At 50.2% G+C, this 58405-nt stretch overlaps 3 protein-coding genes across 4 annotated transcripts; 2 read left to right on the top strand and 1 right to left on the bottom strand.

Annotated features, from left to right (window-relative positions):
• Window positions 1-17087: 17087 nt before the first annotated feature.
• On the top strand, window positions 17088-49918 carry RASSF4 (Ras association domain family member 4). Of its 2 annotated transcripts, none has more exons than XM_049646359.1 (11): window positions 17088-17171; window positions 27345-27440; window positions 29866-29941; window positions 39197-39339; window positions 40641-40732; window positions 41419-41576; window positions 45113-45214; window positions 45500-45551; window positions 46067-46188; window positions 47037-47134; window positions 48407-49918. In XM_049646359.1, exons 2-11 carry the CDS (start codon window positions 27379-27381, stop codon window positions 48465-48467), a joined length of 966 nt encoding a protein of 321 aa, XP_049502316.1. In that variant the 5' UTR covers window positions 17088-17171; window positions 27345-27378; the 3' UTR covers window positions 48468-49918. The 2 variants fall into 2 exon arrangements, with proteins under 2 accessions (XP_049502316.1, XP_049502317.1); XM_049646360.1 differs by lacking the exon at window positions 17088-17171 and adding an exon at window positions 22671-22847.
• DEPP1 (DEPP autophagy regulator 1) lies at window positions 35322-36764 on the bottom strand. Its single transcript, XM_049646371.1, has 2 exons — window positions 36568-36764; window positions 35322-36003 (listed from the first exon to the last, which is right to left on the bottom strand). The coding sequence occupies exon 2, from the start codon at window positions 35975-35977 to the stop codon at window positions 35351-35353; it is 627 nt and encodes a 208-aa protein (XP_049502328.1). The 5' UTR covers window positions 35978-36003; window positions 36568-36764; the 3' UTR covers window positions 35322-35350.
• A 3714-nt stretch (window positions 49919-53632) lies between the features above and the next one.
• Window positions 53633-58180, top strand: ZNF22 (zinc finger protein 22). The gene is made up of 2 exons (XM_049646369.1): window positions 53633-53711; window positions 56196-58180. Exon 2 carries the CDS (start codon window positions 56278-56280, stop codon window positions 56953-56955), a length of 678 nt encoding a protein of 225 aa, XP_049502326.1. The 5' UTR covers window positions 53633-53711; window positions 56196-56277; the 3' UTR covers window positions 56956-58180.
• Window positions 58181-58405: the final 225 nt, after the last annotated feature.

Here is a 58405-nt window from a genome sequence, read left to right as displayed (position 1 = left end):
GAGCCTCGGAAGGGTGTAGCCACCATCCTCCGGCTTCGACAGAGAGCCACAGCGGACCCTCAATCATGAGGACCCATGCCCTGGGGACCATCCAAGATGTCCTCTCTGACTCCCATCAGTACTAAGGGTTGTTTTCCTTTTTTCTTTTTTCCATTTTTTAGTTTTTAAGATGTATTTATTGAGATATAATTCACACACCATGAAATTCACCAACTTAAAGTACACAGTTAAATGGTTTTTGGGTTTTGTATAGTCATCATCAGATTCATCACAATCTAAGTTCCCAAAATTTTCATCATTCCCCCCCCCCCAAAAACCCTGGAACCCATTAGCAATTACCACCCCAGCCCCACCGAAAGCAACCACTAATCAATTTCTGTCTTTATAGATACTCCTATTCTGAACATTTCATATAAATGGACTCATATAATATGTGAACTTTTTTACTTGCTTTGTTGACTTAACCTAATGTTTTCAACGTTCCTCCATGTTGTAACATGTATCCTCATGTTACCCCTTTTTGTGGCTGAATAGTATTCCATTATATGGATATGTCACACACACACTGTGTGTCACTGTTCATCTGTTGATGGACATCTGGGTTGTTTACACTCTGTGCCTATCATGAACAATGCTGCTATGAGCATTCATCTACAAGTTTTGAGGTGGATATATATTTTCATTTCTCTTAGATGTGTGTCTAGGGACAGAATTGCTGGGTCAAACAGTCACCCAACGTTTAACTTCTTGTGAAACTGCCAATCTGTTTTCCAAAGGTGCTGCACCATTTTACATTCCAACCGTGTATGAGGGTTCTGGTATCTCCACATCCTCACCAACATGTGTTACTGTTTGTCTTTTTTATTACAATCATCCATTCGTTATGGTTTTGATATGCATTTCCCTAATGACTCATGGTATTGAGCATCTTTTCATGTGATTATTGACCATTTTTGTACCTTCTCTGAGAAATGTCTATTCAAATGCTTTGCCTTTTTTAAACTGAGTTGTCTTTTAATTGTGAGTTGTAAAGGTTTCTTACCTATTCCAGATACTTGGCCCTTATCAGATGTATGATTTGCAAATATTTTCTCCCTTTCTGTGGGTTGCCTTTTCACTCTCTCGGGGGTGTCCATGAAGCACAAAAGATTTAATTTGGGGGGAAGTCCAATTTACCTATTTCTTTTCTTTTGTTGCTTATTCCTTTGTGGTCAAATCTAAGGGGCCATTGCCTAACCAAAGGTCATGAAGATCTATTCCTATATTTTCTTCTAAGAGTTTTGTAGTTTGGGTTCTTAAACTTAGAAATATCAGCTTGGGAGTAATTTTGAGCATGTTGTGATGTGGAATCTAACTTAATTCTTTTACTTATGGATATCCAGTTGTCCCAGTACCGTTTGTCAAACTAAATTGTTAACGGCACCTTTGTTGAAAATTCATAGACCATATATTTCTGCACTTGTAACTCTATGCCATTGATCTGTGCATCTGCCTTTATATTGCCACAATTTTGACCACTGTAACTTTGTAGCAAGTGTGTTTTGAAACTAGGAAGTGTGAGACCACAATTCTGACCACTGTAACTTTGTAGTAAGTATACTTTGAAACTCAGAAGATTGAACCCCCCAACTTTGTTCTTTTTTAAGATGGTTTGCCGATTCAAAGTCCCTCATGTTTCCATATGAATTTTAGGATCAACTTGTCAACTTTTGCAAAAAAGCCAACTGGGGTTTTGATAGGGATTTCGTTGACTCTGTAGACCAATTTTGAGAGCATTTCTATCTTCGCAATGTTGTCTTTCCACCCAAGAATACATGGTATATTTAGATCATCTTCAGTTTCTTTCAATGTTACATGCAAGTTTTGCCTCTCTTTGTTAAAATTATTCCTAAATATTGTATTTTTTCATGCTTTTGTACACGGACTGGTTTTCCTTTTTTCTCCAGCTTTATTGAGGTACAATTGACAAAATTGTGTATATTTAAGTGTACAAAGTAATGATTTAATATGCATATACATTGTAAAATGACTTCCACAATTAACACATCTATCATCTTTTTAGGAATGTGTCCATTTCACCCAAGTTATCTACTTTGTTGGTGTAATATTGTTCATAATATTACATTATAGTCCCTTTCATTTCTGTAATTTGAGTCTTCTCCCTGTTTTTCTTGGTCCTTCTTACTATAGGACTGTCAATTTTGTTGATTTTTCATTACGGTTTTTATATTCTCTATTTCATGTATTTGTGCTCTAATCTTTCATTTTCTTTCCTCCTGCCTACTTTGCATTTGGTTTGCTCTTCTGGTTTCTTCAGGTAGAAGTTAGGTTGTAGATAGGAGATATTTCTTATTTTTCAATATATGCATTCACAGCTATACATCTGTCTCTGGGCACTGCTCTAGCTGCATCCATCCCATATGATTTAATATGTGGAGTTTTGTTTTGATTCATCTGAAGGTATTTTCTAGCTCCCTTTGACTTCTTCTTTGGCCTGCTTGCCATTTAACAATATGTTATTTAATTTACACATATTCTTTTTTTTTTTTTAATTTTTTTTTTTATGTTCATTCATTTCTGAGACAGAGCATGAACAGGGGAGGGGCAGAGAGAGGGGGAGACACAGAATCTGAAACAGGCTCCAGGCTCTGAGCTGTCAGCACAGAGACCGATGAGGGGCTCAAACCCACGGACCGCGAGATCATGACCTGAGCCGAAGTCGGTCGCTCAACCGACTGAGCCACCCAGGCACCCCAGATTTACACATATTCTAATTCAACTCCACCGTGTTTGGAAAACACACTTGGCATTATTTCAATTTTTTTAGTTTTCCTTTGAACGTATTTATATCTGCCTTGAAGTCTTTGTCACCAAGTCCTACTTCCAGACCCCCTCAAACACTGTGTCTATTGTCTGGGTATCACACGTTCTTTCATTGTATATCTCAAGATTTTGTTCACAATTGGACATTTTCAATAATATACGATTACCTTGGATACTCGTTCTCCCCCTCCCCAGCCTGTCATCATTTTTCTACTGACTTGGCTGGACCAATTCTGTGAAGTTGATCCGTTTCTCCCATTTGGCCTCTTATGTCCTGCTCAGATGTTTTTCCTTGTGTTTAATCTTTTTTTTTTTTTTGTTATTTTTTTAACATTTATTTATTATTGAGAGACAGAGAGAGACAGAGCGTGAGCAGGGGAGGGGCAGAGAGAGAGGGAGACACAGCATCTGAAGCAGGTTCCAGGCTCTGAGCCAGCAGCACAGAGCCCAACGCGGGGCTCGAACTCACAAACTGCAAGATCATGACCTGAGCCGAAGTCAGACATTTAACTGACTGAGCCACCCAGGCGCCCCTCCTTGTGTTTTGTATTTTAGCCTGTTTCTCTAGAAGCCTCCCCTGGGTGAGCATAAGCCCTTTACCAGTTGAAAGTTATGATTAAGTGCCTTTGGCCAGTTAGATACTTACCCTTCACTGGTGTGTGTGTGTGTGTGTGTGTGTGTGTGTGTGTGTGTAACTTGGAAACTTCTATCACAGTTCTAGAAATTTACATTTTTCCCCACATTTAGCCAGGGACCAGTAGCTTGGATGTTGCCTCCCGTGTCACTCCTGAGAGAGTGACAGAGAGAGTCCTGAGAGAGTCCAAGTTTGGACACAGAAAGCTGTGTGCCGGGCTGTGTGCCTGACAGGCATATGGGTGACTTTATTTTTGAGCCTGGCTTTCTAGGAATTGCCCCTAGCCTAGTGTTTGGTCAGAAATTGTGCTTAATGAAGCCTCTTGTGCCAGTGAGGCATCTACCTTTTGCTGATGGAGCTGTGTGTGAATTGGGGAATGATTTCAAGTCTGCCCTGCCTCCAGTTGATGGCGTCTGAGTAGCTGCAGCCCAACAACAGCACACAGCCCTTCTGAGCCCTTCATCCACACTGTCTGCTTTCTCCCCAGGGTAGAACATCTGTAGCACTGTGCAGGAGCCAGAGATGGGGACAGAAATCTGCTTCCCCTGAGTGACACCCCTGTTCTACAAGCAGGTACTGAGACGGAGACACCCTCTGTGTTCTCAGCTTGCCTCTCCCAGTGTGGAGCCTCCATCCTGGGAGCGAGTGGGGTGCGGCAGTTGAGGCCCCAGATTCTCTGCCCGCTGCTCCTGGAGCAGAGCGTTTCCTGCAGGAGTGAGGGCTTCCTGGAAGAAGGGGAGCTTCGGTCATCTTGGCATGGGCCTCTTCAGAATAGAACAGAACTTCTGCAACACAGGGCTGTGAGGATGAGAAATACCAGCATTTTGCACCTTTGGAGACAAACTGTAACCTAGATGGGGAGCTAGAGGGAGAGGGAGCCCCTGTGTCATTGGCCACACCTGCCCAGAGTGGAGCACCAGCTCCACGAGATAGAGCTAAGAGGGGATGAGGGAGTGAGTCATGGTTCCAATGCCATAGACCCTCCCCATTCTCACCAAGATTTAGTGGATACTCTTAAATGAATGTTTCTCCAGTTGCCCTATGCCTTTAAGACAATTTCCAGAGATTTTAAATAATTGATATTTATAATTTTCTCCAGTTAAATAGCTGTTTTGTTGGAGAGAGTTCCCCTGAGCTCCTTAAACTGCCAGTCCAGAAGTTTATATCTTAATTTTTTTTTTGCCATGACCTTGTTGAAATTGATTGCATGGATGAAAACATTGACCATCAAGTGCACCGGACCTGAGCATGAGCCCTAGATCTGCTTTTCACCAGCTACGTGGCCAGAGTTCATAAAACCCCCTTGAGCCCCCACTTCCCCATTTGTAAAGAGGGGATAATAATAGAACCTACTTCCAAGACTTGACTGGTAGTTGGCAGAGATTCAGTAAACATCAGCCCCCTGGCCCCCTTTGAATAGTCCTTTCCTGGAACATGGGAGCCTAAAGCTGCTCTGGTATCCTCTGCTCCCTCTGTGGGGCTGTCAGTCCCACCTAATCCTTTTTTTTTTTTTTAAGTTTATTTATTTTTAAGAGAGAGAGAGAGAGAGAGACAGAGCATGAGTGGGAAAGGGGCAGAGAGAGAAGGAGACACAGAATCCAAAGCAGGCTCCAGGCTCTGAGCTATCAGCATAGAGTCTGACGCAGGGCTCCAACCCGGGAGCCACAAGATCATGACCTGAGCTGAAGTCGGAAGCTTTTACCAACTGAGCCACCCAGGCGCCCTTTTTTTTTTTTTTTTTTTTTTTTTTTTTCCCCACCTACTCCTTTCAGCTCAATCTGGAGCCATCCCTTGCAGTGGTATGTTTATCCTAGGAACAAACTTGAGCCTCTTTTCCTTGGATTCTACGCAGTCCCACTCTTCACTAATCTCTCAGAGGAAACATACTCATTAGTAAGTCCAAATGGGAAAACTCCCTGCCTCATCCCCTGCCTGCACAAAATGTCAAGCCTTCTCTGTAAACTGCTCAGTCATCGAGCCTGCATCTTCCCCCTCGAAGCTCTGGGCTCAGCCAGAGTCTAGACAGTTGCTGGCCTGCTGGTGAAGAGTCAGTTGTTTGACCACCCGGAGACTGAAGGAAATGTAAGGCTCTTGGAAGACACAGAGGGACTGTCCCCATTGGCTGGAAAGGGGCTGCTTCCATGGGATCTGCCGGGCTGGCTATCTTATCATTGTTCTGAGAAGAAGGAAGGACAGATAAGTCAAGACCTTTGTGCAGAAGAGAAGGGGAATTTAAAGAAGCCAAGTGTCATTTAAGTGAAACATGTTACTTCCAGTTTCACATTATGACCAGGGTGAAAACAGCTTCATAAAAAGAAGCTTCCAGGAGACCAAGAGTATATTCCCATGGGGCTCTGCTGAGCTTTGGGGCCTGAGGGAATTAGGTCATCTCCAAAAAGTCCTGCCATCTGCATAAGGGAGAAGTGCACAGCTGTATGCATTAACTGGGAGCATTTGCCCAGACTTCAGAGCAGACCCAAGGGAAATCCAATTCTGAGTCTAAAGATAGGCTGTGCGATGTTTTGTGCAGCGTGAGTTTCTGGGAAATTTGCATAATCTCTTAGGACAATGATCTGGGACAGAGGGGAGCATTAGAACCGGAGAAGTATACTGGGAATATACTGGGGCAGCTGCAAGAGCCCCTCCAATGGACTGGTTACCACCTAATTGATACTGAAAGCCTTTGTGAGTCTCGAATCAAATTTCCCCTTAAAGAGAAGGTCACAAGTAAAGTGGATGGGCAATGATTGTGGTGATTCATTTGTCCCTAAACAGCCGCTTCTGTCTGAGGCCGTGCAGGGCTCTGATCAGGATGAGGGTGTGATAGCTCACTATCATTTCATTTTCCAGTTCCCAGGAAACTCGCTGAGATATTCCTAGGCCTCAGGTCTTGGGTTCCTCTTTCCAGAGTGGAACAGGTTCCTTTCTTGGAAACCAACAGCACCAATATAAACTTAGGACATAGGTTACTAGTGATCAAAGTCAATTTAACCCAACAAATATTCATTAAGCACCTACTGGTGAACCATGCAAAGTGCCGGGCTGAAGGGGTGAGTCAGGCATGCTGTCTGATCTCATAGGATGGACCGCGAGCATGGCTGACAAGAGGCAGATATAAACGCTACAATGAAATTGCAAACAATATGCCGTGAGACATGAATTCAAAAGGAAATCTATGAAGGTAGATTTGTGTTGAGCTTCAGAAGTAGGACTAGAATATTATCAGGCACATAATTGTCCATCCTGGGACAAGGGAAGCATGGCCAAGGCCATCAGAGTCCGAAGACTGCAGATGAATTTTCCATCCGTGACAAAGGAGACTTCTGTGCAGCAGAAAGAGCGTAAGGCAAAGAGCAGTATCACCAACAATGACAGTAACAACTGACAGAATTGAGACCTGAGTGTGTGCCAGGCTTCAGTGCTTTGCAGAAGGTGAGGAGGCAAGGGACAGGGAGGGATCAAGAGAGTCAGAGACTGGAGAGAACTGGCTGAGGTGCAACACGGCAGAAGGCCAGCTCCCCACTTTGGTGGTGACTGGGTTTACCTCATTTTTCACCCTTGTGCTCACATGCCCGGGCATGGTTTCTATCCTGAGCACAAAGTGCCCTCACCTCAACAGAGTGAGTCTATTCTGCAGCTGCCTTGATGAACTATCCCCACAGTTAGATTCCCTGCAGGTGGTACCAGCTTCCATTCAGAATCGATTTGCCACCTGTTTGGGTGGAAACCTTGGTGACAGTTACTGTGTCACCCAAGCAAAGTCATGGAGTTTATTTGGTTATTAATGTGATTGTTGGCACATCCTATGCAGGTACAACTATAGATAGGAACGAAGCATGTGTATTATCCATGATCCTATGTCATTAAAAAATAATATTCTTGAAAAAAGAAAAGGAAAGAGGGAGGGAAAGGGAAAAGGAAAGGAAAGGGTCAGATGGGCTCTCTACCCTGTCCCCACACCTGATCAGCATTGGCCTACTCACACTGGAGGGGTGGGGGCACCTTTTGGACTTCCCTCATTGGCTGATGGGCCAGAGAAGAGCCTGGGTGCTATGTCCAGCTCTCCTGCATGGCATGCCTCCAAGCCCATGACAAAAATCCTAGCCTCAGCAGAGTGTCCCCCACCCCATGCAAGAAGGAATAATTAAGTCAATGTCGCCTTGACACCCAGGGACAAGGTTTAAACACCTGGTCTACCCCTCCAGTTTCTTTCTTGGGGCCCAGATCTCTTGCTGCTCCTCCTTGCTGCACTCCAGTCCCTGGAGGCTCTAAAGGAGGTTAGCAGGCAGAGACCAGCCAGTACAGCTGGCTTCCCAAGGCTTCTCGCTTCTCACTCCCCTGAGCCCGGAGTTGGCTGGCAACTGGGTGAGGGAGTGGGGAGCTTTCTGGCCTCAGGTCCCCTTGGAGCTCTTCATTTCTCCACAGGCATTTTCAGTTCCCATTTTTCTGGCTTGGGTGGCTCCGTTTCTCTAGCTAGGTTTCCTTCACAGTTAACCAGAGCCTCCCACCCACCCACCCCTTACATGGCGCTTCACAGAGGAAACTGCTCTCCTGAGCTTCTCTCCAGACTGTTTCCCTTCTTCTCTCCCTTCAAACCCTGCTCGTTTATCACAAGGTAGCAACTTCCCCCACGCCCTCTTCAGCCCCCCTCTTGTGATAGACCCGGGATTAGAGCAGGCATCGCTGGGCTTCTTCCCAGGGGCACTGTTGGTCCCTTGCTTGCTGGTAAAGCCTGAATGTTCATGGTCAATCTATCTTCTTCCTCTTGGCCAGCCATGTTTTTTTTACCCAGCCAGGCACAGAGGGTCCATCCTGTATAGCAACGCTCACACCCTAATTCTGGCCAGTGAGAACTGAGAGAGATGGTCCAGTACCTTCTGGGAAAGGTTTCCTTGCTACGAAAATGAGCTGCACTGGACCATATCTGTTTTCTTCTTCCATCGAATGTAGTCATGTCTGCCAGGAAATGTAAGAACTATTTTCAAATACCAGGTGAAATTAAACCGACCAATATGCTGAAGGTGACAGAGTACGGAAGTAGAAAGAACTTTGGTCCTTGAAGATGTCTTTCAGACCTTGACTTAACCTTGGAACCACCCATTCTTGGGCTATTTTACTATATGAAATAATAAAATCCACTTTGTTTGGGTTTTTTATGCCTCACAGCTGAAAGCATCTCAAGCCAGAGTGTGGTTTTTCTCTCCCCTTTGCCAGGTTTGCTGGGGAGAAAAGGTCTGATATCACCCCAAACTCTATCTTTACCCATGGACCAAATCCACGCCCTCTGCCTGCTGTTGTAAATAAAGTTTTATTGGAACTCAGCCATACCATTCATTTCAGATTGCCTACGGCTTGATTTGTGGCAGGATGAATGGTATGGTCAACAAATATGAAAATAGTTACTATCTGGCCCTTTACCGAAAATGCCAACTTCTAATTTAGATCCATTAGATAGAGAAGCAAAGTTCCTCAAAACTTGCCACGGATTATATAGGTACATTAAAACATGAAATCCTTGGAAAAGAAAGCACTGTTAATCCCGAAGAGTCTTGGAATGCCTAGCTTCTGCCACAGATACAAGGCCACAGAGTCTGTCCTGAGAAGGACAAGATGGGGTACAAAGTGTTGATCAATCTCACAGCTTGTGTTGGTTAATTTTATGTGTCCACTTAGCTAAGCCACGGCATCCTGTTACATGGTCAAATACCAGTCTAAAAGTTGCTGTGAAGTTTTTTGTTTGTTTGTTTTGTTTTGAGTAAAGCAGATTACCTTCCTGGAAAACATGATGGGCCTCGTGCAGTCAGTTGGCCTTTCAGAAAAGACTGAGGCTTCCCAAGGAAGAAGAAATTTTGCCTCAAGACTGTAACAGAGAACCCCTGGGTGAGGTTTCGGCGTGCTGGCCTGAAGATATTAGACTCAAGACTGCAATATCAACTCTCATCTGAGTCTCCAGCTTGCTGGCCTACCCCAAAGATTTTGCACTGATCATTCTAATTCTGTCCCAGCTGTAAGGTCGACATCTTATTTGTTTTGTTGAGAGGAAGTTTCCAAAGCGAAAAGTCAGAGATGATTCCCAAATGGACACAAGAGTCAAGATGTTTATTATTATATGGCACAATCCTGCCTCCAACACACAGATCCTGGGTTCACAGTTACAAAGACTGGGAAGAAACCTTGGGTAAGCCGACCCCTGTCATACCAAGAACTAAATAGAGGTGTCTCTGAGGGCAGGTTCAGAGGTGAGGTCAACCCAGCTGAAACATCTTTTTAAACACAAGGTTCACAGGTCAAGTCCGGCCAGCTTGCCACTTCTCCGTTGAGGATGTCTTACATTCCTTGGGAAACTGCACGCTTGTAAGAAGAGGTAGCGGGGCTGTACTTCCCTCCAGGACACAGCAGGAGCCACAGTCTCCAGCCGGGGAGTCTCCCCAGAGTGCCCTGAGGATGATCTGCTTTGAAATACAAAGCCCAGGAACTGGACAAATGGCCCTTGTCTGGGCAAATGCTCTGTGCTCTCTCAAGGTTCCTTTCTTTTCCATGTCGAAAGTCTCCACTTCCGTTGGCTGTTTAACATCCTGGCTTGAGGGAAGGTTCTAATCGTTGACTAGCTTGCCCCCTTGAGTCTCAGTATCTGTCTATTCATAGGAATTCTGGCTCTCAGGCAACACCAGACTCTTTGTAGAGGGAAATCCTTACTTAAGAAATTATACTTTGCAAAACCGTCCTTCTGTAAATCCCCCTGCCCTTGTACTGTTTCATGCCATGTCCAGCAAACAGTCTTGCCATTTGTTAAATGAGTCAAAATATTGAACAGCATAAAGTTATTTATTAAAATTCTAGTTCCATTGAAAATGCAACTTATTCAGGCATCTGGCATTGCCATAGTTATTTCCATCTTATTTCTGAGATATTAGCAACTCATGGCCATTACGGAGTCCACTCATAATAACTGAGCTTCTGGCAGCCCCACATTGTCAGCATCCCCCAGATCCCCCAGGAGCATAGCCCAAGTAGAAGGTGGCAAAGTGTATGAAGTGTGGGTGCATGGGGGGGCGGGTCACATAGATCTACAGGAGGCTCAAGAAGACAGGGAAAGCCTAAGGAAATGGAAAGCTGTGCCTTCTAAATTTTTTTTTTTTACATTTATTTATTTTTTAGAGACAGAGCACTGGTCAGGGAGGGATAGAGACAGAGGGAGACAGAATCTGAACCAGGCTCCAGGCTCTGAGCTGTCAGCACAGAGCCCGATGCGGGGCTCGAACTCACAAACCGTGAGATCATGATCTGAGCTGAAGTCAGACGCTTAACTGACTGAGCCACCCAGGTGCCCCGAAAGATGTGCCTTCTAAAGAAGTACATCTTCTTATCTGTACTGTTGGATGAGCCAAAATCATATATATGTATATATATCCAATGTCAGGAACCTAGGGAGGAGAAGGTGAAGGGAAAGACCTTTAACTCATTACAAACCAGACTTATTTATGCTCTCTGACTATGGATGTTCATGCCACCCTTGTCTTCACATATGTCTTTTTTTTTTTTAAGATTTTTTAAAAATTTATTTATTCATTTTGAGAGAGAGAGCGTGTGTGTGTTCAAGCAGGGGAGGGGCAGAGAGAGAGAATCCCAAGCATTCTCCACACTGTCAGCACAGAGCCCGATGCAGGGTTGGATCTCACAATTGTGAGATCATGCCCTGAGCCGAGATCAAGAGTTGGACATCTAACGGACAGAGCCACCCAGGTGCCCCCTCTTTGGAGCAGACCTAGGGATGGTGACATCTTTTTCTCAAGACCCAGTAGAAAAAGGGCTTGAGCTAAGCAGATATTTTTCCCCAAAAGGAAGTTTCAGCAGCAATTTTTAGCTATCACCTTTAAAAAAATTTTTTTTAATCTTTATTTATTTTTGAGAGAGAGACAGAGTGCTAGCGGGGGAGGAACAGAGAGAGAGGGAGACACAGAATCTGAAACACGCTCCAGGCTCTGAGCCGTCAGCACAGAGCCCAACGCGAGGCTCGAACTCACAAACCGTGAGATCATGACCTGAGCAGAAGTCAGCCGCCCAACCAACTGAGCAACCCAGGCACCCCTAGCTATCACCTTTTAAAGCAAGTTCTCTCCGGGGTTCCTTGGTGGCTCAGTCAGTTGAGCGGCTGACTTTGGCCCAAGTCGTGATCTCGCAGTTCACGAGTTGGAGCCTCAAGTCAGGCTCTTTGTTGATAGCTCAGAGCCTGAGGCCTGCTTCGGACTCTATGTCTGTCTCTCTCTGCCCCTCCATGGCTTGTGCTCTGTCTCTCTCTCAAAAATAAAAACACTTTTTAAAAATTTAAAGTAAGCTCTCTCCATCCCAGGAAACCCTGTGCCTAAGCACTTATTAGTTCTGCAACATCGGATACAAAGTTTCTCCAAAGCATAACCATAACGGACAAACAATACGTAGTATATAAAGTGCATGCATGTGTGTGTACATGTATATGTATGTATGTGTCTGTGTAAGAAGGCAATTATGTGGCACACATTATGCAAAGTTATGTCCATTTGGAGAATAAATTCTCATTTTCAGCCTGCCTCCAGCATGGGTTAAAGAGTTCCATATATTAACCTGAATTTGTTACTGATATGCTAACAAATGGAGTTAATGAAAACCATTTCACATAGGAAGGAAGGGTAGATGGTATGCAGATTGAGAAATCATCTGAAAACTGATGGCAAGTCCTTCTATGTGTTAAGATCATGCAATGGATGACCCCCCTGCTCAAGGATTCCATCAGACCAAGTGGTGCAAGGAGCATTCTGTAAGTGGCCTCTTCCTGCTGGTGGGTTTAATAAAATGGAGCCCATTAAAGGCAAAGAAAAGTTGCTTGGTTTAAACTGGATCTTACAGATCTCAAACAAGTGCAATCATCCAATTGTTTCCTAAAGAATACACATTTGAAATCGTGAAGACTTTGAAAAAGTGCCTTTAAAAATCACTTGTTCTGAATCTTATGTCAGGGAGAGTGAAGGGGGGGAAAAAGTCATACGAAGTCATCCCTAAAAGGCCTTAGATAGTTAACTAGCAATTTTAATGCAAACTCACCTTTACTGTTTTAAGGGAATGGCCTTGAAAGTGATCCTCATTGTTAATAGCATTTATGTCCAATTACATAAACCTATATTTCAAGACTCAGAGAAATCTAAATTGCATCTCGACAACATGTGATTATGCCCAGGCATTTTCACAACTTGCCTCTCAAAGCACCAGAGGGAAGAAGGCAATTCCTCACTCTTCCTTGCCTTAGCTGATGCAATAAGTCACATGTGTTTTATCAGACTCGGGCTCCTGTACACTTACCCCCTCGAAAATCAAACACAAATTCGTTCTTTGTGGCTCTTTCTTGACTAAAAATGTTGGATCCATTTGTGTTTGTTTCCATGTGGCCTTTTACGGATCTTACAAGTTAGTTTGTACTGTTCACAAAATAATGACTTCTCCAAAGACTTTCTGATGCAGGAACACTATAAAACGTGAAATTGCCCCAGGTGAACAGGATAATGCCCTGGTCCTTAATGGACTTTCAAAGACCCCCTTTCCTGGGGCCATGTGCTAGGGTAAGAAGCCTTGCAGAAACTACTCTTCCAACAGAGTAGATGTGGCTTTACCCCCACTCCTTGGTGGCACAAACACAGTGTCCCAGACCCAGATTCTTTATTCACTTTACTCACCATGTCCTCTTGGATGGGCAATTGAGCTTCCTTGAATCTGTTTTCTAATCTGAATCTGGCAGAAAAGGGGAAAAAATCATATGCCAGATATTGATTAAACACTACCACATTCCAGAGTCAGTATCTTAGAAAACAGAATCAGTCTTCCTCCCTCAAGGAGCTCATGGTAAAGAAATGAAACATACAGCTTGCCAGAGAGTAGTACATGTGGGCCAGTGAGGAGCATTCTGGTTAGGGGACCAGGAAAGACCTCAAAGGGAAGGTGATTTGTGAGTAAAGACCTGAAGGAGGCGAAGGAACCAACCCTGTGGACCTGTGGAGGCAGAGCCTTCCAGGCTGAGGAAACAGCAAGTGCAAAGGCCCTGTGGTGGGAGTGGACCTATGCAGGAAAAAGAGTATGACCAGAGCAGAGAGAAGGAGGGGAAGTAGGAGATGAGGTCAGAGAGGCAATAAAGGGGGGAAGATCGTCTAAGAAAAGAGGTGGAAAACAACAGCCTAGGGTCACGTGACCTGCCACCTCTTTTTGTAAATAGTCTTATTTGAACCACAACCATGCCCTTTGGTTTCCACGTTGTCTATGGATGCGTTCAAACTACAACAGCAGAGTTAAGTAGTTGCAACACAGGCTATTTAGCCCACAAAGCCCAAAATATTTAATATCTGTCCTTTTACAGAAAACACTTAGGAGTCTCCAGTTTAAACAAATAGGTTTATTTGTCTCCATGACAGGTCTAGAGTGGGCAGTGCAGGCAAGGTACAGGAGCCCCATGATGTTAATAAGGCCCAGACTCTTTTTATCCTTATGGTCCACTAGTCTTAGCCTATGGATGTGTTTCATCATGTTCTCAAAATAGCTGTCAGTGCTCCAGAAATAGCACATTCTATCCACATCTGAGATAGAAAGGCAGGTGAAAGAGGTATTTGTTCCTTCTCCTAGGAAAGCAAAAGTTGACTTCACCCCCACCCCTGGAATGCTTTTCCCTGTCTCTTTGCCCAGAAGTAGGTCATATGGCCCTTGTAGCTTCAAAGGAAGTTGGGAAAGCCACGGAAAGGACCGTCAAGATTGACTTAATCACTTTCAAGCTTTTTTGACCATAACCCACAGTGAGAAACATGTCATATCATAGCCTAATGCACGTAACTGAAATATTGCAAACAAAAGTTTCGTAAGAGGCAACTTACATTTACATTGTGTGCTATAAACTGATATTTTATCTTCCAGTGTTTTAAATATGAGTCACATCATCTACTCACTTAATCTCATCACCCACTGTGGGGATGGTGCAGGTGCCTTATGAAAAATGCAGTGGTCACAATCTGTCGCTAGGGACTGGCACAGCTCTGCTCCAAACAAGTTCCTGGCTCTCCCTCTCTCTCTCTCAACTTACTTCCTTTTCCATTCCTTTACTTCCTTCCTCTCTTTTCTCCAAAGAAGAGAATGGATAATGGATTGGCAACTAACAATAGCCACAACACCCACCATAAGTGAGCTGGAGACCAAATACAGTTTCATTGAATACTGAGTGAAAGGAAAAGGTGATCATCCTTCTGAAGGAACTGAGGACCCTGATGACGGACACTTGTCTTCCATGTAAAATCCAGGTGGAAACACCTATTCCCCAGGGGGTGTCGAGGGGATTGTGTGGTGTCCCCGATGTGTAGCACTAGCACAGTGCCTGACACACAGTGGGAATGCAAGACACATCAGGTTGCTTCCTCAAATGCAATCATCTTTCCAGACCGGTCCTGGCCCTGGACACAGAATCAGCCAGATAAGAGGGAATGATTCATTCTCAAGGGCTGGAAAGTCCCAGGGAAATTGCATGTTACCCTGGTGCTGTGCTTACTTATCCTATTGGGCACAGGATGAATACTCAGAGGTTAAGGGCTATGTTGAATTTTGCCCACTGTTTTTGTCTGTTTTGTTACATAATTGTTTTCCAAGTTAGCTATCATACTGTGTGGTCTTGGTTTCAGTAGTAGAACCCAATGATTCGTCTGTTACGTATGACACCCAGTGCTCATCCCAAGTGCCCTCCTTAATGCTCATCACCCATTCAGCTCATCCCCCTATGTCCCCACCCCACCCCCATCAGCCCTCAGTTTGTTCTCTGTATTTAAGAGTCTCTTATGGTTTGCTTCCCTCTCTATTTTTATTATATTTTTCCTTCCCTTACCCTATGTTCATCTGTTAAATTTCTCAAATCCCCCATATCAGTGAAATCCTATGGTATCTGTCTTTCTCTGACTGACCTATTTCACTTAGCATAATACCCTCCAGTTCCATCCACGATATTGCAAATAACAAGATGTTATTCTGTTTCATCGTCAAGTAGTATTCCACTGCGTGGTGTGGTGTGTGTGTGTGTGTGTGTGTGTGTGTGTACCACATCTTCTTAATCCATTCCTCAGTTGATGGGCACTTGTTGCTCACAGTTTTTGAAAATTTTTCAGAAGCACCAGTTACTGGCCTTAGCTTTGATGACCAGAACTTTTGGCTATGCAGGAGTGGAAGTCCCTGACCACAGGCCCTAAGCTGGCAGAGGATGGGCCATTCTCCATGAACTCACGTAAGGGCAAAGGTGAAGTATTTCTGGTCACCTTTAGCCCCCTCATTTTTGCAAGTGGGGAAATTGAGGCCCTGAGCAGTTGCAACATGTCAAGCTCATGCAGGAAATAGACAGCAGAGCCGATCTCTTGACCCCAAATCCAGCAGCAATAATTAACACAGCCCCTCTCAAGAGGGGTCCAAAGGGCCCATAAATTCAAATCCCAGGCTGAATATACCCGCATTTTTCTAGAAGGTACGTATCAGGTTCTAAAATGGACATCTGTTTCTACAAAGTTAGGAACCACAGATTGAATGACACTAAAATGATTCGTGTTGAGAGTTCAAGAGAAGAGGTCTGGAGGTCAGGACTAGGGATGGTGATATGAAACAGAAACTGCGAATGCTTCCATCAGCCTCTTCCCCACCCCACCCCCACCCCCTCCATACCCCAGAAACAATGAGTTCTCTAAAAGGCCTGTGTGCTTTTGTCCCCTCTGCCTCTGTGCGAGCAAATCCCCATCCGGTAGGCGGTGATTGGGAGAGAAGTTTATCTCCTTTTTTTTTTTTTAAGTTTATTTTTATTTTGAGAGAGAGAGAGACAGAGAGAGAGAGAGAGAGAGCACACAGGCACACACCAGCAGGGGAGTGGCAAAAAAAAGACAGAGAATCCCAAGCAGGCTCCCCAACGTCAGCACAGAGCCCAACGCAGGCCTCCATCACAGGAGCCATGAGAACAGGACCTGAGCGGAAATCAAGAGTGGACGATTAATTGGCTGAGCCACCCAGGGGCCCCGAGAAGTTTACCTCCTCTTTACCATCGGATCGCATTTCTTAAACTCAGAATGAGTTCTAAGAGGCCACACCAAACAGTAGGACCACACACAGGTGCCCCTTGAGCGAAAAAGATGACAACGGCCTGGCTTTAACTGATAACATCCTCCCCAGTGCACACTAGTAATTTTGGTACCCACGAAGTGGCCTTTGTTGGAAACCCAAGGGTCCCGATCACCCAAGGGTCCCAGACTCCGCCCACGCACCGGACCCTCCCGGCAGAGTCGGGACTGCTTCCTCCAAGCGTCTCCGGGCGCCCTCGTCGTGACGCGGGACCACCTCTCCGGCCAGAGTCCCCGAACCTTCTTCGCTGCCTCTCCGGCACCGCCCGAAGCCCACCCTCCCCTGTGTGCCCGGGGCGGGGCGGGACGGACGCGGCGGCGCCATTGGCCTGCGCGAGGCGAGAGGCGGGGAGAGGCGGGGAGAGGCGGGGAGAGGCGGGGAGGGGCGGGGCGCAGAGGGACACATGGAGCGGGCCATTGGCCGGCGCCGGGCGAGGGGCGGGGGAGGGGCGGGCCCTACGCGCTAAGCCCCAGGGAACTGGGGCAGTAAGCGCTGCCTACACAGCTCGAGTGCCGGCGAGGGCACAGCACTGGCAGCGGCTTCTGGACGGCGCGATGAGCGGACGGTGAGTGATGCAGAGGCAGGAGAGTTTGGGGGCATCCACGGAGCACCGTCACCCCCGTCCCCGAGCCCAAGACCGCCCCCAACCATGGGCTCTGAAGCCTGGGCACCGGTGCCCCTTGGCTGCCGCGTGCAGAGTTCCCTCCCCCTGCCAGCCTGGCGCAGCCCCGGCCATTGCTGAGGGTGGGCACTGCGCCAGCCACCTTCTCCAGAGGGAAGGCACCTCAGGGGCTCAAACCTGAGCACGATGGGTGAGAGCGGCCGCAGGCTACACCTTTGCCCAGTTTGCCTCTCATCTTAGGCAATATCCTAGAAGCATTGATCTTAGTTGTGGGGAGAGGCTCCAAGAGGCTCTGGCACAACTCTCGGATTTCACAGATGGAAAACCGGCGCCGAGATAATAGCAGAAGGAGGGGCTTGCCTCACCACGCCATTTACAGAGGATTTGCCTTGTTCCCAGACCTGTGCAAAGGTCATTAGCACAATATGGCACCTACTTCTCACAGCCCTGATACTTTCATTTTCCCCATTTTCAGATGAGAAAACTGAGGCATGGAGAGTTATGGAACTGTCCATTTTCACCCAGATGAGTCAGTGGTTGAGACAGGATTTGAACTCAGACTTTGTTGGGCCAGGTCTCATTCATTTCAGCAGCTGACTTCAGAGCTCACGCTGCCCACCATCCTATTCCAACCCCCACGCCCCACCCCTCGCCGCCCCAGCTCCTGACACTCAATCAGGCACTTCTAATCCCGGAGAGATGCTTCAGTGTTTTTACAATGGGACACAGCCCTGTGGGAGGGAGAGCCTCCTCCCACACCAGGATCAGTGCAGGGTTAGTGCTGGTCAGTGCTTTCTTAAAACACTGTAAGGAAAGCTTTAGTAAACTCACTTCATAAGCAAAGTAAATAAAGTCCCAGCAAGTGGGGCTAGGATTCTGGAATTTGAACCCAGGCAGGTTAGACTCCAAAGCCTCACACTTGCACTTAGGAAGGCAGAAGAAACCCTTCCTAGCTTCTCTATAGTTTAACTGCTCAGGGTACAGTCAAGATTTGTTGCCAGTAGTCACGATTTAAAAAAAAGATACCCGCAGTGAATTGGTAGAACTGACAGGTTAATGCAGGTCTGCTTGCCTTCTGCTCCCCAGTATAATCCCTGAGCTGCTACCACCAGGGTGAGAGGTGTGAAAGGGAAGAAGGGAGGAAGGAGAGACTGAGGGAGAGGAGAGAAAGGGGGGGAGAGAAGGGGAAGGGTGAGCAGAGAAGATGGACCGCATTAAACTTAAGTCGAAACATTTCTGGCTGGAAGTTGTAATGGGGTGTGGTTCAGCTCTCTGTCGGTGGTGAAGTGTATTTTCAGCAGTTCTTGTCATCATTCTCTGTGTGTAGTGCTGGCGGTTCGACTTGACAGCGAAAATGAGGTGGACGCTACTGATTAAACAGCCCCTGTGAAAGTGGGAAGGGAGGCCATATTTCCACCTTGAGACTCCGGTGGGCGGCCTGGAGGTCGAGAACAGAGTGAAGGTCCAGGGTCCCCCTGGGTCAAGGTCACCTGGACAATGACAGAGAACAAAGGACATGAACAGAACTCAGCATGTCTCAGTTCAGATCCTGTAAGTGCGAAGCCTCGCGGGGAGACCCTGACCAGGAGGTCTACCGGAAGGCACTCTGGACTGGGCCTCTGGGGACCTGGGCCCTGGTTTTGAGAGCAAACTCAGCCATATGTCCTTGCTCACAGCCACTCCAGGGGAGGACTGCCACCCTCTTTGAGTCCCTTGTCCCCATCTCCAGAGCACACCCCGTTATGCCCTATCATGAGAGCTTCAGTTTATTATGGGTGAGCCTGCTGTGAGGCCCATCTTATAGCAGTCAGTGATTCAACTAATGAGGGACCTGAGGCTGAGAGAGGGAATGGGACTTGGCCTAAGGTCACACAGCTGAAGAATCACAGAGCAGAGCTTGAAACCCGGATCCTTGTAAAGGTTGGGTTGTATCTGGTCACAGAGTACAGTGAAGGAAGTGTTTTGGAATTGTTTTCAAGTAAATTAAAACCAAATAGAAAGCGGCTACACTTCCCAGAGCTTCTGCTCTAGTGAAAGGGGAACTTAGAGTTTGCTCGGTTTTCTTTTCTGGCTGTCTGACCTCCTTCCCCAGGAGGCACTGCTGAGGGAGAGATTTGGAACCCCTTCCCCTTGCCCTGCCTGACTTTGGGGGATGGGAGCAGGGAGGCCATGCAGCCCCATAGCTGCAGAGCTGGGAAGAGCCCTGAAGACGCTCTAGATCAGCTGCCGGTACAATCCTGCTTAAACTGAGGCCCAAGGGCTGGCACAACGTGGTGACGTCACATGCCACATTGATGCTGCAGCGAAACCCACACCCAGACTTCTGTCTGGGATGCCCCTTTGCCTCCTCCCTCTCGCTGTGACACATTTCAGCAGAGTTCTTAACCTGGGCTCTGGGAATCCAGGGGCACATGAATAGGGACTTCCCAAGGCCCCTGCGGTAGTATGCAAATTTGGTGCACACACTTGCACACTCACGCACACATGTGCATTTTTCTGGGGAGTGTGTGTTATTTCAAGAGATTCCAAAGGGCTCTATGGCCCAGAAGATTCTGAGCCCCACTATGTGTCACAAGAAACCACCTCCAGCAACTGCCCTTGGCACACAGGCCTGGTGCAGTAGATAGCAGGGGTGGGGGAAGCCACAGAGGGCACCCGGTGTGGCCCAACAGCAGCTGGCACTGAACCCTTGGAGGGCTTGCCCCCCCCCCCCCGCCCCCTGCACCTCTGGCCCCAGACACTCAGGCTGTTGGTCATTCTGAGCACCTGTCTGGCCCAAAAAGCATGGCTGAGGGGATTCCTGCTTCCATAGGCAAGGAAGGGTCCCACATGGCCAAGTGTGTGTGAGAGAGCGAGCAGGAGGGTCGGAAATGGCTTTCTTGCCTCAAGCTGCCGTGCCTTGAGAGCAAGAGCAGAAGCCCAAAATCCTGCCACAGGGGGCTGGGTGAGCACTGCCTGTGCGCTCGGGTGAGAAGCCGTAAGGAAGGCCAGCCTACGTGTGGACAGAGGGCCAGGCTCTTCAGAGGAAGGGCGATGGTGTCAGGGAGACCCAGGTGCCAGAATGGGCTCAGGGAGACCTGTTGGTGGGAGCCCAGGAGGCGGGAGGATGCAGTAAAGGCGAGTTGGGGTCCGTGAGTCAGCCCAGGAGAAGGCAGTGAGTGGAGTGGCTGCTGTCTCTGCGGCCACCTCTCCTGCCCTCTCTCAGCCACCATCACCACCATCCGGAGTGTGCACAGTGTCCTCCTGGGACCTCCTTCCCAGCTACCGTGCTGAGGCAAGGAGGGCTGTGGCTGAGCCAGCGGGCAGATGGCGGCAGAGGGAGGGGTGTGGACAGCCATGGATATGGAGGGGAGGGTAAGGACAGCAGTGTGGAGGGGCGGGGGGGCAGCAGCTGCTGAGTCGCTGTCTGCTGTCTGCATCCCAACAACTGGCTTTCTCAGCAAAAATGTGTCGCTGAGGGGCAGCCCGTGTGTGGCCAGACGTCCTCTCGGAGGCAGCTGGTACCAGCAGGCACTGCAGCTTCCTTCATGGCCAAGCTCCGCCATTTGCTGGCTGACAGGTGCTGGGGGGTTGGAGGGGGGCCCTTTAAGGCCCCTTCTTTCCAGTGCCCCCTGCTGCCCCTGGCTGGTCATGGGCTACTGAGCGGAGTACATCGACTTCCCAGGAATGCGAGGCAGTGTCCCTGCACCTGCCCCCTCTCTCGGAGCCTGCCTCCTTCTGGCAGGAGCATCCTGGGCCCCACACCTCTGTCCTCCTTTCTTTTGCTTCCCGCGTCGCTTTATTTACACATTGGATTGTAATCATGCCTAAATAAGAGAATAATCATAACTTGATGAAGCGTTAGAACAGAGGTTACCAAGCCCCCAGATCTCACAGACATCCCCGGAGCATTTTAATTTGGATAGTGACGCATTGACCATTTTGCCAAGTGAGGACAATGACCATCTATTTTTGCCATCATTTCAGGAAAAGAGAGGGCATTGTAAGAGGGAAAAGTAGGCAGCGCGGAGTCGTGAAAGAAAAGGCTTTCAAATGTACTCAGTTGGCTTCTTGGAAACCCCACTCTCTTAGCCTTTCTTTCCCCTTCGGCCCTGGCCAGTAGGAATCGGGCTGTCATGGTGACCCGAAGGGCCACAAAGCTGCCTTCTGTGATAACCGGCTCCATGACCACAAACAAGGGAGAGATGGGCCAAGCCTAGCAGTTGTAAAGGCTTCAGTGTCCTTTGTCCCAAACCAAAGGCCAGAGACAATAGCAAGGGCAGGCTGTGGTGCCTGCTGTCCTCAGCAGCCCCTCTGTATGGCTGACGGAGCAGTCACTGAAGTGGAAAGCAAAAACAGTTCACTGCTTGTTCACTGGGGACAGGTAGGTAACCATGGCTGGCAGGTCGCCCCGGGGGCCCTTCTCTGGGGAACAAGGAGCCCTGGCTGCTGTATGAGTCTCTGGTTGGGAACAGAGCCTAGTCTGGCCTGGGGAAGAAAACCCGGAGACCTGAGCTGTGTGCCCTGGGGCCCTGGGGGAGGGGTAGAGGCCAGGACAAAGAGGGCTGGATCCCAGGGCCAGAGGGTTGGCCTGCCCAGCTGCATCTGTCACTCTGGTTTTTGGACTGTGCCAGGGTGGCAGGCCAGCCCCAGCCGGTCCTCTCCCCCGCTCCAGCTTCAACCAAAGTAACCTTGCTTTTTTTTTTTTTTTTTTTAAGATTTTTATTTTTAAAAATTTTAAATGTGTATTTATTTTTAAGAGTGAGAACAGGAGAGGGGCAGAGAGAGAAAGGGGGACAGAGGATCCAAAGCAGGCTCTGTGCTCACAGCAGAGAGCCTGATGCGGGGCTTGAACTCATGAACCACGAGATCATGAGCTGAACCCAAGTTGGATGCTTAACCAACTGAGCCACCTAGGCACCCCACAAAGTAGCTTTGCTATAATCCATTTGTGCATTGGACTTCTGCCTGTAAATATGAGATTGTGCTTTTTATTAAAGGTTGAAAAGCACTCCACTAAGAGATTCGCTAAGGCCGTGTCCAGTGCACGAAGAGAGTGAATATTTAAAAAGGGGCAGTTTCAGGTACATGTTCCAAACAGAGAGGGATCTCTGTTTGCTTTCTTCCTGTTGCTCTCTTCTCTCTCTCCCTCCCTTGCAACTCTCTCATTCGGCACTTATCTCTAGGGCACCTCTAAGGTGCATGTACACCTCACTTTAGAGCTCTACAAGACACTGGGATTATCAAAATGAATGAAAATCATCTCAGCATTCAGTCTGGTAAAGGAGGCACAAAGGCACAGTGTTCAGATTTGGAATGGAGATCTTATGAGTGACCGCAAGCTCAGGTCTGGAACTCAAGGAGGTGGAGACATTGTCTCCTCCGGGTGGAAGGGTGGACATGTGAGAATCAGACAGACAGATGATGCATATCAGAAGTCCGTCATTCTCTCAAAGAAGATACTGTTTTTCTAGGGGCCAAGGTTCCCACCACATAAGGCTCAGACCCAGCCCAGCAAGTTGGAAGAGACCCCCTTTGTTGAAGTGGGCCCTTTATTGCCTACCTCCAGCCTTGCTCACTGATTTCCTGCCCTCCCCTGGGACAGTGTACAACCCCATTCTCCATTCCTGCCGAGCTAAGGTATTTACTTTATGGGCTGCCTTCCCCCTTCCTTCTTCACTTGACCACCTATAATCCAGGACCCTTCTCCACTTTCTTCCTGACCCCATCCCCCAGCTGATGCCACCTGACTCCGGCTAGAGCCACTCAGCCTGTTGGTCATGTCCTTTTAAAAAGCAGATTCTGGAGGGCAAAGTTCTCCCGAAAGCCAGTGCTTGGAAGGTTTCATGTGTTACTTTGTACCGTGCTTTGCAAATAATATTATACAGAGCCCTAGGCAAAGCCCTGGATGGGGGGTCCCGGCCACCCACCTCACTGTCAACCCGAGCAGCCCCTTTTAATCTGATTTGCATAAATATTCGATGTGAACCAAGTTCAGTGGAACCAGGCTTCCATTTCATCTTGGCCTAGAAAGCGTTTGGGGGAGGGGCGCCTGGGTGGCTCAGTTGGTTAAGGGTCCGACTTCATCTCAGGTCATGATCTCGCCGTTTGTGGATTCGAGCCCCGCGTCGGGCTCTGTGCTGACTGCTCAGAGCCTGGAGCCTGCTTCGGATTCTGTATTTCCGTCTCTCTCTGCCCCTCCCCCACTTGTGCTGTCTCTCTATAAAAAATAAATAGAATTAAAAAAAAAAAACATTGCGGGGTGGGGCATGGTGGGGTGGGAAGGGGCAGCTGCCATCTTCGAGACAGAAAGATGCAGGACAGCATTTCATACGTAACCATTTGAATGTTTTTGCCGTTTTAAGAATTCAGAACTCTTGTTGGGGAAGCCTGGGAGGTGGGGTACAAAGAGCTTCCGTTTGTCCAGTAGATGGCACAGTAGGGGCTGGTTGCGCGGAGGGATGGCTGCTGACAACCAGCCCTGGTCTGTGTTGCCTGGGTGCTCACTCAGAGGGGCTGTTGTCCAGGAGCCTGTGGCCCTGGGTTCCTGAGGGTCACGGCTCCTCCCCAGCCAGTCCCCTCTGACCTTCCCCGCCCCATACCCACCCTTCTGGCTAGAACCAGGGCCCATTCTTAACCTTGCCCGTTGATCATTTCAAGAAACCTCTGTTTCCTGTGCGGCACCCAGGGAGAACATGCTCCACAAGCCCCACTTGTATATTTGGCAGATTAAACTTGACATTATCATAAAAAAAATTAAAATAAAAAAAAAAAGTCTTCTATAGTTAAGAAAACGTCTAACCTGCTGGAGATCAATATCCCCATTGTACAGATGGGAAAATGAAGGCTCAGAGAGGAAAAGGCAGGAAGCTAGAGCCATGAGGGTCTTTAGCAGCCCCTGGCCCAGAGCTGTAACTGATCACTGCTTGACTTACAGAGATTTCACTTATAAGTATTCCTCCTAAATAGAGCAAAATCAGCATAGTCCCCACATGCTGTAGGAGAATCAAAGTATTGTAAACTGGGTCCTGTCATGAATCAGAAGTCACACGCCAGAGCCCCGCTAAAGGCATCTGTATTGCGAGTATGTTTTGTCTAGCTACATTTTATTTTTAACTATATAGTTTTAATTGAATAATTTACGGCCTTAGGATAGTGTAGATTATGCTGCAGTAACAGATCCCTGAGACACCAGCAGCTTAGATTTATTTAAATCCCTTTCCCAGTCCATATCCGCCGTGGGTTGGCAGAGAGCTCTAGTCCGCAGAGGCGCTCTGGGACCTAGGCTGACCATCTGGAAGCTGCACCAATCGGGACATGTGGCTTTCTGGATCACCACGGCAAAGAACGGGGTCACAGGCTGGCTTGAGTGCACTAGTCTGAGAGTGACACACACAACACCTCTTATGTGTAGCGTGTGACATGTTAGTCACATGGCCACCCGGGGGGGGGTGGTGGTGGAGGAATGTGAGTTATCACAGGTCATCCCAGGGGCAATGTCTCCGCCACAGTGTCCAACTCCAAACAGTGAAATACAGCCTTTACAGATGCAGATTTCTGGCTTCTCATGAAACGCCAGAAGAGCTGCCCCTCCAGAGAAGGAATGTGTCTCCCTGTTCCCCATGGACTCCACTGACCAGTGTCTCAGCTGAGTCACTTTCCTAGCCCCTGGAGACTTTTACGTGTTTTATTCCAATTGGGGATGCACAACTCTGGGAAAGTTGACTTTGGAGGACCCCATGAGGCTTCTCAAATCCATCCAATAATTTAGTAGACATCTATGGGCCTTTTGCTGTGTGTCAGGCTCGGGCTCGGGGCTGGAAACAAGAGGTGAGCCAGAAAAGTATCATCCGTGGTGCAGAAGTCTGCGGCTTCAGCCTCCCCTCCCACCTCCCCCACTTGTACTCCCCCATCGTCCTGTCAGCTCCCCACTCAATGGGTCAGGCCCTGCGGGCCCAGAACATCCAGGAGCCCAGAACAGGTGCTAGACTAGAGAGGAGCCTTTCCTGGTACTAGAGGAGGGGACCACTCTGGCAAGGGTTTCCTGGCAGAGCTAGCTTGCAGAATACAGGGCAAGCAGTGGGCTGTTTTCTGGACAGAGAATAGCTCCATCAAGACCCAAAAGGAGAACAAAGCAGAGAGCACAGTAGGCGAGATTAGAGCAGCTCGGGGAAGCTAGAGCTGAGAGCAGGAAGTGAGAAGGGGTGGGAGAGAAGCTGGCTACAGAGGAGGCCAGAGGGAAAACCGCCTGCTGTTACTTCTGGGTAAATCCAGCTCTTCCCTTCCAGTAATGAGCCTGTGTAAAGCAAGACACAGTGGTGCCAGGGACCCACAGAAACAGTGTTGAGTGAGAAACTCAGATACTTTTTTCTTGGGCTGAAGCCAGCTCTGCATGGAAGTGTTTGAGGAACTCCTCAGAGAGGGAGCCTTGCAGAGCAGTTTTTTCCACTGGAGACTGTGGTGCTGAGGAACTGAAACCCGATTTTGAAATCCTATTGCCCAGCAGTGAGGCCCCCCGCTCCAGAACCCCACAGTGCCCTGCCCTGTGCCCTATAGAGGTAGGGTCTGACCTCTGTCTAGATCCTGTTTTGCTTCTCTCTAGACCCAGGGAGAAGGGAGGTATTTTTAGGATGATTCTGAGGTCACTGAGAAGCCCACCTCCCTCAATTCATTCCCCTTCTCCCTGTTTCCCCTGCTTCCAGAATCAAATGCTCATTCAGGCCTGACACACCAACACAGAAAGCAAGCCTGTGTTGTTTGTGGGTGATATCAAACAAGTGGGAGGAGAGTGTGTTCAGCTAGGGAGTCAGGGCCCAAGGGGACGGAGCACCCTGTCCACTTTGAGGGCATTGACACAGCAGCAGTTGAACCTGACCCCGAACCCCCAGGAACATTTGCACACACACAGAGGTGGGAAAGACCCGACTGAGCCAGGTTTGTGTGAACAGATATTGGGGTTTGGGGAAGGAGCCACTCTGTGATATGAAAGACAGGCTGTGTGCCCTGTCTGTGCCACTTCCCAGTGTGACTTAACCCCTCAGAGTCCTAGCTGCAACTTGAGAGGAAAGGTAGAGACAGGGCCATGACTGGGATAGGGAGAGAGAGAGGTACTGTGGCTCACTGCCTGACACACGGGGGGCCTCAATGAGAAAGCTCTCAGCCAGGGTAAGTTGGAGAGGGAAAGTAGTAGAAATCTGCGCGGAAGATGCCAACAAGATAGAAAAAAACACTAGTGGATTTCCCCAGGAGGGTTTAAGAAACTCCGTGAAGCCTTCTGGGTTGTGAATACACGGTTTCATGTGTGAATCAACTAGCAATCTTATAATCTTTATAGAGATTACCCCATTGCATCGATAAGAAAAGGAAGTCTGGAGAGTCTAAGTCACTGTGCGAGATGGGTTTTAGTGACCAGGATCTAGGATCCAAATGCTTATGTTCAAACAATGACTTTGCCACCGATTCACTGGGAATCTTGGGCAAAGTTCTTAACTTCTGTCCCTGTTTTCTCGCCCATAAAATGGTATGAGGATAGTACTTACCTTATACCGTTGTTGTAAGGAGTAAAAACGATAATTCATAGAAAATGCTCAACACGGTCTCCAGCATGTAGTGACCCCAGTACCGACTAACCCATCACCAGGAGAGCCGGCCCAGGTGTGCTGGTTCCAAAGGGCCACCAGCCTGAGCTCAGTGGGAATGGAGGAGAAAGGCCCAGGGTGCTTTGGGGGGCTGGAGGAGTGATGGAGGCAGTAGCCATCATTTAGGGTGTCCCAGCTGAGGCAAGAGAGCCTGTGGTCTGAAACGTTTAGGAGACGGATCCAGATCCCTAGGGATTATGGAGAGGTTCGGGGAGGGCGGCTGTTGGGCTGGTACTGGGTGCCAGCTAGCTCAGCAGTTCTGACCTTGTCTCCCGCCGAGGGAAACGTGGCTGCCCCGTGTGGGGTGTGGGACCCCATTAAGTCCTCTGAGCCTGATCCTTCAGAGCTATGGCCACCCTGTGCCCCGGGGTGGAAGGGGGGAGGGGGGAGGTGAGGCTGGAGCCACAAGGCCTGCACAACAGGGCTCTGGGCACTGCACTGGCCAGCACTTCCTTCTCCGGCTCACCTGTCTGTATGCTCTTCCTCCTCTTCCCTGCAGGTAGCCTCCCTGATGCTACAGACAAGAGGAGAACATGAAGGAAGATTGTCCACCCAGTTCTCATGTTCCCATCAGTGACAGCAAGTCCATCCTGAAGTAAGCCTTTGTGTACAGGGAGGGGGTCTGGTGGTCACTCCCTGCCATGGGCAGCCTTTGGGTAGAGGGATTCTGGGCACTTTTCATAGATAGGACCATGTGCCTGCCCCAGGGACAGTGATGGAAGCACTTCTTTCTGAAGCCTGGCGCCCTGGAGATCAAGGATCTCTTTGGGTTGAGGGTTTGACCCCTGCCCCCTCAGGCCCGCAAAAGCAGGAAAGCATGGCCATGTCCGCTGTGACTCTGCACAGATGGCATTTAATTTATTCAAAAGCTTGGGGCGCCTGGGTGGCGCAGTCGGTTAAGCGTCTAACTTCAGCCAGGTCACGATCTCGCGGTCCGTGAGTTCGAGCCCCGCGTCAGGCTCTGGGCTGATGGCTCGGAGCCTGGAGCCTGTTTCCAATTCTGTGTCTCCCTCTCTCTCTGCCCCTCCCCTGTTCATGCTCTGTCTCTCTCTGTCCCAAAAATAAAAAAATAAATAAAAAAATAAAAAGTTGAAAAAAAAAAAAAAGCTAGAGCAATACTACTACTCTTATTGTGTCAAACAGTTTGGGGAAAAAAATAAAACTCAAAATAGGTTTAGAGTTGTTCTTGAAAAAAGCCTATTTTATTGACATGATGATTTTTTAGCTTGGCTTATTTTCAATTTTATTTACTCCGTCTTACCATAAAAAAAATGCTTGGAGTATTTATTCAAATGTATTTCTGAACTAACGTAAGTTTTCATTTTCTCTTGCTTTTTGCGTGCTGGGTCCAAATATTTTCTAGATTTGGGCAGCTCCTATTTGCCTCCTTGAAGAAAAGGCAGCCTCCTAGCTTTTGCTGAGCTGCTTCCTGGGTCCTCCAGTTAGACACCTGAGAAAACAGACAGCATCCCATTCACAGTGCTTCCCATACTCTCACATTCCCAGTTTAAATTTTATAATGAGAATAACAGTAGGTACGCCCGGGTGGCTCGGTCGGTTGAGCAGCTAACTCTTGACTTCAACTCAGGTCATGATCCCAGGGTCCTGGGATGGTAGAGCCTGCTTAGGATTCTCTCATTCTCTCTCTCTCTCTCTGCCTCTCTCCCCTGCTTGCTCGTTCTCTCTCTCTCTCTTTCTCTCTCTCTCAAAAAAATATAGTTTTGGGGAAAGTCATAATAATAGCCATAACGTGATTAATTTCATGTGTATATATCGTAATAAGTTTATGTTCAGCATTGATACACCTACAAGCACAGCGAATATGCAGCATTGACTCTTGCAATGTTAATGCCATAACATTAACTGAACCACAGGTGAATCACTTCCGTCATCAGTTACCGTCATCCCCACATCAGGCAGCACACCAGGGCACCAACGGCGGGTTTTGCTTATCCACTCCCTGGAGTGCTCCAGTGTCAGTGAAGGCACCGCCCAGAGAGGTTCTAAAGCGGCCCGGCCAGCAGGGGAGTGACTTCCACGTGTGGCCGCCAAGCACATGACTTACGGGCGGAGAAGTACAGTTAATATAAAAGACAGGTGGCAAGGACATATTACGAAATACAATAATGAACAAGATCTCGTTAATAACGTTTATGTAAAATGTTCATATAATACGAAATACAGGTGGCAAACACTTATTACAAAATAAAATAATGAATAAGGCCTCATTCATCATGTTCATATTGATTACATGTGGACATGAAAATATTTTAGATATATTGTGTCATAAAATAAAATGCATTATGAAAATTAATTTCACCTGTTTTGTTTTCCTTCGTGATGTGACCGCTGGAAGGGTTAAAAGCACACGTGTGCCTTGCATTTCTTATCTGTTGGACTGCACTCCCCGGCAGAGCCCAGCTTGGGAGCAGGGACCGGCTTCTATCCGCTAAGGCTTCCCTTTATTCTGGGGAGAAGGCGTTTGGGCAGAGTGGCCTCCCTCAGTCAGACCTTCGGGATCTTATCTCACAGCTGTCACCTTCACCTCTTGGTCAGACCTCCAGAAAGCCAGGATGAGGAAGAGGCAGACACCCCTCATGATGCCCCCAGAGCAGCCACACCAGGCACTCACAGGAAGTAATATTGGTGGGGGAGGGGGGAGCCGAGGGGGGAAGCAAGAGTCTTTCAAATGCCAATAATCCAATCCCGGGGGATTTATTGAGGAAATGACTCAGAAGTAAAGTACAGGGAGATTTTTGGGAACTCTTATCTGTGATAGTGAAAGCATGCAAACACCATTTGCACAATTCTATGGGCCGTCTGTGAGCTCACTTCCTTCTCTTCCCAGCCCTACACCTTACACAAGGTCTGTCATGTGGAAACCTCTAGAAGACTAAAAGGCATGTGTCTGATGGCAGAGTCTAGTCTCTAAACTGATTATGTGTGGCTGGAGAGACCTGTATCATCACGTCCCAAAGCCCTGCCACGCCCCAAGATTATATGTGTGTTTACCTTTTTAGGTCGGAGCTCTTAAGCTTGCTAAAAACTTACAACTGCTACCACGAGGGCAGAAGCTTTCAGCTGAGACATCGAGAGGTAAGGCCAGTTTCTCTTCTTTATTCATAGGTCACCGTTTATCTTGGATTGCTGAAGACAGTCCTGGTTTATACCTGCTATTCCAGGGTCATTATTAAGACCTTTCCCTTCACTCTGAGAAGTGTCCCAGTTAGGATAATGAAGTATGAGGCCGCCCATCTTCTGAGTTAGAGACCAGGTTACCAGCTCTCTCTCCCGGACGTCCTGTAAGGGGTGCTGAGGGTCAGAGCGTCCCCTCCCTCTCCCTCCCCCAGCAAGAGTTCAGAGCAGATGGAAATAATCACCTGCAGTTCTTCTCCTTCCACCTGAGATTTTTGCCTATGTGAATTGCCAGGACCCTGGAGACTAAAATCTTTAAGACCGCACAGCCAGTCCCTTCTGTGCCCAGCCCACAGCACAAATAAGGAACTCAGCACAGGGCTCGGGTTTGCCCAAGTTCACAGGGCAATCAAGAAGTGGGAGCAGTCTCTGTGGTTGCCAATCAGAATAGACATCAGAGAAGGCTTGAAACGGAGGAGAGCTCCCCAAAAGATGCTCACGTAGCTGGGCAGGTCAGAACGGGAGAGACAGGGCAGACGTGGGGAGTGGAGGACTCGAGAGCACGTGCTGTCTGCAGACGCTGTCGCCCTGCGGACTGAACCCGTTGCTGCTGTGCAGGAAGATGGGCTCCAGGGAGCCAGAGAAGTCAGACATCTGGAATTTCATGTGCAATTTCCCAAACCTCGAAACACCAAGCGGGCTAAACAAAACACGTCCGTAGGTGAAACGCAGCCCAGGCCAGGCTACTGTCACACAGCTCCGGAGCCTGGAGGGGAGGGAAGCAGCTGGCTCCCAGTCCAGGCAGCACTGGCCTGCCAGTAGTGCGACCTGGAATTGCGCCAACCTCGCACGCCACCTCCCCTGGACCCGCCGCCCTGCACAGGGCCTGGGGCCAGCCCTGACAGCTTGTCTCCCAGCCCCTCTGCACTGTTCCTTCGCTCCCGCTCTTCTTTCTGCAGAGCAGCCTCTCTGATACGCGTCTTATCGGCCACTTACCCTGCTCTGTACTGCTGCTGGAAGGGCTCTGATGCCACCGCCCTGCTATCTCTGCTTTTGCTGTTTCTTTTCTTGCCGCCCGGCTTCGTGTCCCCCGGCCAGGCACGGTGTAGCACCTGAGCACAGATGCTGGGTGACTAACCAGCAAGTGCAGGCCCAGGGCAAGCTGAGATGAGTCCCGAGCTCCAGTGTGCTGGACAGTTTAATCTATGCTAAGCGAGGAGTTGGACCCACTTCAGTCCTTGTGCTGGAGGCATGCGATGGGGTCTTCTGGCTGCACCCTGCTTCTTAGCCCTGGGCCATTCAGTGATTGATGTAAGACCCAGCAGCTCTCAACAGGTGGTTTCTGCTCAGCAGCCTCAAAGTCACCTGGGAACTGGCTAGAAATGCAAATTCTTATCACCGTCCTTCCCCCAGGCCTCCTGACTCAGAAACTCTTTATCTTCCCAGCTGTGTTTTAACAAGCCCTCCAGGGGATTGCGATGAAGGCCAAGTTTGAGAACTGCTACTCTTAGAGTTTGGTCTTGACTCTTGGGATTCCCCAAGACAGTCCCCTCTATAGGAGCAGTTGTGTGGGGAACAGGGCTGGGAAGCCCCAAACCTGTGCCCTGTGTTTGTGTGTGATGGGACAGGCCACGTGGAAAAGTGAGAGAACCAAAAAGGGGAAGAGGTATTCTCGACGGGCCCCGTGGTAAGAAGTTAACGCCCCGCAGTTGGGGATTTTCATGTTCCTAACCTACAAAAGGTATGAGGACCTGACGTGATCTCCCCAGAGCCAGAAAGCACCTTGCACCTTCCACAGCCTTAGCCATCAAGGGGATGCCAGCCTGAGGGAGTATGTGTCTTCGGGAGGTGATCGCCACTATAGAGACGGGCTGTAGGCCTGGGCAGCACCGAGTTCTGATGCTGAAATGCATGACTGGTTCCTGGACACCAAGGGCCTAGCGACCCACCCACCACCCGGTGTTCAGGCCTCCGCCGTTTCTCGGAATGCAGCCCCGGGACCTCCTGGACCTCAGAGAATTCCCAGTTGCAGGCACTTGCACTGTGGGGCCACCCCAGGCCGGCTTCTCCTCAGGGGTGGGGCAGACAGCCACCAGGCACTTTGCCTCCGACTCGTTTCTCACAATACAAGAGCTTTGTGACATCAGAATGGCCATTTTCCAGACAAAGAGATTGAGGCCTTCAGAGTTGAAGTCTCCAGCAAGGTAAACACTGCAGCAAGTGGAAGGTGCCAGCGTGGCTGCAAGGCGTGGGCGCCGAATTTGTAACACAGCAACAGCATTACCAGCATTAAGCTTTGAGGGGCCTCGGGGATGCAGGCAGCTGCTTGTCACCTTCAATCAGCAAGCTAAGGGGCCTTCCAGCTACCAAGGGGCTCAGCACAGGCTGCGCCCTCACAGAGCCATGTGGGGCCCAGAAGAGACCTCCCCCCCACCCATTGTCACTAGGTTTCCCCCAGAGCAACTGTGGCCTGACTGCCACAGTTTGGGGACACCCCCTCTGCCACCGTCTCCTCGGGGGTCCAGAGCCCTTGGAGAGATGAAGTGTGTCAGGGAGCAGGGGCCACGCCCTAGGTCAAGTGTTTCCCTGTGAACTCTCCCCCAGCTTCCAAAGGGCAAAGGAATCCCCACTCAGGAGGCCCAGGCACCCGCTTCCTCTATTGTATTATAAACTTTGCTTTTGGATACTTTTGCTTGTATTACAATGAAGAGCTTGAGCAACCTGGAGCCATCTGTGCCTTTTGAAAGATAGCAAAGCATTTTAACCAGGCTGGGTGGCTTCTTGAGAGAAAAATGGACCACCTGGAAATACCAGTGGGTAAATATATCGCTGTGATGAAAAGCAGGACCCTTATGTCGTGCAGGGGCGTGTGGCCCCCTCAGGGAGCCCGCCTCTGATGCTCCCCCTGGTGGCCGTGAGCACGCACAACACCCAGTCCCCATCCTTGGCGCCAGGCTCCTGGGCAGGGGAAGAAAGGGGAGGAGCATGCCTGGGCTCAAGGTCTCTGTCTCTCCCAGGGTGGGGAAAGTCAGGATCCCCTTCCCTCTTAAAATGACCCCCCCTTCCTCTAAGGCCTGGAGGCAGAAATGACAGGCAGTTGACAGACCACTGGCACCTGGGGTGAGTACTCGGCTATGGACGAGTTCCCCTGAGAGCTCCAAAGCGCTTGCCAGGCTGCCCCCTGTTCAGGTCATTGTGTCCTTTCCCACTCCAGTGGTGGCTGTGGGGAAGAGACTTCTCCATAGGACCCCCATCACAGGGACTCTCTCCTAGGCTGTTGTGTCTCATGGGAAGCTTGGAATAATGCCAGAAACCCCTTCCCCCTGCCCTTTATTCTTTTTTTGGTGGGGGGGTGGGGGGACACCTTCTGAAGATATCATTAGCTTCTTTCATCTCAGTACATATTAGCAGAGGAGCCAGAGCCCTGTATGATGTCCCAAATGCAGCCACGTGGTTTTGAGCTTGGGGAGAATTGGCCAACCTCACTCATCCTTAGTTGCCTCCCTCTGACCCTGGTTCACACAGCTTCGTAGAAGGGGCTACAGCGAGGCAAGCCCAACCCCTGTGGGCACCAGCCAGCACCCACTCCCAGGTCAGCCCTCCCCGCCGCCTCCTACGGATGTTCTGGCTGAAGGCTGCCCCACACTTATTTGCCAGCGAAGGTCAGGGACCAGCAGGTTGTGGCAGATGCAGGCATTCGTATATGCTGTTTCTAACTCCATCTCCAAGAGTACGTGCCCCATTTCCCAACCCTGTGGGGTGTGGAGGGCAGGGTTGGTGACCGCATCTTACAGATAAGGAAACTGAGTAAATTACTTGTCTGAAACTTTTCAATGTATGGTTTACATTCTGCCTCCCCACTCAACACACATAAAAGAGGGCAGATAGGGACGCCGGCTGGCTCAGTCGGTTGGGCATCTGACTCTTGGTTTCGGCTCAGGTCATGATCCCACGGTTTGTGAGATTGAGCCCCACGTCGAGCTCTGTGCTGATGGCAGGGAGCCTGCTTGGGATTCTCTCTCTCTCTCTCTCTCTCTCTCTCTCTCCCTCTCTCTCCACTCCTCCCCTGCTCCTGATTGCTCAGTGGCTCTCCCTGGCTCTCTCGCTCTCAAAATAAATAAACTTTTTTAAATGTTTCAAAAAGAGGGCAGATAAACATTTTTAAAGTGAAAAGCAATTTTAAAACAGAAAAAAAAAGTAGGAAGGGAAGAGGAAAGGAAGAAAATAGTTTGATAGCCCACAGAAGAGACAGAGGACACTGAAGCAGGCTGTGAACTTGAATGTGGCCCCAGCTCTGCCCTCCTCCTCTCCCCTCTGTCCCTTGAGCACTGACCAGGGTCAGCCAGCTCTGACCTGGCCGAAGGGAGCAGGGTAATGGGTCCTCAGGCCTGATTCTTTTGAGTTCTCTGATGCCTCACCTGCCTCTCTGAGGAAGGAGACCCTTCCTCTCCCCTATTCTTCACCCTCACCTCCTTCCTTGCCAGACGCCTCCAGGCTGGAGGACCCAGGGCTGGCCCAGACCTTAGGTCATGTGAAGCGAGGCCCTGGCCGCTGGACCTGCCAGAGAGCAGGGCTCTGGACAACAGCCTACACTTTGGCCCCACAGCTGAGAAGCCCCCTGGGTGGAGGGATGGATGGGGACAGTGAGGACGGAGCCACCTGGTCTGCAAGCTGAGCTGGTGCAGGTTCTGTCTCAGCCCTCAGCATGGACAACACACCCCCAATGACACAACAGGACTTGTGAGCTGGAGCCACTGAGATACCCCCAGGTACCCTGGTGATAAGTTCCCCCCAAGCCCGAGCGGGCACATTTGGGGAAATGCTGTTTTTTCTTGGGCCACATGGAGCACAGGCTCTGAGGGTGGGAGCCAGGAGGCTGACTCTGGAGTGCCCAGGGCTTCACTCTGAAATCACCGTGGGGCTGAGACCTTTGCTTCTTACCTGCCACCGACCTCATTTCCCCACCCTGAAGCCACCACATAGACAGTAGCTGCTCCGAGTATGGGCTTACAACACACGCCCCATGATGCATGTGGGTTTTATCCCACTTACTCATCAGAAACAGGTCCCTTTAATTACCCCATTTTACCCATGAGAAAACCAATGAACAGAAACATTAAGTCACTTGCCCAAGGTGATCATCCAGCAAGGAACAGTGCGAGCGGGGTCAGTAATACCACATCATGCCAGATAGGCTGTTCTCACTCTTCAGAGGAGGGGGTCTCGCTATGAAATGCCAAGGCGGACAGCCCCTGCAGAAAGGTGTCTCCCTCTCAGAGACCTGCCGGGGACAGCGCCCACCGCAGGGGAAGAGGGCCAGAAGGTGACACAGACCAGCGTGCTCTATACAGAAGCCTTTATTGGGAGGGATCAGAGTTCATGGATCACCGGGAGGTGCAAATAGAGAGTTCTGAGGGTGCTGCCGTGGCGGGGGGGTGGGGGGGAGGCTGCAGTCCCACAGAGTGGCTTGGAAGGCCGGGAGCCCTGGTGCCGGTCCCTTGAGGGCCTTGCCAGAGAGTGCCCCTGCACCCTGGCATCACAGAGTCTCCCTCCGGGGGTCCCTTGGGCCTTGCCACCATCCATCTGTCTCTGTGGACCCCAGGGGTCAGCAGAGGAGCCAGTCCGCCTCGGTGGGTCCCTCCTACTTGGCTGCTTTTCCTGGGACTCCCCATACAGCCAGTCCAGGGGGTCAGCAGCACCATCCCTGGGCGGTGCAGGCTGCTGGCCACTGAAGCGGGTAGTAATGTCCCGTAGGGACTCAGTAGGGCAGCTCGTCTCGAAGGCCTGGGCTGGCTGGGGCGGTCTGCCGAGTTGGGCCCTGGCTGTGGCTGCGTCCAGCACTGAAGTGGGCTGTGCCAGCTGACAAATGGACTTCACATAGTCATCCAGGCTGGGGGAGGCCAGGGGTTCCTGCCCAGGCCCCCCGGGCGGCATCTCCTCCGAGGTCTCCCGAATCGTGGGCAGGTGGGCCACAGGAACCAGTAGCCGGGACCTCATGGCTGCCGGCGATGGGGAGCAGTAACCTGTTGGTGGACAGAGCGGTGAGCGTCTGCCATCCTGTCACCCCTCCTGTGTCCCCTCCCTCACCTGAGAGGCTGCCTAGGTGAATCATGGGCCTGAGAGCAGAGTGAAGTCTGCAGCCCCAAGCCCAGGCTCGGGTCTCCTGGACTCTCCCTTTCCTGCTAACCCTGGACACCGTGTGCTTAAGAATCTGTCATCCCTGTAGTTTAAGAACCTATACAAATAAGAGAAGCCGGCCTAACGGACTGGAGTCAGAGGGAACCTGGGAGTAAAGCCAGTCTCTGCCAGTTCCTGACCTGGGGACCTATGGCAGGGTCACCTCTCCAAGCCCCCCCTTACCCGTCCATAAAACAGGGTTATAAATACCCGCTGGAAAGGATGTAAGAAACACATGGAATGACCCTACACGTGAAATCTCTTTTTTTGGGACGCCCTCTGCAGCTATTAGCCGCTAACTGCATCCCCTGGTCTCTTGTAGCCAGTGAGGCTGTGTAGGTCCCTGCCCTTGAAGAGAAACAAAACCTTTCCATTTTATCTCAAACCAGAAGGAAGCTGCTCCCTCTTACCTGTAGCTGAGGGAATGTGGGGAGAGCAGGGATGCCGGATGAGCAAGGACAGTCCTTGGGAAGACCCACAGAGCTCAGGGTGGAGGGCTGGGGGGCCCAGCTGGCTGAGTCCCGCGTCCCGCGTGGAATGTGGGGACAACTGGCCCCTGTCGGAGCGCTGGCCTCCGGGAGCCGTCTGGTGAACCTGGAGGTGTGGCAGTTGCTTTTATACTTTTCCACCAGCCATCAATTACTGTCACGAGGGCCAAAAATAGCAGTGCACAGGAAGGCTTTGGGAGGAAAACAGCCGGGTGGGGCGGGGTTTGGCCCAGCAGCCAGCTTGGAGCTACAGGAGGCCCTGGGGGATGTTTACTCTACAGGGCAGGGGAGGGAGGGGCACCATTCCTGTGGAAGAGTGGAGTAGGGGCGAGTGGAATAAGGGTGAGGGAGTGGAGGGCAGAGGGAGGAGTAGGGGGCTCCAGTAAGGAGGAAGGTGTTCGCTAACACCCAGAACTGAGGGTACACAATGACTTCCTGACTTACGGAAACATGAGGCCTTGGAACAGCACATTCTAGTCCTGCCTCTGTCTGCATGCACTTCCCCACCTGTGTGGCGAGGGCTGCCCAGAAGCCCGGAGGTCCTCCTCTGACCTCGGTTTCCTCTGATTTGACCAGAGACAGCTGCAGACTGACAGGGCCTCCCCTCCATTCCATAGGGGGCAGGCTGAGGGACAGTGGAGTCGTGGCTGGGGGGACAGCATGGGGGCTCATACGCGGCCCATGCAGGGACATAGGGCCAGCAGTCCCCAGCACAGCTGACCCCTGACCTGGGAGACTCTGCTCTGCTTTAGCTCCTTGCTTCCAGCCCCAGGGCAATTCCCCCTGCCTCCTTCCCTGCCAGCTCTCCAGAGCCTTCCAATGGCATATCTGAAGCTTCAGCCTCAGCGTGTCCGGCCCCACTGCCCTGCCCCAGCCGTGCTCTCTTTTCCTCCTGACTCTCATACTCAGCACCTGACTGGTTTGATCTCCCTCCACCCGGGTCAGCCGGGCCGGCAGGCACAGGTCTCTGTGAACAGACATGCTGAGGTGTTTTAGGTGGGGCAGCAGCTCGGAGGAACCCCACTTTGGGTTTCCTTACTGCCCCCTCTAACTCCAGTGAATCAATCCAGTCTCTCCTTTGTTGGGAGGGTTAGTTACCTATCTGTGACTGTGAAACATCAGTGGTTATCAAAAATCACTCTGGTTTGTTGTTGTTGTTGTTTTCTTTTTTTAACAAGTAGTGCAAGGCCATTCCAGAAAGCTGTGTGTACTTTTGATAACCTTGAACAAAGTGGAACTGTTTTCTCTGTGGATGGCGGAGTGTTTTAAGCGATGACTAACTTAGTATGAAGTCAACACTGCAGGGCACATCCCCCGTAAGGCCTTCCAGGGATATGAAGAAGTTTCTACAAGGTCCCTTCTTCTTGCAAGGCTTCCCATGCATATAAGGAGAAAGAAATGGAATTTGTGAATCTAGAGTGATGTTCAAGATAGCAATGGGAGAATGATGTTCAAAGTTCACTGCCCAAAGGCTAGTATCAAAGCAAATTAGGAGCCCGGAGCTGGGAGGACCACACCTCTGGGGAAAATGAGGCCGAGAAGAGTTCAGACAGATGCTCTGAAGCAGCCTGGCCAGGCACACGCATGGGGGCCGTTAGGCTGGGCACAAGGAGCCTGGAGGTGGTCGCGCATACATAGGAGCCTGAACTAGGTCGGGAAACAGAATCAAAAAGACCTGAGGGGTGTGAGTGGCACCCCTGAGACCTGAGGGCACTCGCTGAGGGTGCCTCTGGAGGGTTCTGACAATGAGGACCTCAGAGTCTGGCGGAAGGGCAGTAGGTAGCTGTGCCATCTGCAGGCCTTAGGAAATCAAGTCTGGTTGGGGACACAGAATGAGAGCTCTTGTAGATCTTCTGAGTGTTCATGCCAATGGTGAACCATGGGACTGGCTGTGTCCAGGTGGTGAGGAAAGCAAGACTGGCCCTCGGGAAAGAAAGCAGCTTGGAAATATGGGGGTGGGTCCGGCCCACTCGAGTGGTTACTGTGGCAAATGGCGGCAGTGTGGGGAGAAGGGTGAGGCTGAGACCCAGCACCGAGGACCAGCAGGGAAAAGAATCCAGCGCCCTGCACATGTTCGCAGCAGGACCTGGTGACCGTGGGGCCTCCTTCCCAGGTGCAGTGTGGGGGGAGGGGTGTGGGAAGGCTCTCTGCTTGGCACTGGTGTCACTGTGGCCATGCTTCTCTGGAACATGTTTCCTTACTCCTGTGTGGACGTGCTTGCTGGATAGCAGCTGGGTTCCTGTGGGACGCCTGACTCAGCTGCTCTGTCCCAGGCCGTGCCCCTGGCCAGACGAGAGCTGAGCAGTGAAAGGGCACGCCCCAGGTTTCCTCTGGTCAGTCACATGGCCTTACGCCTTGGAGCATGTAGAGGCTTGTGTACCTTCCCCCTGGGGAGAACCCCAAGGAGGAGAGGATGTGTTTGCGGCCAAGAGTGTGCAGGGCGTCCTGTGGATGACAGGCTGGCCCTTACGGGGGCTTGGGGGAGGGTGGGCAGTGACCCCCGAGGAGGGCCGCCCTGGGGACTGAGGCTAACCTGTGTGGGTCCCCACAGGAGGAAGGCGCTTTGATCATTGAGGGACTTCTCAACATTGCCTGGGGACTGAGGCGGCCAATCCGGCTCCAGATCCAGGATGACAGGGAGCGAGTGCATCTCTCGGCAGCCTCCTGGACGCCTGGACAGCCCAGCTGCCACCTGTGAGTGCCGGGATGGCTGAGGCAGGGCCAGGGTGCCTCCCTGACAACTGTTCAACCCCGCTTACTTTTCGAGAGGTTCGGGGGCTGGGGTCCTCAGTCTCAGGGCAGAAGCCCTGCTCCATCATGGGGCACATGAGAGCACAAGCCAGCCTTAATCCTTGTCACCCCGCGACTGCCTGAGCCCATGGCCTCACCTGCCAACAAGTGATCTTTCTAGATGATGACCAAGTCACCTCACTCTTGGAGAATTTTCCAGACTCCCATCACCTCCAGTTGTGTTTTTCATACATTCACAGGAACCACCTTATCTGCAAGGAGGCAAGCTACAGCCAGGGGGCTCCCCCCATCCTGGAAAAGTGAATGTTTTTTGGCATCTGTTCTAGCTCAAAAATTCACACAGATTTCACCTCTCACTGCTCTGCTTTTATTTTAATATCAGAATTTGTTTTTATAAATGTACTTGGACTCGATACCAGATTTATCTTAATATCAGAAATACGTTTTAATCGTGACAAAACAGGTCCCTATTTTATTGCTTAGTGGACATTTGCCTCCTCTTGCCCTGTCACCCCCAATAAAGGGCAGTTGGCTGCTGTGTTTTGCTTGCTCTTGCCTATAATGAATCCTTCTGAGAGGAAGAAATTCAAAACTTTCTCCCCTTCGAAAATTCAAGTACAGGTGCTGTTCTGAGGGCACTGAACACCCCCCCCCACCGCCGCCCCGTTGCACCCCATGCAGACTTAGAGTATAGCATTTGGATGGACTTCTTAGAAAGGCTGCTAGTACGATTCATGCGTCCCACTCCCTGGGGTAAAGCAGCCACGTGAGCAGACAGACAGCAGGACCCTCAGAGGCCCTTCTCCAGCCTGGCACCAGCTACCCTCGCTTGGAGTCCACCCTGCCCAGAGGCCCAGAGGTTAGCCCCTCAAGGTTGCCCTTGCCCAACACTCCATCAGGCCTGAGGGAAGCCCAGAAGGCCTGCTCAGCGCTTGGCCACAGACAGCGCCTCCCCAGTCTATGCCTAGGAGTGCATGGGCACCGCCTGTGTCCCTGTGTCTATGCAACAGGGACAAGCTCACTCGGGTCAACGGGCCCGACTCCCTCTCCCTCCAGCAGACACCATGGCAATTCTTTGCTCTTCTTTTAATATTTTGCATTAACTCGGTGTGAAATCCAGCCTTACCTCAGCCTGCCCTGCTTCTCACCTTTGTCCCATCCACAGAGGCATCCATCCTTGTCTCTCTAACTTGAGCTACTTCTCTCTGTCAGCAGCTCTGTGAGCACCATGATTGTCTTTTCAGAAAGGAGCCGCTTCTTCAGGATGGCAAGGTCGCTGCCCAGGAGCCAAACGCTCAGACGGCGCACAGCACCGAGAGTTCCAGAGACAGCTCAGGTAAGTGGGGCCTCAAGCTACCCGGGACCGTGTCTCACTCAGCCCGGGTAGGAGCGGAAGGGCTTGGGTCAGGACTGTCTCCGAAGGACAGCTTTGTGGAGGGGCACAGAGTGGCTTCACTTGTCTTCAGGAACAACACTTGGCTGAATCCCTCCTCAGTATGAGGTAGTCTCATCAGCTCCTCATAGCAAAGGAAGCAGAGGCTTGCAGAGGTGACATTATTTGACATAATTTGCCTGAGTCCCCTGGACCGTGCTGCATTACAGAAAGGAGACATCAGTAGTGGGCATGGTGCCCTCCTGGCCCTGCGAACCTCTAGGACATCTTCACACTCTGGGGTCCAGACTGCTCTTCTGTCCCTCTCGCACTCAGTCGGGGCTCAGAGGGTTGGGACAGGGCCGCCAAAGACCTGCCCTGAGTGCCCAGAGACAGAGGCCCACACCACGGCCATGTGGTGTGGTGACATAGGTCATCCTGCCTGGGGGTCACCTTTCCGGTCTGCAAAGTGGGCATCACCCGAGCTGGACCCCAGCCTCTGTCACAGCAGCAGCATTCACATTACTGTCTGCTGTAGCGTGGTGCCACCACAAAGCCCCAGGAAGCCAGGTCCCATGCACGGCAGCACAGCAGGTCTCTGGACCTGTGCACCACCCGGGACCAACTTTCTCATTCATTCCTCCCTGCAGAGCCCGTGGAGGAGGATGAGGAGACCCCACAGCTGATGCGGACCAAGAGCGACGCAGCCTGTGTGATCCAGAGGCGGCCCCGGTCCCGCACGCCCGGCGAGGCCCAGAGGATCCGGCGACATCGGTTCTCCATCAACGGGCACTTTTACAACCACAAGGTGATGTCCCAGCCCGGCCTCTTCCCTGGGCCCTGAAGCTGAGGCCACGGGGAACCAGCCCCCAGCCTGCACGGGTGCAACTGTTGGGCTTTCGCTAGGCCAGGCCGCACCGAAGTCTTGTCAGGGTTCACCGTCACTCTGGCCCTGTGGACTGGGGTGGTCGTATCTGTGTCCTCATGGGGGGGATGGGCTCAGGGGGAGAAAGAACTTGCCCAAAGTCACATCAAAGTAGCATTCAAAAAAACAAAACAAAACAAAGCAAAGCATTCCACCTGGTGACCCCAAAGCCTGTGTTGTTTTGTTTTGTTTACCACATGCTTACTCACTGTCCATCCATTTTCATAAGTTGCATGGATTTTTGGAAAGCAATGCCATGTTTACGTCTGATGAGGCAGTTTTCTATGAGGTTTCCACCAGAGCTCAGCTGATGGTTTTGTGGGAACATGACGTGCTACTGGCATTCTTACAGGGCAGATTAGCCCCCTCGGTTGAGGTGCGCCCAGAGGCATGTGCTCCTGTGTCCCAGAGAACCTGCCCTGCTCCTGGTTCCCAGCACTTAGCCTTTTGTCCGAGTGCGCATTGTACTGACCCTAGGAAGAGATCTCCTTCCCCAGATGACATCAGTCCCTAAACAAACCGAAGTGTAAAAGGAGAAGTTGATTGTTGCTATAAATGGCATGAGTGGCAGTGTGGGTGAGGCCCCGGATGGAGTGTCCCGTAACGGGGCCACATCCTGCAGCGCTGGGAAATGGAAGCAGGGGTTTCCAGCTGAGGCAGCTGCCCGTCTTGATAGGCAATGACTCATGGGAGGGGGAGGGGGCCTGGCAAAGGCAGGTCTCAGGGTCAGATCTCAAGAACGGTTACACAGTTGAGGCCTGCCAGGAGCCACTCGAGTGCTCTGGGGGCACCCTGGACTTCGGGGTGAAGAATTCAGCAAGGCAAGCTTGTTGTCAGGACCCGCCTTCCACTCTGTGCTGGGTTGGCGGTGAGTGTTCAGGGGTGACAATAGGTTATCTTTGCTAAGTGCAGGAAAACCCAGGACTATTTGAGAGTCAAGTTTCCTGAAAGGGCACAGGGGAGGTAGGGCTGAGGTTAAGCAGAGATTAAGAATGGTTTGGATTAGCCAGAGGACTCACAATCTGGCTTGGATATTCTTTAAATCTGGTTCCAAAGGGGGTTGGTCTGTAAGGCGTTATGTAAGCATATTAGATATTTATATGCTAGTTTAAGGAATTAGTCAAAAATTTTAAAAGAATATTTGCATGGGATTAGGCTCTTTGTATTTCTATGTTCCTAAAAAAGGAACCTTTTGATCTGTGACTCGAGGTACCAAAGAGTGGGGTTTATCTCCAGTACGTTTACCCCCCTCTTCTGAGAGAGTGACTCATCTCTAAGATGTGTGTCTGGCACATTAAGCCTTATTTTAGTCATTACAAATATCCCAGAGACACGGAGATCTGAGCACTCTGTATCCTTTAAAATGCACAGCAATGACCAGCGAGAGCTTTTGTCTCGGCCCATTGGAGCTGCTCTGGCGAGAAGGGCTCCTCAGCCAGCCCAACACTGAACCCACTAGCCTGTAATCCAGTCAGGGTGGTTCTTTCTCCCAGTGACAGATTTACCTACAGGAGGTGGGTTCCTTCTTCCAGGCAAACTGACTAAACCCCAGGACGTGAGCTAGTGTCTTTAGGCATGTTGGACAGTGGATTCCCATCTCCTGGCTGAGTAAGGGGCTCCCCGTCTCTCACCTTACTTACGATCCATTCAGAATCCGTGTCCTTAGAAATCAGGTGACACAGTATTTGAGTCACAGGCAGCAATGGGAGAAAAGAAATTCCTAGAATTGACTTCCTGAGGCTGTTAGTCTGGATTTTCTTTCTGAGGACTGCACGCTATTACTTCAAGACTCCATCATTTTTCAAAACTGCTGTGATTCGCAGTGATGTTGACATGATTTCCAGACCGGGTTAAACTTGGTACCTGTCCCAGTGCTTTGCCCTGGGCTGTTGGATTCCAATGTGTTTTACCAGAGAGAAACCCTTGTGGTTAGAGATGGCAAAGATGGGAGCTTCGTTCCTACGTGGAGCTGGTCAGTATCATCGTGAGAGAAGGCACCAGGCAGAAGCACTGACAACGTCTTGTTGACAAGACCTTTCTTCTCCTTGAAATGGCCTAACTCCTCCAGTCCGTATTTCTTGAGGACTGAAAGCCTATTCCGGCGTTCTGTATCTCCCAGAGTCATTCTACGTCTCAACTTTGGAGGAGGCAGGTCTGGATTTGAGTCTGACCCTGGTGCTTGGGGACACTGAGCAGGTCCTTCATACACCCGAGCTCCAGTTACTTCCTGGGGACAGCGGGGCTGGGACCACAGAGGAGGAATGTGCAAATTTGAATTTGGTGTTGGCAAGTGAGGAAGAGCTCACCTGGGGGGGGGGGGGGGGAGTGAGTCTCACAGGGAGGATCCAAAGCAAGGGCTTTCCAATGGCTCTGTCCTTTCTAGATGGGTGACGCTGACGGGCTACTTAACCTCTCCGAGCTTCGGCGTCCTTTCTTAAAAGGAGGACTAGTGACAGGTACTTCGAAAAGCTGTTGTAGGAGCCAATCAAAGATTTGGGATGAAATGCTAAGCAGGTCTATAACCTGGCTAGTGTTCATTGAGGACTATGAAGCCTCAGGCGATGCCCTGGTTGGCTGGATATATGGTGTCTCATAGGCAAAGGCAAGGAACATAATGTGAAGAGTCTGTGTGGCTGGACCACAGGGAGACGGGGAGAGAATCGTCGTACCACATGTGTAAACAGTGAGAGGAGCTGTGGATGGTGCCGTTTGGGCCATGGGAAGCCTTCAGAGACTTTTAACAAGAACCGTGCTAAAAGACAGTGCTTCTCAAGTTGTCCTGTATGGAAAGCATCACCTGGCGGTTTCCTCAAAATGCGGGTTCTGATTCAGGAGGCTGGGGCTGGGAGCCAAGACTCTGTGCTAACGCAGCTGGTCCAGAACACACAGAGCTGCAAGGTGCTTGAAAGGTTGTTCCTTTGGGCAGCAGGGTGGAGAATGGATGGAAAGTGCTGAGATTGGACAGGAGAAAGGTGGGACACTTAGGCAGTGTAGACGGACAGCCTCTTCTCGGGCACTGCTGGGAGAATGGGGAGGAGCGGACGGATTCGAAAACTTTCCGTCTTAGAATCAACAGACACTTGGCAATTTGACTCAGAGACAGAGTGAGAAGGAGACTGGTCCCCCCCCCCCCCCTCCTGTGAAGTACTTCCATGGGACTGGCTCCTAGGATCAGAGAGCTGGCCCTGACAGCTTTGGAGGCATCTTTCTTTCAGTCCTCTGTTACTACAGTTTCCCCAAGTGCACCCAGATGTGGGCACAGCTGTGTGTAGACCTGTGACCGGACAAGCACAGGTGTTCCCACAGCCCAGGTTCACCTGTCTCTCTGGACCACTTGGCTGACAGTGTGCCCAGACCCTGCCTGATGTCACTTCCATGTCCCTCTGGCCCTGCCCTGAACTCTCCACCTCCCTCCACAGACCTCAGTGTTTACTCCTGCCTATGGGTCTGTGACCAACGTGAGGGTCAACAGCACCATGACAACCCTGCACGTGCTCACCCTGCTGCTGAACAAGTTCCGAGTAAGTCTGGCCATGAGCGGCCTTGCCCCGGGAGGCTGATGGTTTGCTGTTTTGTTGGAGGAGGGGGCTGGCAAAGGCTGGGGAAGGTGCCCGTGGTTCTTGGGTAGAAGGTCTAGCAAGGTTTCCTGGACTGAAGCAGCATCTCTGGGATTTAGAGCAGGGAGAGGGGAGGATCCTTGGGGACTTGTGTGTGTAGCACTGGGGGTGTGGTTACTGCCAGGGATCCCTTTCTGTCCGTCTTGTCCCAGAAAGCCGTGGTCTGACTGCCTATCACTGCCTGTACAGGTGGAAAATGGCCCCAGTGAATTTGCACTCTACATTGTTCACGAGTCTGGGGGTAAGTGTCTGCCTGTGCTTCCAGATCATGAAAACAAAAGCCGCTGTCCATTTGGCAGGCTCAATGGCCGTGCTGCTTGGGCAGGGGGCCACGACGAATGCCTCTGCCAGACCGAAACCCAGCCACCCTCGCTATGCCTCTCAGAATCCCAAGGGAAGTCACCATCTCCAGCCTCGCTCAGTTGGGAGGGGTTGGGGGATATGTGTCGGGGTCCGGGAGTTGGAGCTGAAGGATCCCCCCCAAGTACGTTTGCCGAACCCGCACGGCCCTCTGTACAGCACTGGCCTCCCCATGGCCACTCTGCCCTCTCTGCTTCTCCCTCGGCTCCTGTTCCTCTCTGACCTGGGTCTTTGCTTTGTGCCACAATCACATGTCATTCCGGGCACCCTTCTCTTCCAAGCCTGGAGAAGATTCCTGGGCCCCCCGGACATCCATTTTCTACCGGATTCCCGGCCTGGAACAATGAGGGGCAGTACTAATGCCCCATGAATTTTGTAAATTGCCTTCTTTTTCAGAGCGAACAAAATTAAAAGACTGTGAGTACCCGCTGATTTCCAGGATCCTGCACGGGCCGTGTGAGAAGATCGCCAGGATGTTCCTGATGGAAGCCGACCTGGGCGAGGAAGTCCCCCACGACGTGAGTTGGGGCTGAGGCTCTGGGAAGCCTGCTCTTGAAGGAAGAGCCGGATGACAGCATGGGGGCCCCAAGGGCTCTGAAGGGCACCTTGGCCAGGCCCTGTCTCCAGGGGCCACACAGCTGTCCTCAAGGGCCCCAAGCCTGGCAGAGTGAGGGCTCCAGCCCTCCCTCCTCCTGTCAGTGGCCACCAGCTCTAACAGCAGGCCTAGGGGAAAAAAGAAGTTGGGTCCTAGAAAACCATAGCCTGTGCTTTTCCCCTCGGCAGGTAGAAACTTTTCCTTTGTTAGAGTGTGTTTAGTTATTACCTTAAAGACCTACACAAGGGCTCCTTAACTAGGACCTACCCAGGGCCTGTGGAAGGGAGCCAGCTGGCTAAGTCTTACCACAGCCTGAGTCCTGGGCTAGGAGTGAGCACATTGCCAAACTCCCCTACACAGGAAAGGCCCATAGGGTTTGAACCCAAGGCAAAGGCCGGTGACCCTGTATCCCTCAGACCATTCACAGACTAGTGCAGATTCGTTCCACTGATAGAAACAGTGGTGTTCCCAGTCCCCCTCACCCCCACCCCAGAGAATACCCAGTGTGGTCCTGCTCTCTCTTGAATAATTTTCCTCACATCCAGCTTAACCTTTCGTCCCAGGGATGATAGTGGCCTGTGAGGTAAAAATGAGCCGATCTGTCCTCCATCCCAGAGCAGACAGAGTGCTGGGGTTGGCTGGGGAGGAGGGCAGCCACTTCCTTGGCTATAAGACATTGCCGGATTTGGCTGCCGTGGAAGCCACGAGGAAAAGAAAACACATGTCTGGCCTCTAATTGAAAGCACACTCAAATGTTCTTGGATTTTCTAGGTCGCTCAGTACATTAAATTTGAAATGCCGGTGCTGGACAGTTTTGTTGAAAAATTAAAAGAAGAGGAGGAAAGAGAAATAATCAAACTGACCATGAAGTAAGCAGCACAGAAGGAGCCAGTCGTGGGTCCTGAACACCAGGGCAAGCGTGCAGGGCAGAGCACCCAGGCTGGGGCCGGGACAGCTCTCCCCTCGCCTTCCAGCCCTGGCTCCCCAGCACCTCCCTCTGGCCCCCTGCTCAGTATTGACACCAAGATGGGGTGACAGTCTGCCAGAATGGCAGGCTGCGGTGCAAGCCGCCCATCTGGCCCCAGCACCTCACCAGCACGGGAAGGGCACAGCTGTTGAAACTGAGTGGGAGAGTCAGGCAGGAGTGTGGCTGGGTGCTGGGCCAGGGTAACGAGTTCTTCTGGTGACACAGCTCTGTAGGGGCAAGTGAGGAGAGGGCCTGCTCAGGGCGGTTTCAGCCTGGTCTGCACCTTTTGTGCTAGTGGGCTCTCTGAGCCTGCCCCAAAGCGGTGGCTGTTGGAGCTTTCTGTAACAGCCGATGTTTCCGGGCGCAGGGGACCCGGCCAATGGAAAGGTGAGCCGGCTCCTGGGGAAGATACATCAAGGCCCGGCTGGGCGAGGTTAGCCAAGATGCACAGCCCAGTGACTGGTCTGTCCCCCTGCAGGGTGGAGGGTGGGGCAGGGAGAGCACCTGGGGCATCAGCCAGGGCCAGGGCTGGAGTCCCCCTCCTTAGGAAGGGAAGGAGGGAGTCTGCTCACAGCCAGGGCCTGTGGTGGGGAGACTGCTTTGGATTCCGGTTTCTGGCTGAGTGATTTTTGGAAAGCCACAGCCCTCCCCACGCCCCGCGGGCTTCTGTCCATGCGGCGAGGCCTCTTCCAGCAGTCAGCAGAGACCCCCAGTCAGAGAGGACGGTCCACCGTGCAGTCCGCAGTGTCACCGTAGGGTTTTGGAGCTGGAAGGGGACCTGGGGGGCACCTGGTCAGTCTATTCAGTGCACGGAGAGGAAGCCGAGGCCTGAGGTGAGGAAGGTCGCAGCACAGGTCACTGACGAGGCTGGGCTTGAGCGCAGGCTTCCCGATCCCTGCCCTGCCACCTGTCCACTCCAGCACGCCCCTTTCGGAAAGGAACAGCGCGCTCTGCTTTTGAAGCCCAGCAGGGTGTGAGGCCCCGTCTGTCCGCTCTTCTAAGCCAGCCGTCTTGCAGGGTGTGGGCCTGGCTCCTCCCTCTCCTTGGTGGAGGAGAGATGACGGCTGCCAGCCGCGGGTCTACTGGCCCAGGCACCTGTGTGCTCCTTCGTTCTTCTCCCCTCTCCCTGTGTCCTCCCGTGTCAGCGAGTCCCCTTGACTGTGTCTCCCTCCAGGTTCCAAGCCCTGCGTCTGACGATGCTGCAGCGCCTGGAGCAGCTGGTGGAGGCCGAGTAGCCAGCCGGCACCAGCCTCTTCCGAAGCCCCCCACGGCCGGTGCGCACCGAGTGCCGGTGGCCAGGCCCTGATCGGTCACATTGACCGAGAGCCACCGGCTGAGGAGTCTAGCACACGTGCTTCTACATGTCTACCTGCCCGAGCACCATAAGTCCCGTGCCCCTGGCTCCTGGCTCACTCACAGGGCCCAGAGCCAGGCCTGAGGAGCCAGAAATTTGCCGGGTGGGGCGTCTGTGTGAGGCCTGCCTGTGCGGCAAGTAGCCCCGAAGCCGTGGCACTGGCCAGAGTATGGGGCTGGATGTCGCGGCCGGTCCTGTTCACGCCGTACCTCTCTGGCTCAGGAGAGCAGTACCCGATCGAGCCCGTGAGGTGTGCGCTCTGTCTGCTCTCCCAGGGCCTGGCCCAGAGTTTCTGCACAGCCACAAGCCCCCCACCGCCTCATCCACGTGACCCACAAGATCCCCGTCTGCCCTCACCTCATGCAGCAGCTCCGGACTCTGCTGGGAAAAGCAGGGGCTGCTAGCAGACACGGGATGTGCCCTGTGTCCGGCCATCACTTCTCCACGGCATCCCTGGCCGCCCACCCCACGAGCCCCATGCAGCCTAGCACCCTGGCAGCAGAGGTCAGACCAGGAGTAAGACCATGAGCGCACCATCTTCCCTCTGCAGCACTCACTCTTAACATCCTCAGTGAGACCTGAAGGAATTCTTATAAGGAGCTTGCTGCAGGAAACATGGCACTTTGATCACATGGAGGAGGTGGCCCACATGGCGTTGGAAGGGTGCCAGCCTGTGTGGAGCAGAGTCCAGGGGGCTGTGCAGGGGGCAGCCATGTGGCGGGCTCGGGAAGGCAATGGTCCGTCCCCGTCACGCTGTCCCATGGATACCTGTGTGCCTCTTGCCCTTTCTGGTCTCTTTCTTCCACTCTCTACGCTTCCTGTCAAAGGGGCACAATGAGAAGAAATGTGTATTTGAGGAGAAAGCGCTTTGAACCCCCCTGGGGCCAGAAAAATTTGGGTTTGTCAGCTGTTGGAGAATTTCTGGAATGAACAAGAAGGCCTTTGCACAACTGTGCAACAGTTTACGTTGGTCATGTGAAGTGTTTGTCCAAACCAGAGCAAATTAAAGACAAAATTCTTTTCCCACTGGGGCCTGTGGATAGTGGATTTAAAGAGAAGAACTAGAGAGTCTTCCAGATATAAGAGAGATCCCAATTCTGCTCCGTGCAGTGGCTCCTTACTGGCCCCCATAAAGAGCAGAGCTTGGGAGCAGCCCTGTCCTGTGGATCCACTGTTCAGGGTGAACTTCGTGCCGGGGGTGCCCTGACCTAGTTCTGCCGTCACAGAGACATGCAGAGATGCCCCAGGGAGATCCCCTGCAGTTTCTGTCGTCTCTGTTCTCCTTTGGCAACGTAATTTCACAGGTGCTCAATAAAGGTGTGCTGAAGTGAAGGAGTTAGGACCAAGCCTTCTTTTTGTTGTGTGTGTCCACCCTAACTCCCTGCTCGAACCTCTCAAATTTTATCCTACGATACGTGTGGCCAAAGTTGGCAAAAGAGCCAATGCTGGGGGCAGCCCGCTGCTCTAGACCCCAACGTGACTCCTTCATTTCAGTGCACATCCTTGGGACTGGTGTGGGGCCTGAGGACAGAGGCAGCCAAAGGGCACAGAGAAAGAATCACTGATGGGGGTCTGTGGGCAGCCCGAATGATAAGCAATAGGGCCACCGTGATTTACAAAATCTTGGCATCAGGACCATAGGAATCTTCCAGGCAGGAGCTCAGATGGGATGGCAGCATCTCTACGTAAGAGAGGGTAGAAAACAAATCAAACAGGCTCCCCCAGGTCGCTCTACTCCCCAACCCGTTATTGACAAGCTCAGGTCTAGGACAACCGCCAATCCATTGTTCAGCGGTAACTATGCCAGGCTTGTGCTCAGCCCTGGAGGGACAAAGACAGAGCCACGGTTCACCTCACCGGGAGGTGTTCAGGGGTACCCTCAATTGGAGAAGCAAGCTGGATACCCAGGAGGGCCAGGGGAACAGCAGAGCTGGACCAGAGAGGATAGAGCTGATCTAAGTCCCTGGAAGGAGGCCTGAGCCTGAGCCCGGGTTGGAGTATGTGGCACTCCAGCCTGAGAAACACGTGCCAGCTTAGGAGAAAGACAAAGCCCAGGGGAAAGCCATTGGATCAGGAGACCTTCTGAAAGCAGTCCCTGGTTTAATTTTATAGTTTTTTCGGTGTTCGGGATTTTTTTTTCTTTTTTTGCAGTTGCTACAATATTATTGTTCAAGACATCTCTAGATAAGGATCACTTTTGAAATAGACATTATCAAAATTAACTTGTGACTATCATAGCAAAGAAAAATCACTAGCAAGTTGTATAGGAAAGGGGGGAATGTACACTTCTACAGTCATCTAAGGGGTTAGCAAATCTTTTCATCAACAGCATATTTGCTTTTCAGAGGCAATTTGAAAAGCTGCTAATTCAGCTCACAGTGACACCACACTTGCAGACTTTCTCTGCTGGGCTCTGTGGTTTCCTGCTGGTTTGTGTGGGAGCTCTATTTTCCTCTTTCCATAGAGCTTACGATATTTCTCACGTGCTCCCTCACTAACTAGTATCTCAGGTAATAAAAGTATCCAAAAACAAAGTACAGACTCCTGTGAGTGAGTGTCCTCTCCTAGAACAAGCCTGCCTTCCCAGGCCAGGTCTCAACCAGAGAAAATAATAAACACAGGATGAAATCAACATGATTGCAAAAGATGGCCTGGACTCAGGAAAAACAGGGTGATTTGCCCAGAACAAATTATCAGAAGGAACCAAAAAACAGCTTGTTTTTCTCATGTGATAACCATATGCCACCTGCTTGGAATGTTTACCAGAAAACGGATTAAAGACCTTCCTACTTTCACAATAAAGCTCTGTGTTCACCCAGGATACATCTGGGCCTTTATTCGCAGGGAAACAAAGCACAAGGCTTATTCAGTCTGACCAGGTGATTTGTGGAGGAGCCAGGAGTGTGCAATGTGCCCCAAGGTGGGCAGGACGCAGGCACCCTGCAGCTGTGGAGAAGGAGCGGGACATCCTTCTTAGGTGCCCAGGTGGGCAGCGGCCCCTTTGCCTCAGTCCCTCAGCTGTGATCAGGCAGGAAGTGCAGTCATAGCCAAGCCATTCTAAGCATAAAAACAGCATATGTACACGTGCTGTATTTAGGCCCCACAAGCTGAGACTGTCTGAAAGAAAGTCAGCTGTTGACCTGCGCCTGGACTCAGAACATGCAGGGTGGGGCTCTGCTTATCCCCTCCCCCGCCCCCCGCCCCCGCCAGGATTTTAATAGAATGTTTTCTACAAACCCAGGAATGGGAATTCCCACAGTTTCCTTTCCCAGGGAACCCAAAGGAAACAGAAAGCAAAGTTTCAGGCTTGGTAGACAGAACTATTGTCCAGGGGTCCCTGTGTGTGGACCACTCCTGTTACTGTGCTTGGGTCACACGTGTGACCAGGCTCCCTTGCATTGTTGCCAAATGCAGCGGCACTCCCTGCTGAGACGGGGCTTCTGTGTCACGTGTGTAGGCGCTTCTTCCTAGAATGAGCTTGTCAAATACCACCAGGCTCAAGGGCACACTGGTCCCTGCTGGGTGGTTTCCCAGAAAAGCCCCAGCCTTCAAGGAGATGACAGCAGCTTGGGGCAGGTTATAGTCGTGAAGGTGTTGAAAGTGGCTCGATTCTGGGTAGATTTTGAAGATAGAGACACCAGAATTGAGGATTGGATTGGGTTTGGGTTTGGGGTGGATAGAGACAACAGTGACATCAAGATTTTTGACCTGAGCAACTAGGAAGATGGAGTTGCCATCAATTGCTGGGACGGAGACCACTGAAGGAACAGGTTGGGTGAATGTCATAAGTTCCTTTGTGGTGTATGTTAGGTTTGGGGTGTCCCATCACGCATGCAAATGGCAGCTGAGTAATCAATTGCAGATACAGGCCTGGAGTTCAATAATATTTGCGTCCCAGGATCAGGCTAGAGTTACCAAGTCGGCAGTCTCCAGCTTTAACAGATGGTATTTGAAGCCATCAGACTGGAGTAGCTCAACAGGGGAATGAGGGCACAGAGAGGAAGAAAGGTCAGATGACCCAGCACCTACCAGGCTGGAGAAGGAGGAGGAGCTTGTAAGAGAGAAGAATCAGGAGAGATCATTATTAAAGCGAAACAGGGGACTATGCTGAAAATCAGGAGACTGTTGCTGAAAAGGCCACTCCCAATCCTTGGTCTTCCACTTCACACACTGTGTAAGCCTGAGCAAACTTCTCTAGGTCTTGGTTTCCTGAACTAGAGAGTATGATCATTTCCACTTTGCAAAGGCTTTTTGGTGATAATTAAGGAGTTAAAGAAGCCCAAAATGGGGTCCCCCACAACAGGAACTCAAGACTTAATTAGTTTCAATCTGTCCCAGGACTGTGGCCTTTTAATACCTGAAATTTCCTGATGGGCACTAGTGAGGTCATCTGCATGACAAAAACCCTGCTTTTCCTTCCCTCCCCCCAAAAATGTAACAACACTTTTTTTCTTTTGCTGGTAATTTATTGTCCCTCCTTCCTATAAAAATCTTCCATTTTGTTACAACTCCTTGGAGCGTCTCTACTTCCCAGATAGGATGCTGCCCATTCATGAATTGCTTAACAAAGCCAAATCAAGATCTTAAAATTTACCTGAAACTAATATAAGACAGTAAATTACCCTGAAATTAAAAAAAAAAAAATCTTGACATTTACTTGGTAAAAAAAAAAAAAAAAAATTAACACAGGTGACTCATGAAAAACTATCGGTAACAGTTTCGGCTCTCCAGAAGTACCTCTTATAATTCATAAGTGCTCAATACTTGTAGGAAGAATGAGGTCTAGGGGGTCGGGCAGGCCGGCGCTGCCTTAAGAAAGCCCTGACTGATCGGGCTCCGGTTTGCTGGCCCCGTAGGCCGCTGGGCGCCCACAAAGGGGCCCCGCCACAGGTCTTGCTGTCCCGGCGGCCTCCGGATGCCATCAGAGGGGCGAGAGCGGGAAACAAACAAGGAGAAGCATAGGGTTCCTTCTTTCCGGTGGGCCCAGCACCATAGAGGGTCGCCCCCACCGCGTTCCTAGAGCGGCAGCTCGGCGCCGACTGACGGCGCGGCCCTCACTTCCGGCGGCGCGAGGGGCGCCCAGCGAGTGAGCGAGCCAGGGTGGCGGCCGGTGGCCCGCGGCACGGTGAGTGGGCCGGGGGCGCGAGGCCCGGTGCTCGGTGCTCGGAGGCCGCTCTGGCGCCAGCTGGCCGCCGCGGGGTGGCGCGGACCCGGGCCCCCGCTCCCGGAGCCACGGGGCGGGGGCGGGGGCGGAGGGAGCTGGGCGGGCCGGGCCTGCGAGGAGCGGCCGGCGGAGGCCTCGGGAGGGCGGAGGCCTGCGCGGGAGTCCCTGCGAGTCGGGCCGCATCCCCTACGCCGGCCATCGCCGTTTCAGGACTAACTAGTTTGAACAAACGCTTGGGTAGCACAGGGCTGTTAGGGGCGACCCGCAGAGACTGACTCATTTACACCTCTAACACCCTGATGATGTAGCAGCCTTATTGTCTTCCCAGTTCTATGCGAGAGAAAGCAAGGCCCGCTCCGGTACGCGTGTTCGCACGACTACAGTTCCCATCGCTCGGGTTTACCTTAATACCTCCACCCGCCGAGGAATTATGCTGAGCACCGGGGCGGAGCGCTGGACTTGGTGTTAGAAGTTGTGGCTGCACTCGGGTCTTCCACTGAAGAGCATGAGCTCTGGGGCCTGGCTGCTAGGGGTTGGGAGCCTGGCCGAAGTATGCCTGCCTTTCCTTAGCTGTAAAATAGAGATCGTCGCGTGAAGCTGCTACGAGAATGAAATATCATAGCACAGTCTCTGGCATCACAGGCTACCTCTCAGCATGATTTTCTCATCTGTAGTGTTCTGGGTGGATTGCACAGTCTAAAAGTTTCCTACCAGATCTGACTTCTAGAGTATGAAAAATGATTTCTTTTTTCAATGTGTAAGTCCCATTATAGCTGTTGTTTGAACACAAGACCATGTGCCTAACAAATGTTTCCTTGTAATAGATATTCTGTAAGTAGATACATTCTGTAATAGATACTCCGTAAATATTCACTAAAGGAATGAGTGGTGCCCTCTCAGTAATTGATAGTGTGTGCAGTTTGCTCTTTCTGATACTTACCGTAATTAAAACAGAGCTAATTATTAAATATCCCAAATAAAGTCCTCAGCACTTCCAGGCCTAGAGTCTCAATTATACAATATGAGATGAAGGAAAAGCAAGAACAGTGATGTAATTTGTATTTTCAGTTATTTGCTCTATAGGCTTGTATGCAGAGACCCAGAGTAATTATTCTGATTTTAAAGTCTACTTTCTGACACAAGATGTGGAAAATAGTTCCAATAATTTTATTACCTTTGTAGCCCATCTTATCCCACATTGTCACCTATTTGGAGTTAGTGACTTACTTGTTTATGGCCATGATTTCAATAAATAGCTAAATAGATGAAATTCATTTATTTGAATTTTCCTAGCATTTGGGTATTTACAAAATTCTGTCCTACTTTTGCATGTAAACTTGCCGCCCTTCCTTTTCTTGTGCCCTGCTCACCCCGCTTTTTTCCTACTCCGTTTTATTCCACTGTCCACTAAAAGTTCTTCTGAAATTTTTTTTTCCTCTCTCCAAAAACAGTTCCCTTGTTTCAAATTTTCAAAGAATTGTCCTCTTTCTTGGATCATTCGAATCTAGAAAAAATACTAAAGCGTCTCTTCATTTATATTTTTCTCATCCCGTGTTATTGAATTGATTCACAAACTTGCCACTCCCTAGAGAGGAGCTCCTACTGTCAAAGCAATTTATGCTACAAAGTTAAAGCCAAGTAGTATTCACGCAGTGAAAGTAGAATGGCTAACCAAGTAAGGATAAACAAAAATATTTAATAAAGTAGTATGATTTGTCATTTCATTTTCATTTGGATGCCTTATGTAGTCACCAGTAAGAAAGTAGAATTTTAACATGGGAGTAAATACTAAAATGTAATGATAGTCTATTACCCAAATTTTGATTGTCTTTTGGAATTATTTCTTCTGTTCCCATGAAGATATTATTTTGTCTCAGCCTTTTCATCCTTCAGAATTATATATCCATTTGACAATGCCTAATAAAAACATATATTTCACATTATCACTTTTATTTTGTCATGTCTCAACAGACAAAAACTCCATGGGTAAATTTGGTCAAAATTCGGGGATATTTATTAAGTTGAAACCTTAGGAATTATTAGAATTATTTTTCAAGTATTTTTCCCCCAGAATTGTCTTTCATATGTATTGGATACATTAAAAAAAAAAAAAAAAACTTTTTTTAATGTTTATTTATGAGAGAGAGAGAGAGAGAGACAGAGTGTGAGGGGGTGAGGGGCAGAGACAGGGAGACACAGAGTCCAAAACCGGGTCCAGGCTCTGAGCTGTCAGCACAGAGCCCGACATGGGACTCGAACTCACGAACAGCGAGATCATGACCTGAGCCGAAGTCCAACGCTTAACCAACTGAGCCACCCAGGCACCCCTGTACTGGATACGTTGTTAATTTAAGCATGGATACAATTTTAGTGGGTTGAAGAGGTATTAAAGTTGAATAATTAACAAATGATCTAAGTTGGCTTTTATTTTTTTCTTCTACGCAGAAAATTCTGAGCTGAGGAGCTCTAGGAGGTGAAACTTCAGAAGAACAGAGCAGAGTGTTAAGAGTACATCTGGCTCATCACCATGAGGTTAGGAAAACCTAAGGGAGGTATTTCTCGGAGCTCAAGCCAAGGAAAAGCTTATGAGAACCCACGCAAAACAGGCCGGCAGCGGCAAAAATGGGGAATGACTGTTCGATTTGACTCAAGCTTGAGTAGACTGAGAAGAAGGTTGGATGAGAAGCCCTATAAATGTACTGAATGTGAAAAGAGTTTCAGTCAGAGCTCAACTCTTTTTCAACACCAGAAGATTCACACCGGAAAGAAATCCCATAAATGTGCCGATTGCGGGAAAAGTTTCTTTCAGAGCTCTAACCTCATTCAGCATCGGCGGATCCATACTGGGGAAAAGCCCTATAAATGTGATGAGTGTGGAGAAAGGTTTAAACAGAGTTCAAATCTCATTCAACACCAGAGAATTCATACTGGAGAGAAACCCTATCAGTGTGATGAGTGTGGCCGATGTTTCAGCCAGAGTTCCCACCTTATTCAACATCAGAGAACCCACACAGGGGAGAAGCCCTACCAGTGTAGTGAATGTGGCAAATGCTTCAGCCAGAGCTCTCATCTTAGGCAGCACATGAAGGTGCACAAAGAAGAGAAACCTCGTAAAACCCGGGGCAAAAATATTAGGGCAAAAACTCACTTAGTGTCATCTTGGAAAGCTGGTACAGGTAGGAAGTCAGTGGCTGGTCTCCGCTGAGTAAAGGGCACTGCTTCAGCCTTCTTTTAAATACAAAAATAAAAGCTGTCCCTTTTAGAACTGGAGATATTTTGTAATAGAGCACTTAAATACTGTATCCTTTCCTAGCATGGAGACATTGGGAGTTTAATGACCTTGGGCTGAGAAAAACTACAAGTCCAGCTGGTCTTGTTTCTTTTTATGTAACTTGGAAGACAAAAACCCGAAACTATGTTTTGAGAGAATATAAGATCCTTGACCTCATGTGATAATTGCTTCCTGCATCATTTTGACAAAAATAACTATGTTTTAATGGCACGTGTGAAAGTGCAGGTATTCTAGTGACTCCTCAGTTTTAGGACTTTCTGTGGAAGTAATTAAAAGGGAGAAGAAATTAATTCCGTTAGTGTGGAAGTTCTGCAGCCGATGAGGAGATTTTATGTTTGTAAAGTTTTGTAGTATATTAACCATTTGGTATGTAAGTATGACTCAAGACTCAACATATTAAAATGTACTCCTGTTCACTTAGCTTTTGTTTTTCCCTCCTGCTTATGGACACTTATTAATAAAAGGAATTGAATTTCCCTGTCTTTCACCCAGTGCTTAATAAGAGATCCTCTAGAAGCCAAAGTGAGAACTGAAGTAGACCACAAGTCTCCTATTCCCACTAGCACAGTTCTTTGAGATGGTGTTACACTGTGCCACTTGTTTCTGAGAAGTTGGGGTGGCTTCATGTTCACCCGTCCCCATGCCTTTGGCTTTCGGCATTCGCTTACCCTCTGACAAACTGAGCCAGCCTGTTAGATCTACATGAATAAGTAATTAAACCATATCCTACCAGCACATCTCAACTTGTTAATTAGAAATCTACAATTTACACGCTTCCCTGCTTTCCCCCTTGGAGAGTTTTAGGTAACACTGGTTATCTTAAACAAATGCTTGTCGACAGTGAAAGTCATTTGACTCCAGTGTCCGTGCATCTGTAGCTCAATGTGTAGATTTTGAAATGTAAGTTAACTTCCTCTGAGTCGATACGAATTATTTATGAAGTTGAGCAAACCTGTTTCTTAACTTTCGTCAGGACAGTGCCAAGTGTCAGACATTCTGATCAGCCTTCAGCTCAGGTTTTAATTTCTATTGAAAGCTAACATTCTTCTGATTTTTTTGTATCTTTTGTAATCATACCAGTTCCTGCTGTATTAATGACATCCATAAAAATAAAGAAAATGAAATATTTTGCATACGACCACCTTCTGTTTATTTTGCTCCTGGGAAATTGTTTCAGTGATTTAGGCAACATGTAGAAATCAGAGCTTTTGGAAGAATCCCTGTTTTGCCTGTTTCTTATTTCCTCAAGCTTGAACTTGGCTTCCCTCCTGGCCTTGCATTTGAGTGCAAGTCATAGAAGATGCCTTATTGACAACAGTTTCATTCAACAGAATATCCACAGAGTGGTGAGTACCAGGTGATT

This window comes from Panthera uncia, chromosome D2 (assembly GCF_023721935.1).
Source record: "Panthera uncia isolate 11264 chromosome D2, Puncia_PCG_1.0, whole genome shotgun sequence".
NCBI classification, from domain to species: domain Eukaryota; kingdom Metazoa; phylum Chordata; class Mammalia; order Carnivora; family Felidae; genus Panthera; species Panthera uncia.
The sequence above is the reverse complement of the archived record's forward strand: the minus strand, read 5'-3'. Positions and strand labels throughout refer to the sequence as shown.

Bases quoted from the DNA above. Each gene is read 5' to 3' on its own strand.
- DEPP1 (XM_049646371.1), bottom strand. From the start codon at position 35,977: ATGAGGTCCCGGCTACTGGTTCCTGTGGCCCACCTGCCCACGATTCGG.
- RASSF4 (XM_049646359.1), top strand. From the start codon at position 27,379: ATGAAGGAAGATTGTCCACCCAGTTCTCATGTTCCCATCAGTGACAGC. The intron at 40,733-41,418 runs GTAAGTGGGGCC...TCCTCCCTGCAG, and splicing joins GAGTTCCAGAGACAGCTCAG to AGCCCGTGGAGGAGGATGAG. The intron at 45,215-45,499 runs GTAAGTCTGGCC...CTGCCTGTACAG, and splicing joins TGCTGCTGAACAAGTTCCGA to GTGGAAAATGGCCCCAGTGA.
- ZNF22 (XM_049646369.1), top strand. From the start codon at position 56,278: ATGAGGTTAGGAAAACCTAAGGGAGGTATTTCTCGGAGCTCAAGCCAA.